This window comes from Rhinolophus ferrumequinum, chromosome 14 (assembly GCF_004115265.2).
Source record: "Rhinolophus ferrumequinum isolate MPI-CBG mRhiFer1 chromosome 14, mRhiFer1_v1.p, whole genome shotgun sequence".
Taxonomy (NCBI): domain Eukaryota; kingdom Metazoa; phylum Chordata; class Mammalia; order Chiroptera; family Rhinolophidae; genus Rhinolophus; species Rhinolophus ferrumequinum.
Genome location: NC_046297.1, coordinates 68,806,631 through 68,878,719, shown reverse-complemented (window position 1 = coordinate 68,878,719; position 72,089 = coordinate 68,806,631).

Below are 72,089 nucleotides of genomic sequence, written 5' to 3'. Positions count from 1 at the left end.
GTAATAACCTCATTTCATTCACTAGAATTCATGAAAGAAGAATGGAATTCCAGCTCAAACACAGCAGTTCGTGTAAAAAGCCCCAAACCAAGCAAAACTCTAATGATTATTAATGTGGCACAGCTTTAGAGCTTTTCTAAAACAAAGCAAACCATAAATAAATACATGAAATGATCCAATCCATAAAAATGATGAAACCCACTAAGAATAATATAAGGCTGTGTTTTCTAAACCAATTCCCCTGGGATGCAAGCTCAATGAAATTATCCTTTTCAAAAAACCGATTGTATGGTACGTAGCATGGTAAGTGGCCTGAGCTTAGATATTTGTGCTAGCATTATCAAGATTCTGAGGTGTCTGATAATACTTTAGTTAACTTGGTTTCACCCAGTTAATGAAGATTCCAAGCTCGTTTAGTCACAGAACCATGAATGTCCTTGATAAAATACACTGTGGTATGTACTTCCTGTGGAAACTTGCGGAAAATACCAATAGGGACTCTTTCTGTTTCCTCCTCCGCCCCTTTTTCCAGCCCCTCTAAGACCTTCCATACCTGCCCCCACGTCACCGCTAACCCGAGACTTTGTAATCCAGGTGACAGAAGTCCCCATCCCGTCTGTCTGTTCTCCAGGCCACTTCCATTTCTTTTTCCTGCTCTCCTCACTTTAGCTTCTCTGACTTCCTGGCTCTGTATTTGGATGGTTTTCCTTGACTCAGTTCTTGACCTAGCCCTTTGGATTATCGAGTTCAGACTTGCCCTCTGAGCTCTGAGTGAGGTGACCCTCAAAAACTTGTCACCCAGTCTCTGACCTGTGAGCTTCACACACTGGCATGACTCCATCCAACAATTCCGTAAGTCTTTGTGAAGAACCCGCATGGAACATACAGATAGGAATTGGACAGACATGTAAGTTCACATGGTTTGTTTCTGAATTAGAACTAGACAAACAGGCTTTCCCGAGGTGTAGTGAGCACTATGGGAAGGGACCTGCATGCGGACAGCGCAGGGCTTCTGCCCTCGACCTGGGGGTTAGGAGAAGATTCCAAAGAGGAAATGGCACCCACTGTAAACTCTGAGGGTGAATAGAGGATCTAAGTGAAAGAACGTTGAAGTAGCAGTGGAAGTGTTCCAGGCAGGTGGAACCCCATGGGTAAACATTTTTGCTAAGAGGTAGAGAGTACTCTGAGAGGATCAGAAATACTCTCAGTACCCTTAACCGAAGCCTGTAGTTTGAGAAGCTGAGGCAAAGGGGAAGGAGGGGCAAGGAGGGCCCTGGATCAGCAGCCTGGCAGCGGACGCTCAGCCAGGCCAGCCTCCCGGGTCGTCCCTACCTGACAGTGGAGAGATACCGCCAGATTCCTGAGCTCTGCCCAGCGGCAGGCATTCTGCCCTTGTGCCCACACCTTCAGCCAATTCAAGGAAACTCCAAGTAACGCTAGCCTCAGCCCCGCACTCAGAACAGGAGTCGGGCAAGAGTGGGCTGAGCCCAAGTTTACTGGGGCTGGGGCGTCTCCAGTAAACCCCGCTCTGAGCTCGCTCGCCTCCACCATCTCGGCTCATCCTGTTAGTTAAGTGTCAGAATTGCCATTTGTGTCTGAAGATGTGGATGACGAGACAGACTCAGTAACTCACCTAAGGACAGAGAGATCGTAAATCATGGTTAGAATCCAAGCACGAAAGCCTAACCCTGTCCTCTCTATCGTGCAGCCCCACATCCGTGAGCGTTTCTTTCCTGGTTGGGTTATACCAAAGGTAGAAATATAATAGCGACTAACGCTGATCCAGTATCTTTTCTTTGGACCAGAATCTTCGTAAGGCATTCATCATCTCTTTTAAACCTAACAATAGCCTACGAAGTAAATATCATTATGCTTAATTTGCTGAAGATGCATCTATAGTTGAGAGACAGTAATTTTTTCTGAGGTAAATGGTTATTACGTGGATGAAGTAAGATTAGAATTCACGTTCTCCCCATAACCACACATTTATTCTGGATTGAATAAATGAATGAACAGAGGGATAAACGAATGCATGAATGCTGGCACTAGTCCTTGCATTGTTTGAAATGAAATGCATTGAATTTTCTAAGTGAAACAAAATGCCTTTTCTGCTACTTTTCAAAATGAAGAAACTTCCCGGCAAGGAATGGTACAGTTGTCTAGAAGCGTCCATTAGAACGAGGCACAGGTGTCGAAGGCTCCTACATCCATCATGGGTTTATTTATTTTATTTCAAGGTAGATAATGAGAATCTCATTTATTCTAGGCACTTTTGTTGATGACATACTAGTTGCCATAAAATCTGAAAAGTAAGATCAATTTTATGAGCAATTAAATGGGGTCTATCCAGAGGTAATTAATTTTATGATGGAGGTTGGACAAGGTGATCGGAGAGCCTGTTTTAGATGCATTGATAATACGGAGGAATAGTGGCTCATCAGCTGTGAAATGTTCCAAATTACCTTGCTTTTAGGTCATTATTTATATTTTAAGTCTCCTGCGCTGTTTGCTTCGTGAAGAGAGAGCATATTGTTATCCATCGCCTTTTAGGAAGCGATCTACCTTCGCTCTTTTGAGTGGAATGGAAGCCTGGGCGGCTAGGAAACTGGACTATAAGACATGCCCCTTTATCTGCAGTGAAGGAACGAGAGCATTTATCAGTGAAAGGACTTGGTACCGTCTGAACTCAGGAAATTGATAGCAAAGAGCTAAGAAACAGGTGTTTGGAGGCTATGCCCCTGGTAGAATTAATTAGTCCATGTAGTCATTTGACAAATGTTTACTGAGCATATTCTGTATGTCATGCACTATGTTAAATATTGGTGATATAGTGAAAAAAACGGGCATAATTATTGGAGAGCCCGTGAGTCTGTGACAGAAGCTGTGTTTCTCCTTGAGACAATTACAAAGAAAAGTGTTTTTAATTGCTCTTGAATAGGCTTGACCATCTCAAAATTCAGTAGTTACAAAATGCAGGAGTAACGTGGCTTGCCTCCAAGGTTATTGACGATGCATGCCTTTGTCCTAGAATGGTGTCCCTGCCACAACTAGAGACAAATGTAATTGTAATCATCAGGGACAGTATAGCACAGTTAAAAAATGCCGAAGCACGTTCTACTCACCATGGTTTATCCCAGTGATATCCTTCACGTCTTCTTCATGAAGCTTCCTTTTCACCTGGGGCTTCAGAGCACTCACTGCCCCTGTCCCCTTACTGTGTCCCAGACATGGACAGAGCATGGACCTCAGAGCCAAACGGATCTGTCAAACCCTTGTTGTCCTGATAGCAGCTTTGATTGTAGGCAGAGATTTGACCTTGACGGCACTCCCCACAGGCCCCTGTAATGACTGTGTAGTTTCAGGTTTTGAGTGAGAAAAAACCCAACCCTGATCACTAAAGAGAAAACAAAGGAAGGTTTCACTGGTTGCATGAAGGAGAAATCAAATGCAAAACGGCTGTACTCCTGGTCACACATACCTATTCAGATGATTTAATTTCACACTTCCTTCATCACTGCTTTGTTTCCCTTTGGTTTCTTTGTTTTCCTGCAGCAGAGCTTCTCAGATAGCAGCCTCTGGTATCTCCACATTGTCAATATCCCTAAGGCCTAGAATGCCACAAGGAAAAAGGTCTCTGTCTTATTTGCCCAGAAAACATTTCTGGGATTCCTTCTGATTAGACCAGTTTGGGTCCCCATGTGCCACATCACACCAACCACTCTGGTCAGTTCTGAGCCATAAACCCACCCCTACAAGTAAGGAGTGAGATTCATTTCATAAGACCCCCATGGACATGGAGAAGTTTTGTTGCTCAAAGGGAATTATGAGTGCTGCTTATAGAAGCTGGAGGCCTATTGACTTGGTAGACACACACAGCAGAGTCAATTCTACCTATTTTGTTCCCACAAATTGACCACTGAGCCTCACAGGGTTATGGGGAGAAATACAGTAGATGAGTGTAAAGTATCTTACTCAGTGGAAAGCCCAGAGTAGGTGTCCAAAAAGTCTGTTCTCTTCCTTTTTTCAAAAAACGAAATGCATTGTTTCATGCTTACTTGTCCCCCAAAGAATCAAAAGATGTTTGGTTAAACTTTATGGCGCCAACTTATGTTTACAGCTTTGTCCAGATAAGTGAGTCTGGTTGTTTACGCTGAGTGATAGGTATATATTTTTAAAGAAAAGAAAATGTTTATAAAAGCACAGATTGGAATGGCTAGAAATCTGGAAGGATCACTTGGACAGAATCGCTTATGTTGATAAAACTGACATCACGGGTCCTCGTAGGGGCCATATCATGTCCCAAGAAGAAAGACTCAGCTTGAGCTTGAATTGCCATGATAGGAATAATACAACTGGAAAAAAAGGAGAGTCAAACCTCATTTCTGACCCTAGTAAAAGTCATACACAGCCCAGCAGCTTTCCTGAAGGTTTGGAAAACAACTTGTGATGAGCAATCACAGCCATATGTTCTTTCAGCTCGACAGAGGTATGTGTACTAGAAACACGTCTTGCTGCACGTATATAAATATGGCCAGTTGAGTAGAGCAGTGAGTGTTAGGATTAAAAAAAAAAAAAAAAAAAAAAAAGCCATCTCGCACTCCAGAACAGACCTAGCTGGACTTGGAGACATAGTTGCGTGGCCGGGGTTTGGTACCTAAGCTCCTGGCTTTGGGATCTCCTACCAGAACTGATACCATTTGGTTTCTGGTAGTCGCATGTGTTACACTTAGTCCATATTGCTTGTTCAGAGTCTTAAATGCAACTCACAGTCATTTTCCTGGCAAATGATTGAATGACCTGTCCTGCCACTAAGAAGCAGAAAGAACTCCAGCCCAACCACTGAAAACCTTATGATCAGCAGAAGATACAATGCTGAAGACCCAGATCCCAGGAGTAAATGCCTGCAGCATGACCTAATCTGCCCCTGGCCAAAGAGGAAAGAAAAAGTGCGACAGTCTCAGCTCTTAGCTACCCTGACACGAACTACGTTTTCAGTGAACCACTTCATTCTTCCTGCCTGTTGATACCCAGCCATGGTGTTACCCCAAACTCCTGGCAGCGACACATGACAGAGCCAGCTCCCGCTTTTTGGAAATTTTCCCCAAATCACCTAACACAATCCCAAATCCTATAGCACCCTTCTCAACACCATTACTGGAAGTTCCCATGGTTCCCTGAGGTGTTTGGTAGGGCTTTTCTCAGCAGCTCATAAACCCAGTGTTGCTAGAATAGGGCTCGTTCCTTGTGGTCTTCGGCTGGAGGACACTGACGCCTTTTCTGAGCACCCAGTGGATGTTAGTTCCTGTGGGGTTATGAGAATGTCAGTGAGGTCTGGAGTCCACGCTCACAGGTGTGCATGTTTACCAGACCCCATCCTAGCAGCATCTGTGTAGCTCTAGGACGGATTTGGGATTGGTACTGTGCTTTCCTGGATAAAAGTATGTTGATAGAACCTAATTTTGGTGAAGAATGACAACACATTTCTGCAAATGAGAAAGAACTGCAGAAAGAACCCTGACCTCAGAAAGAAATCTTTCAGCAGGTGGGAGACAGAGATCCTACCATTCTGTGGCTTTGTGGCTCCCTTGTAGGACTGGAAATGCCAGGACTTTAGATGTCTAGGCTCTGGGGAGAGGGTATTAGGAGGACGCTTACTACAAGAGAGGGAGTCCATGAATGGCGAGAAAAGTCTAGTCCCTATGTTCTAGAGAACATGATGGACCCTGAAAATCAGATCATTAAGTTGCTTGTGACTTTTGATGTTCATTTGGTTAACACCACCTTTAGTAAACTCTCATTTAAATGTGGCAGCCTTGTTTCTGCTATATAATCCGTTACACTGACTCTCCATCCTGGGCGCAGATGCTCAAAGAAACAACACTGCCCCTCCCTACCCCCCCCACCCGCTCCCCAGCCAGTGTGGAAGGAGATGCAGCTGGAGGCTGGACCCCCCAGGTAATGTTGGCTCTCAGGACCGCCCTTGAGTATGCTGACTTTAATTATTAGAGAGGTGGCAGTTCCTTCAGAGTGTGTCTTTGCTGGTTTAAAAGGAGTTTCACCCTGCACCCAGTAACACCCCTCCTTGGGTAATTTGCTAATACTTGGAGGGAAAAAAAGAAAGGAGGAAGGAAAGCCTTTGATCTGAGGAATTCACAGAGAGGCAGCCTGAAAAGGAGCCGGTGGTTGGAGGAAAACTGAGTGTTTAACCTAAAATAGCTCGATAATCGCAGAACCTATACATCCAATCCAGTTTCCACCTGCCTCCCTCATGCTTGGACACTGAAAACCGCACCCCAAATACGCTCTGTCTTGCTAAGAATGAATATGTTTCTCTGAGAACGTTGTTGTCAGTTCCTTCCTTTGCCAATCTCCTTGCGTGTCACGCACAGGTAGCAAGTCAGGGCAGAGCTATGATCTGTAAGTCCAGAAATATATAATGCAATTTGAGCAAAGAAAATACTGAACACTGGTTGATACTTACTGGGCAGGATTACGGTGTACACAGGGGGCTTGAAATATTTAGGTGTCTCAGAGCTACCGGTGAGGATTCATCAAGGTCAGCTTGGCATTTCTTCTCCCAGAATTAAGTAAAACAAGCCATCGAGTTTCACTGTGAGACACGTTCTTTGACAGGATATTAAAGTCAGTAGCTCTGTTGTGTCTGCTGCCCCTGAAGGAATTTACATCTTTTATTTACAGCGCTCTCCTGGTGGATGTGACTAGTCAGAGAGAGCTCAGGAACACTAGGGTGGGCTTGACAGGCATGGCAAATCAGGCTGAATTTGTACTGTTCGGTAGCCAATTTATCTGCACTGTCTTTTGTGTTTGGGCACGTGGGAAACGTGAGTGATGTGTCGCCATGTGATGAGCCGTGAAAAGATAGAGCCCACTGTTGAGGGCCGTGGACCATCCTTCCTCAGTTCTTCCATCCGTCTCACTTTGCACATCCGTTCTGTAGGGCAGCTTTGGTGCACACTGTCCTCTCATTTCTGCCCATACTTGCTCTACTCTGAAATTAGTCACAAATTGGACCACTGTCCTATCCACTGCTTATATCCCGGTTTCGGTGTAATTTTATTTGAAGAAAGATGTGATAAGCTAAGCATGCACGTTGTAATAGCTAGAGCAATCACTAAAAATGTAAGATGTATAAATAATAAATCAATAATGCAAGACGGAATACCGACAAACAATAAAAAACAGAAGAAAAGAATGAAGAATCAGAGGAACACGAAGTAAAAGGGATAAACAGAAAATAAATAGCAATTCTGGTAGAATGAAGCTCAAACATATAAATATTTATATTAAAAATAAAAATACTAAGCAATCCAATTAAGAGGCACAAGTTGTAAAGCTGGATACAAAGCAAGATCTGGTTATAGGTTATTAATAATATACTTCAGACAAGTTGATAATAGAAGGATAGAAAACACATTGTGAAAACCAGAATTAAAAAGATATGTAACTATATTAATATTCACCAAAGTATACTTCAAAAAGAAGAATATTACTAAGCAGGTGAATTTAACAATGGTTAAAGATTACATTAATCAAGAGAGTATAACTACCATGATGTGTATTAAACTAATCATAGAATTTTGAAAAGTTTTACAGAGGAAAATTTGAGAGAACTAGAGGAACATACAGACAAATTTGCTATTAAAGACAGATATTTCAACATCCCTCTTTTAATAAATGATAGGACGCACATAAAAATAGTCACAACATGAGAACAACATTAGAATTTTGCTAAGTCAGGATTTAAAGGGCGTATTACTAATTTAAATGCCTGCAGTAGAAAAGAAGAATGGTGTAAAGCAGGGGTGTCCAAACTGCAGCCCGCGGGCCAACTGCAGCGCAGGATCCATTGTTAATTGGCCCGCAGCGAATTCCAAAAATATATTTAGTTTACTTAAATAAACCAGGTGAGGCAATACGTACTTCACCTCGAGTGAGTGGCCCGGCTGTTTGTGTGTTTTACCGCATACGGCCCTTGGTGAAAAACGTTGAAAAAGTTTGGACACCCCTGGTGTAAAGGCAATGGTTTAAGATTAAAACTCAGGCAACATACACACCAAAGCAAATTAAACACAATACAGGACAATGGAAGCAATCAAAATAAGAGGAAATTAATGAAATGAAAATTAGATAGAAATAGAATCAGTAGACATGAGTTGATTATTTGAAAGGATTAATACAATTGATTTAAAAAAGAAAGCTATCAATAAAAGGACAGGAAACCAGAAAATACCTGTGTGACTTGAGAAATGAGCAAGAAAGAAACCTGAGTTTGATTAACAGATGTGCAGCTTACTATGTGGAAGCTGGCTTCATAACAGCCTCACTCAGAAGCTGGCCTGTAAAACAGAGATAGCGAAAGTCCTCCCCATGGGTAGAGCATTGGGCAGTGCGCTATGTCATCCGCTTTGTTGCAAGGAGAAGTGGCCCAAGGTTAGAATATATATGGATGCACTGGCAGTGACGAATGGTCTGGACAGCTGGGCAAGGGCTGAGGTGGAAATGATTGCAAGGCTGAGGGTATGCAGTTCTGGGTAAGGGGTATGGATGGATATAGGGGAGTGGTCATGGAGTATGACGGTCTTTGTCTTGCATGCTAATGGTAAACACAGAGCAGCCACCACAGGACAGGTCCTAAGGAAGTAGACAAACTCATCTGCTAGGTGACAGCAGCCAGCTGTGTCGGTAGCCATGCCAATGATATCACGAAGGACACATTAATTGAATATCTACAGTGGGAAAAATGGAAGCTACACATTGATCCAACAGCATGGACTTCATTTTTCAAGGCTGACCTAGTTATTCCTGCGGCCAAACTCCAGCCTGGTCGCAACAGACCCTGACTGTGAGCCTTCAATATGGCACCGTTCCTCAAAAACCTAAAGGAGCACCTGACGTCCAGTTCAGTCCAGTCTTCTGAGCCATCCTGGAAGGACCAGTGGTTCATCCCAAAGGAGCAGACATATACTCGGGGTGGGGATTTAGCCTACCTGCCTGCAGGGCTTCAGTCATGACCACTGTCCAAGGTCTTATTGAGTGTTCAGTTCACCAGCACGGGATCCCACAAGAAGTCAGAGCAGGGGACTCACATTCCAACAGAAGAGGTGTGGGAGTGAGCCCGGGGTCAAGGAATCCCGCGTGCTATTCCATGCTGTGTTACACAGACGCTGCTGGCCTCATAGAGCACTGGAACAGCTTGCTGCAGGCACAGCCACAGCATCAGCTCAGGGACAGTACTCTGTGAGGACAGGTTGCCAAACTCCAAGGTGCAACACGTGCTCTGCATCAGAGACCTCTGTGCGGTGCCGTGTCTTCAATAGGAAGGACTCGTGGGTTCAGGCCCCAGGTGATGGGAGCAGGTGTGGCCTCATTTACTTACCGTCCCTCGCAATGACCACCGAGGGGATTTGTGCTTCCCCTGCCTGCATCTGTAGGTGCGAAGAGGCCTTGGCTCTCAAAGGGAGCACAGCTTCAGCAGGGTTGCAGCGTGAGCCACACTGAGTTAAAAGCTGGGGTGCAACCTGGTTAATTGACTCCTTTGCCACAGATGTGCAGACAAGAAAAGGAATCACCGTCTGGTCGGCAGTAATGGACTTGGTCATCAGGATGAGGTAGGGCTACCGTGACATGGGGGCAGCGGGGGCGCAGAGTCCGTGTGGAACCAGGCTCATCATTTGAGTGCTACTTTGTTACCCTTTGACCAGCTGTAAGTACATGGACAGGCAGAGCCACTCCAGTCTGCAAAGGACATGGTGACCAGAGGCTTAGCGATGAGGGTCTGGACTATGCTACCAGGTGTGTCCTGACAGAAGAAACTAGAATCAATAGAGGAGAGAGACAATAAATGTCTACTGGGGCCAAAGACTAAATGTAGTGGTGTGGTTATACTTCATCCCACTAACTCCCCTCTTCTAAGCTTCTCCTCTGACAGAATGACCCCGAAACCTACGGGAGCACCTCCTAAATGCATATGGGGGAAAGGATTTGAGAAGTACAGGAAGTGGGCTATTGTTGTCATGGAGATCAGCCCTTCAGGAGAGTAGGTTATGTCCAACTTGTTGGGGGTGAGAGGTGGGCATGGAAATAATTTCCTTCAGGATCTGCCTCAGTTGCAGAGAAATGCCCAACACCAAGCATGCCCTTCTCATAGCAGCCTGAATCTGGTGATGGAGAGAGCACAAAGGCTTTGTGTCATTTTGCCCAAAGTGAGACAGCTCTGATGGACAGTATTTGCTCCAAATCTCCGCATTGGTTTGGAGAGGGCTCTGTTGGGCTCTGAACTGCTGTTTGACATCTCCCTCTGCCAGTTCTGCTGCTTCTCCTGAACGATGATTCTTAGCGAGTATTTCAGACCCAGATCTCTTGTCCCTTCTCCCATAGAAACTGGCTGTAACAAATTGCCTAACATTTAGTGGCTTAAGACAATACATATTCCATCTTTAGTTTGGTAGGCCAGAAATCTGACACAAGTCTTCCTGGGCTAAGATCAAGGTGTCAAGATGGGTTTCATTCCTCTCTGTAGGTTCTTGGGGGAGAATCTGTCCCCTCACTTTTAGAGACCACCTCCATTCTTTGGATCACGGCCCCCTTCCTCCATCTTGAAAGCCAGCAACATTGCATCCCTCTGATGGTTGTTATATCTGCGTCTTGTTCTAAGCTCAGCGAGGAAGGGTTCTCCGATTTTAAAGACCCAGATGTTGGGCCCACACAGAAAATCTAGGATAATCTCCCATCTCAATCTCCTTAACTCAGTCACACCTGCAAAGTACCTTTCGCCATGTAAGGTAACATACAGGTTCCACAGATTAAGTGTGGACGGTTTGGGGGGTGGGGTCACTATTCTACTGACCACAGAACCCAACAATCTCCCAAGTGTTTTAGCCTTCACATTTTTATCTTTAAAATCATGTGACAGATTAATGGGCTTCTAAACGATCTTTAAGACCTCGCAAATCGAGCACTCAGGAACTTGTGAACCTCCCAAAATTGTACAGAAGGTGTTATTTGCTTGTGCACATGTACTTTTCTCTGAAGGTGGATGGACAGCAGTAAACTTTCTCCCCATATTATCTGACTTTAAGAACCACTGCTCTGAACCCATTTGCATCTTTGGTAAATGATTCAAATACTATTTGCCAATAATTAAGGATAGCAAGTCATCTTCGCATGAGGAACTCAGCTTCAAAGACCCTCTGTAAATGTGGATAAAGGATGCATTAGAAGACAAGCACTTCCACAGGTGCCATTATGTCTTTCTAGCCAGCACCTATTGGCTGCTCCCAAGGATCTAGGATTTAGCATTTTACAGATTGTTTAACCTTGATCTTTTGAACAGCCCTGTGAGGTGGTCACCTCAATTATCCCACATTTACAGACGAAGAAAGTGAGACATAAAGCTTAAGTCATTTTCCTAAGGTTATATAACTGGGATATAGTTTGATTCCAGAGCCCACATTCAATATGATGCTACTGTTTCCAGAACTTACTTGATCTCAGGAATCTATTAGAATTGTGTTTAAAAACAAAAAAAACAAAAAACAACAAACAGATGTATTTATGTTCTAGCTTTACACAGTTCCTGCTTCATTAAAACCTTCACAACAGGTATCTGGAGATTTGTGTTTTTAAGAGTTGTCCTAAGAAGAGCTGAAATTAAGTCAGCTCTCACTTGTGTGTTATACCACTTATAAAGATATTGAAATAATTCCATCGTGTTTGGCCAATGGCCTTTTTCCAAGCCCCTGAGCCTCCCTCCTCACCTAACCATCCTACTTCTGTGGATCCTCTAACTTTCTCAGGGTCTGGTAAGTGACAGGTAAATTCCTAACTCCATGATACAGTACATCTGCCAGAATCCCTCTGTGACCACCAGCATCTGACCAGGTGAGTCTGATGAGGAGGCAAGTTTAGGAAACCACGTGGAAGTTCAAGGAAGGTATTCAAATGTGTGTGACTTTTGAAGGCAGAATAAGATAGACCCAGGTTCAAATTTCAGCTTCACTATCAACTTAAGCACCTTGGGTGTGATGCTTTATGATTCTGAGATTGCTTCCTCATCTCTGAAAAATAAGGCAACAAGACTTTAAGGTTATCCTGAGTATTGGATGAGCTAATTATGTGAAAATACTGCATTTAAGTTTAAAACACTCTACAATTATAAAGAGCTTTTATTTTCACTCTTAAAAGAGGAAACTCAAAGAAATATTTGTCTAATGCGATAAAAGTATAAACCCAGCTGTACTTTAAAGGCTACTCTGAATGACCAAATACTCTCTTCTGGCAAATAATACGCTATCACCCGAATTTCTGGATCCTTGAGCTAAATGCACTCTTGCTTTGGAAATTAACCGACTTTTCTTCCCTGCTGCCCAATGGAAGACGTCTTGTATCTGTCATTTAGACTTTGAGGACTTTGAGCCTACGGCCCCCACCTTTGATACCCTGCGTATTTCCAGGAAGAAAATAGATGATCAGAAATGTTTGTTAAGGACATTTCTATTGAATCAATGTATTTCCAGTGAACGACCCAATGCCTTGCACATATGCACTTTCACACATTCACATTGACTCTCACACTCTGATGTTTGTCAGGTCTGACACTGACACCAGGAAGTGGCAGGGACAGTATATGATTGACATTTTCACACAAGGAAGCATTATAGGGAACGTCTTTATGTTAGGAGTCAGGCATCATGCTGCAAATGATTCAAGGATGTAAAGTATGGATGGATGGATGGATGTGTCCCTACATACATGTACATATGTATATATGTGTGAAGATGCTTGTGCACGCATGTTCGTGTGTGTTTGTGTGTCTCTATCTACTTATCAGTCAATCAGTATTAAATAGTAACTCTTCTAAAATCACAAGCAAATGGCATGACTAGATTCCCACCCAACTGCAAACTGTTTTGATTTTTCAATTTCGTGCTCTTGCATCATGCCACAATTGCACTGGAAAATGCTAAGGTAGTAGTAATATCAGTAATACATACCCAGAAAAATGTGACTCTTTGGGTGTTACAACCCAATGCAGGTCCTAGAGGCTGAGGGAGAAATTCTAAAATGGTGGATATGGATAAAATGGCAGGTGGCTTCATTGGGGAGGGAAAAGAGCTCTTTTCCCAAGGGGCTAACAATGATAGCCATTCTTCCCACATCATTGACTCAAAAGACTATAATGAAACTAAAATGATCTATCATGTCAGGGAATACTACTGTTCAGGGAGTACTTGATCCATGAGCTGTTGGCACAATATGCTATGAGGAACCATTAAGGTACCGCTTGCCAATGTGCACAACATTTGGGGAACCATAGCTCCCAAAAGGACAGTGTCTACCTGCAAACGCTGAGGGTTCTCTGTTCCTGAGACACAAAGTTAAAGCTCAAGTAGAAGGGGTTTTTCATACAATATGCTACACTGTGTGTGTGTGTGTGTGTGTGTGTGTGAGAGAGAGAGAGAGAGAGAGAGAGAGAGAGAGAGAGAGAGAGAGAGAGAGAGAGAGAGAGAGATGGAAAAAAGGGGAGGAAACTAACAGAATTCTATTAAAATCATTAGAAAATCTACAAATGCCCCCCTGACCTATATCAGTGCCAGGTCAATCAGTCCATAGGTGATCATTGAACCTCTAGGATGAACGAGATATGAAGTGATATATGGAAAGAATATCATCCTTGGTGTATGGACTGAATGTTTCTGTGCTCCCCAAAATTCACATGTTAAGATCCTAACACCCAATGTGATGGTGTTAGGATGTGGAGCCTTTGGAAGGTAGTTAGGTCCCGAGGGTGGAGCCCACATGAATGGGATTCGTGCCCTTATAAAAGGGACCCCAGAGCTCGAGCTCTCTCTCTCCCTGCTCTTCCCACCACTTGAAATGTCAGGAGTCTGCAACCTGGAAGCTAAAATTCACCAGAACCTGACCATCCTGACACTTGATCTCAGATTACCAGTTCCCAGAAAAATTATTTCCTGTTGTTTATAAGCCAGCCAGTCTATGATACTTTGTTATGGCAGCCTGAACTGACTAAGACACTTGGTCTTCACTCCAGTACGTATATTCCTGTGAAATTAAATACAACTTTCCTGGGATGCTGCAGTGGAAATAATATGGCATCTGGTAGACCTGGCTCTGCATCCCGTTCCACAAACTCCTCACCCTGTGATCTTGGGTTGAGAATTTAAGCTTAATTTTTCTCATCCCACCCCCCCAAAAAAAAATCATTTACCAAATTGAATTAAGTTGATCTGTAGAGCTTAGGTACTCAAAAACACAAAGTCTCTCTTCTATTTTCTACTTAGAATTCATAGAGATACATTTCAAAGAGTTGCTTTGCTCAGTTTCTATTTCTTTACTTCCCAATCTCACCCAACCACCTTCTTTCAGGTTTTTATCATCAACCTTTCATGGAAATAGCCTTTGCAACATCAGTGGAGATTTCCATATTACCATATCTAATGGCCGAGGCTCCCTTTTCCTTGAACTTGACTCACCACCTCGTTTTCACACAGTTGATCACTCTACTCCTCAGGGCATTTCAGCACTTGATTTCCCAGACAACACACTTCCCTGGCTGGCTGTCTCACTGGACACACTCTCTCAGTCCTTTTGTCTGTAGCCTGTTCTCCTTCCTCATCTCTAAATGGAGGAGACCCTCAGAACTCAGCCCTTGGACCTTGTCTTCTCTCTCTTGACATTCAGTCCATGTATAATCCCTCACCACGTGTCATTAAGTAACATATATGCACATATGATGGTCAATTTTTCTTTGTAGTTTACTGCTTTCCACTATTTCCATCTCTGCATATGGTGAACAGGCTTTCCAAAAAACAAACTAAGAATTATCCTTGGTTCCTATATTTATACCCCACGTACAATCTACCAATAAGGCCTTCCACTTATGCCTCTAAAACATCCAGTCAAAAACCAAACAAACAGACAAGAAAACTACTTACTACCATCGCTGCTATCCTGGCCCTACCTGTTATCTATCATCTCTCACCTGCATTAATATTATAGTCTCTGAATTGGTTTCTTGCTGGCACGTTCCCCCTGTACAGCCGAGTTCCTGAGCATTCTTTAAAATTATACATTGTTTCATGTCATTTTCTTGTTTACAACATACACCATTACAATAAAAGTCAAAATCCATGAAACATGTCCCAAGGTCTTACATGAGCCACACAGTGTTGTCCCTGCCTGCCTCTCCCTGTTCACCGGCTCCTACTCCACCTCTTAGTCGCTGACATCTGGTTTTGATGAGAAATGTTAAGCCTTTTCCTACCCCAGAGCCTTCCTACTTGTTCTTCTACTTAGAACATCCCTTTGCATAGCTTGCTTTCTCAGTTCACAGTTTCCCCAGGAAATTTCAGGTCCTCAGAGAAGCATGTTCTGGCCACCCTAACTGCCAGCCTCTGTTCACCATCGTCACTCTTCAAGCCATCGCAGTCATCTCCATCTGAAATTATACTGTGCCTTTATTTGATGTAATAGTTTGTAATAGTGTATAACTTCTATCCACAACTCCCATAATAATGGCAGCTCCAAGAGGACAGTCTTTTGTTTGTTTTCGTTTTATATTATGTCCTTGTAGATATATATGGCCTTTATGTTCCTTATATTCCTTATATCATATATATACATATATATGTATATATATACATATATATAATAGATTTGTATTTATACTGCTATTAAATGCATGAATGCATAGCTGCCCGTGGTGTGTTGCTTTGCCTGACCGCTCTGGTAATTGGAACGGCTCCAGAATGTCAATCAAGACTTCTCTGGGTTGCCGCTAACAAGAAGCGATCTCTGTCCAACAACGAGACCTTTGCAATTGGGTCTCAGTGGGCCCTTCTGAAATAACACAGATACAGGATGGTAAAAACAGCCTGCAGAAACAGCATTTATAACTCTCTTTACAACCAAAGTCTATCACAGGAAACGCCGAGCAAACACATATGAATAAAAATGAAACCTCACATTTATCTGCTGAGACTGTAACAACCTAATAAGGTTTCCCTGGCAAAAGCAGGGCAGGCAAGAGGATAAAAGCACCTTCAATTTTTTTTCTGTTCGGTCCACATATAAAGGCAATTCCTCCTTGTTTCCAACTAGGCCCTGTTCTGATCACACAGTAGTGGTTGTAACTACCTTTGATTGGAGGAAGAAGGAAAGGAACCATGTCTTTGCATTGCTGAGTTCTCCGTGGCACACAGTGCAAACCGGCCCACCTGCTTTCCAGGCTCTAGCTGCCTCCACTCCCACTATTGAGACTGTTGTACCATCACCTGAAGGCTTAGCCATCAAAATCTTGAAATATTCTGTGTGTGTGTGTACATATCTTACCTCAGGCAAGAAGTTAAAAACAAACAAACAAACAAAGGAACAAAAACCTCTCGTTACTTCAGTTGTCAACTCGTTTTCTGCTACATGAGCCTTACCTAGATACCTTAGTTCTAATAACTAGACTCTGCTGTCCCTCTCTGTGCTTGAGTTCCCAAATCCCCAGGCCCTCAAGTTACCTGTAATACCTTACCTTCTGAATCCCCACCCCAGACATGGTTTGTGTATTCCTAACTGTTGTCTGGACTCACCTTGTGCCGTTCTCTCTTCATATCAAAGACAACCTAGAAGTTGTGTCTCTGAGCACGGCTCTACTTCACAATCCAATTTGCTTCCATTCATCAAGAGTATCAGGCTCTGAGTAGTGATGTCCCAACATCTAGTGCAAAAATAGTCATTCCAAACCATGGATTATTCGAGAAGAGAACAAAAGTTGTGGGCCAGGAATAGCTAAGGAGACTACAGTGATAGCCCAGATGGATTAGATGGCATTTGGAAAGATAGTTTGGGGTAAAATAAAAAAAAGTTGAGTAAAATTCCACAGGCTCTGGGACCTATCCCTGAGTCCGTTGGAATTTGGGAAGGGGTAGTAGGTGCTAGAGCCATAATGGAGGCAGGAGACAGGGAGACAACCAATGGGTGAAGAATGAATGAAAATGAGTGGATGAATGCTTTTTCACCAAATCTCACGTGATTCCTATGACCTATGGTATATACCATGTTTACCCGAAAATAACACCTAGCTGGACCGTCAGCTCTAACGAGTCTTTTGGAGCAAAAATTAATATAAGATGCAGTATTATATTGTATTCTATTATATTAAGACCCGGTCTTATATTAAAATAAGAATGGGTCTTATATTAATTTTTGCTCCGAAAGACACATTAGAGCTGATGGTCCGGCTAAGTCTTATTTTCGGGGAAACACAGTAGTCTGCTAATGACAGTGCTGGGCTCTAGTCATATAGCAGCCCCAGCCATCATGAGAACAGAGTTGAGTTGAGGTGGTAACTAATAAGAAAACTGGCAATTGTAATACTGCTATTTCCAGAAAGACTTTTCCTACGCGCATTGCTGCTTAGGATTTCTATCCAATATAATAGACTGAGCTGACATGAGAACTCTCTTTCTCCAAGCTAATACAGATAGAATGCTGGATAAAACCTAACCAATATGTATGATTTTTACATACATAAAGTGATCTTAATCCAATAAAGGGACTGAGAGCGAACACATTGGTCAGGAGATAACAAAACTAAAGACTATACGGGGGGAATCAGGACCAAATAAGACATTCCATGCCTGGGGGACAGATCTTTAACCTCAGGAATGGTCAGGAAGTCCAAGACAAGATCCCTGTAAACACCAGAGCTGTCCTCTACCAAAAACATCAGTGTCCAGGCTTTATGGGAAATAGGGAAAAAAACAACCCACTGGCCCAAAGATGTAGCCAGAAGGCAAGTTGGCACGCCTGATATGACCAGATCTCAAGCCTTCCCAGTAAAATGTATATGGTCTGTATGTTAAATAAATTAATACCTTAACACTGCTCTATGATCAATGAAATTCATACCTTCCCAAATCTCTGAAGCAGATATGGACACAAATCTGTCTAAACGGATTCTCCACAACTGGAAACCCAGCTAATTCTCCCAGACCTAACATCCACTTCGCAAGTCAAAGCTGATAAACCACAGAGGACAGCCAGCAACCACCAGGAGGTGCAGGTAGCAGAAGCAGCACCCAAGAAGAACCAGAGATCATGCATCTACGTCCTCAGTAAATATTTACTGAGTACCTATTACAAACAAAGCACTCTTTGGGGCATAGGGATACATCAGCAAATAAAACAGGCACAAACCCTTGCCTTTGTGAAATTTATATTGCAGTAAGAAAGACACTTGAAAATAGGCATCCAAGTAAGAACTTACACCTAATTATGTATAAAATTCCATGCTTCTTCCAAAAAGCTCAGGGAGTCTCCTTGGACTCGCAAATTCAGAGATGCTCCAGTTCTTAAGTATCTTTTATTCAATTCTTAACATGAAATAGATGTCATTTGGCTACAGTTCAGTTTTGAGGCAGCCCAGGCACATGGTTTAGATTTGGCTGTGCTCTCTGCTTCCATCATTGAACTTCCATCTCTTCTACTTGGGACGGAAATATTCACAGGGATGACAGTGCAAGCTGTATAGTCAGCCAACGTGGGTTCGAATCCCAACTCTCCGCTCACGAGCTGAACGGTCTTGGAAGTTTGCCTAAACCCATTGTACTGTTTCCACAGTTTTAAAAAGTAGATATCACTAGACTGTAACTCATGGAGAATTTACGATTTATCTATATAAATAAAGCACTTAGCAGCAGTTCTTGGCATATGGGAAGTGCTGAATAATTATTAACTATTGCTATACCATTTTGATGACACATAAAATTTATCCATGATAAGATTGATGCTGCTTGATTTTTTGTTCAAAGGGTAAGATTCTGTTCAAATTCTGGGAGGCACCACCATTCGAGATCTTACATTTTTACAAGTCTGGTGAAATGCTGTCCCTCCCTTTTCACAGACAGATGGCTTTAGAAAGAGAGGGATGCATTTGTGAAAGTGATGAGGGATAGCAAGGATTATTCCAGAACTGGCGTAGGTAAAAGGTGTTCAATAAATTTGGACCAAGTTAACTGCAGTAGAGAAGAAAATTGTTCAGACATGCGATTTGGAATGATTTAGGGATAAAGCCCTTTTGAAATGTACATCCATTCTGTCCTCTAATACCTCCCAGAGGTTGATTAACTCACTAAGCTGGATTTTATGAGAAAGCCCCTGCGATATCTGTACGTGAAGTCATGCTGAAAATGACAGAGTGTGGCATTAAGGGCAGTGAATCTTACCTTGTAGCTGTTTGATGTCAGTAGAATTTGATATGCTAAGATGTGTTACTAGTGCCCAGTGACATCACCAGAGGCAAGCATGTGTGCCTTTTCTATGGGGGCAAAGATGACAGTGACGAAGACGACTATGACGATGATGATGGTGGTGGTGGTGGTGGTGGTGGTGATGGTGATGGTGGTGGTGGTGGTGGTGATGGTGATGGTGGTGGTGATGGGGATGGTGGTGGTGGTGGTGGTGATGGTGATGGTGGTGGTGGTGATGGTGATGGTGGTGGTGATGGGGATGATGGTGGTGGTGGTGGTGGTGGAGGTGATGGTGGCAGTGGTGATGGTGATGGTGGTGGTGGTGGTGGTGCTGGTGGTGCTGGTGGTGGTGGTGGTGGTGGTGGTGGTGATGATGGTGGTGGTGGTGGTGGTGATGATGGTGGTGGTGGTGGTGGTGATGATGGTGGTGGTGGTGGTGGTGATGATGGTGGTGGTGATGGGGATGATGGTGGTGGTGGTGGTGGTGGAGGTGATGGTGGCAGTGGTGATGGTGATGGTGGTGGTGGTGGTGGTGCTGGTGGTGCTGGTGGTGGTGGTGGTGGTGGTGGTGGTGATGATGGTGGTGGTGGTGGTGGTGATGATGGTGGTGGTGGTGGTGGTGATGATGGTGGTGGTGGTGGTGGTGATGATGGTGGTGGTGATGGGGATGATGGTGGTGGTGGTGGTGGTGGAGGTGATGGTGGCAGTGGTGATGGTGATGGTGGTGGTGGTGGTGGTGCTGGTGGTGCTGGTGGTGGTGATGGTGGTGGTGATGGTGGTGGTGGTGGTGGTGCTGGTGCTGGCGGTGGCGGCGGCGGCGGCGGCGGCGGTGGCAGTGGTGGTGGCGGTGGCGGTGACGGTGACGGTGGCAATACTGCTGACAATGGATGGCTATTTGCCACCGAGGAATTGAGTCTGTGTGAATCACTATATATGCATAGTCTAGTTTTACTTTACAAACTATTTCAAAATATACCTAACCGTATCTTCATTTTATAATTCAAGAATGTAAGGTTCAGAGAGATTAAGTCACATTATTAACAATGGGAAAATCAAGATTCACTGAGTTTGATTCTAAGATTTCTGCCTGGAACCTGCTGTAAAATAATCAAGTCACAAAAGTCTGTAAATAGATTTTCTTCATGTTACTCTTCTTCAGTCAAAAAATGATATTAAGTACGAGGAAAACATAGTCAACCATATTTATAAATACTATGAAAAATAGTTTGTAATAGTAAAGTGCTTCCACTTGAAAAATTGTTCTTGTATTCTGATATTTCATTGGTGTACTATTCATCTATCCTGCATGCTTGGTTTCACAAACACTTTCCACAATACTCACATGTCCCTAGTAAAACAATGTAGCACTTGCATTATGGGTTCCCCATAAATTAGTTTGACAGCTAGTAAAAATTGTGTTAGGAAACAGACAAATCTCTGCTTCCAAACTGTGATGGGCATGTATTTGGACATTTAACAATAATACTTGAGCATCTGGAGTACACGCCCTGCTGATAGTTTACAATTGTTTAGCCAGCTGTCTCCTTCTATTGCCACTGGATGTTATCTAGACACATATCTTAATCATTCCTGAGCTTCGTGGAAAGACTCCAAGAGGAACAAGCACCGAGCCCCCACCATTCTTGCCTGGATGCTGTCAGACAAGATGTAGAGTCCTTGACTGTCAGATAAATATCTATAAGAGACAATTTAGTCCAACCATCTCCTTTTATAAATGAATAAACTATAGCGCGGAGAGAGGATGTGATCCATTTAAGGTCGCAGTATTAGTCGGGGTAAAGCAAGGTTGATTTGCAGCAACAAGCAATCTCACATTTCAGTGCTTAAAAAAGGCTTATTTCTCTCTTACGTTGCATGACCCAAATACTAGGCAATCGGGTATGCAGGTCCGCAGAGCCCCTCCCCCCACACGGCTCACAGTGCCGTCCAGGAGGACTCGCACGATTCCAATTGTATGTCGTGGCAATGTTTCTTCCACAAAGTGATGCCCATCACTGCTGGTTCACTCTGTTGGCTAAAACAAATCCCATGTTTTACTTCAGAGGGAGAAGGGGAGTGTAATCCTACAATGTACGCAGAAGAATGAAGTCATATATATTTTGAGTTGCAAGAAACACTATAACCCACATAACGGTAATCATAATCACAAATGTGACACTAGATAGGACTCAATGGAAGGCTTGATTCCAACAAAGTTGAAACCAGGGAAGATACTCTGGCAGACCTAGAAGGGCACTGGTAGGCGATACCTGAAGTCAGAAAAAAAGGTTACAGGCTATCCCAATAATTTCGCCATTTGGGGCTAAGTACTCTGTGGATAGTCCAGTACACCTGGATAGTTCAGGAAGCAGGTGACCCATTCTGAACCAAGGTATGGACAAAACCGTGCTGGAAGGAAGGAGTCGGCATCTGAAGGCTTCCGACAGCACGTTTTCAGGAGAAGGCCAGTGATGCTCTCTAAGGAGTGTGTGAACAGCAAGAAGTGATGAGAATTGCTCGTGTTCAACTGTGGCGAGTGCACGTGCCCGGGCACCATAGAAGACACATGCAATAAACTATTTTATGCAATTCTCACAAGAATTAGGTACCATAGCCATATTAGCTCATGTTATACATGAGGAACAAGAGCTGCATCAGTCAGGGTCCCAGCTGAGAACAGATGGCACACACCAGCAGGGTTCAGAGGGCCATCAAGGGATGGCACTGACCTGGGGACCAGCCACCGTGGGCATCATTGCTACCCCTAGAACTAGGGTCAGGGAGAGGGGACAGTGTTTCTGGACAGAGCGTAAGTGTCACCTCCTCTGGGCAGCCTTTTGTAATGCCTTCCCTTAAGCAACAAGAAGTGTCCCATCTCTTTGCCGACACAATCTTCGGGCCATACCTCTGCTACGACAATCGTCGCACCATATGACCACAGCCTTCCCCAGTGTCCTTTGCACGGGGCAGGGGCCGTGACTGTCTTTTTCACCATTAAAACAACAGTACATTGAAGAGTGTCTGCCATAGATGAGGCACTTGATCAAAATATTTTGAATAAAAATTCACTGGCAATAACTCCCCCCTTCTACATATACACAGAATGGGCTTTAAGTCCTTGTGAAAATTTCAAGTTAGTAGTATTTCAGCAGAATTGGACAAATTCTCCTGGGAAGGTCCAATAAAAATAAAGGAACAATGTAATCACCTAGTCTTTTCAGCTTCATTAAGTCGAGAATTGGAGGTAAAACTGAGAAGCCAGACAGCACTTGGGATTTGATACATGTCTTTTAAAGGACTTAAAAAGAACAATTATGAAGACAGGGTTCCACAGTTAAAATGAATCTTAATTGAATCAGTCTGGAAAGAGGAGCCTGAATTAGATTTAAAGGGAAAGTTTAAGGGATTCTTCATAATTAGGTAAGTTAATTCAAAACATTCACAGTCTAATAGTTTCATCCGCTTCTAGAGCTGGATTGAGAGGAAAGAGAACAAATTAGTAAGAAGTACCTCTATAAAACTCATGCATTGTACTTTGATCTCCTTTCCCAATGGGCTAGGACCTGGAGTGGTGGAGAAGTGGGGTGATGACAGGCAGGAATATGTTGATTGAACCCAAAATTGGGAAATGCAAAATCAAAGGAGAATTAACAGAGGCTGCATTTCCAAAGACAAAAATCAATCAAAACATTTAAAGTCATGCTAACAAACCTAAATAAAGCCTGATGAAATGAAGAAGCTGGTTCATTGATCTGCCCTGGGTACAATGCACACAGAATATATTTTTTGTGTGTGTACACCTAGAGGTCACTGGCAGGCACTTGCTAGGATCAATGGGTGCCAGGGCATTAGGAAAATGAAGATGCTTTTAGTGAAGTAGTGAAGAGAAAAGGACAAGGTGATATTCCTCAGAAACATTGCTGTGCTTGCACGAGTACACAGAAAATGATTGCGTGCCTACCATGTGCACACATTTGTATTACAGATGCTGGAAAACTTAATGAATACAACCACTTTATCCTATTGTACACAGTTTTATTATCTGCCCCAAAGTTTGTTGAAATGAAGCAGGGTGTAACTAATTTAATAAGGGACTCTGAGTCTACAGAGATGTCAGAAACAGCCCCTGCACTGTGGAAATGTACAGTTGCATACACCTGACACCAGGCAGAGATAGCATGAGACTTTTAAAGGAAGTCATGTTGGTAAAGAGGTGAATTCTAATTCAAGGTTATAGGATGTTTCTGAGTGATCCCTTTTCAACAAGCCTGTAAGATTAAACTGCATTCCAATACTGTGTTTCCCCCAAAATAAGACCTAGCCGGACCATCAGCTCTAATGCGTCTTTTTGAGCAAAAATTAATATAAGACCCGGTGTTATATTATACCCGGCGTTATATTATATAAGACCAGGTCTCATATTAATTTTTGCTCCAAAAGATGCATTAGAGCTGATGGTCCGGCTAGGTCTTATTTTTGGGGAAACACTGTAGGATGCAAAACAAAGGAAAGGCACCTCTCGGTAGAAAACCCAGCACAAAAACTAGATAGATAGAGGCATGCACTATATGAGGAACATTTTTGTCAGAGCAAAGATTGTATGTGGTTCTGTTACTACAACTACTGCACACAATTGTCTCTGCTATGGCAAATTCTCCACAAAACACTTTCACACAATTTATCTTACATCTTCCTTTTCACAGTCCTCTGAGATGGGTAGACAAAGGGATTTTATTCTCATTTTACATTTGAGAAGTTGAGACTTAAGCCAATGAGCCCAAAATGGCAGAGCCACAGCTAGTGTTCCACCCTCAAATGTGCTGCCTTTTGCCATTCTACAAACCAACAGAAAAAAGGCAATAATGAGAGAGGTCATTAGTGTCATTAGAAACACATCATGTAACATCTGTATGTTTCTCTAAAGTGTTTAGAATGTAGTGTGTAGACACTTAATCATGATTTCAGTATTATTTTAATATTTGGAATAGGGTCTTAACATCAATTCTGTTGCCAATCTGCTTTGGCAAAGATCATATAAGTTCGATGAGACATTCTTTTTATCCAAATGTTTATTGGTCACACAGCAATCTCTAGAGCAGTTCAAACCATTCCTCGCCCCATTCTTCTTTCACCTGCCCCACCAAGGAAGCCGAGATACGCTGCAGTGGGGAGCCTCCAAAATAGTCCTGACAGCCCGTGTTCGTGACCTTGTGTAATACCCATCCCCCTTGACTATGAGCTGGACTTGTCAGCCCACTTCTAACCAAGGGAACGCAGGTGAACTACCGGGATGCCACTTACGATGAGATTTTAGATGGTGGCTTCCAGAATAGGCCCTTTCTTTTCCGCTTCAAGCTCTCTTTCTGGGGGGGAAGCCAGCTGCCACGCCCTGTGACTGTCCTGTGGACAGGCCCATATGGAGAGGGACCAAGGCCTGCATATGGCCACGTAAGTGAGCCTGGAAGCAGACACTTTCCTCAGGTCAAGACGCCACATGAGAGCACAGTTCTGCCCGACAGTGTGGTTGCAACTTCCTGAGAGACTCAGAGCCAGAGGCACAGAATTAAGTTATGCCCCAAGTCCCGACCCATGTTAAATGTGAGGCAGTACATGCGTGTTGTTTGAAGCCGATGCATTTTGGGGTGATGTGTTACATGGCAATAGAGAACTAACGTAAGTCTTGAAGGCTGAAGGGAATCTTTAGGAATATATAAGTTGGACCATCCTAATGCGCTGGGGTTTTTAATGGTCGATATGGGTTTTGTTTGCTTGTTGGTCCTACTAAGAACACAGAGCCATAGAAGTAAGTCGGATTCCTGAGGGTTAAAGCAGGACTCAGACATGCTCATTTCCAAAGGGCTGCGTGGATGATTCTGAATCACAGCCCAGACTGAACTTCACAGGGTTAGTGGGGGTACTGTAGTCTTGGGGACAGTGAGAGCTCGGTTCAGCGCCAGCTTCATTGTATACGGGTCACATATGTAAAACATGCTCCTTAAGTACTCTGAGCCTCGTTCCCGAAGTTGACAAATAGGATGAATTCTAGTACTTTCTCAGTTATTGGCAGGATTAATGAAGGTAATGAAGATAAAAGGCAGGGATTGGTGACATAGTGGGTACTCAACCAAACTCCATTTCCCCCTGGCTACTTGCGTTTGGCCTCAGACAAGGCTGTATATGTGTGATGGTTCATTTTCTGTGTCTGCTTAGTGGACGAAGTGATGCCCAAACACCCAGTAAAACATTATTGTTGGGTGTGTCTGTGAGGGTGTTTCCGGCAGACATTAGCATGTGCGTTGGTAATGGAGTGAAGCAGATGCCCAAAGTGGGTGGGTGTCACTGAGAGCCAGAATAGAACAGAACGTCAGAAGAAGGACAAATCCACTCTCTCTCTCTGCTGGACCTGAGACATCCATCTTCTCCTGCCCTCAGTCATTGGCATTCCTGGTTCTCAGGATTACGGTCTCAGGTTGGGACTTAAACCATCAGGTCGCTGATTCTCAGATTTTAAGACTTGGGCTGAATTATGCCACCAGCTTTCCTGCTTCTCTAACTTTCAGATGGCAGAGTGGGACTTCTAGGCCTCCATAACCACGTGAGCCAGTTTCTGCAATAAATAATTCTCCTCATATATGTGTGAATCTATCTCTTGCTATAGATATAGCTATATATCTCTATCTATGTCTGTCTATCTATCTGTCATCTATCGAGATCCTATTGGTTCTGTTTCTCTAGAGAACACTTACAAATACAATATATGAATACACACAAGGGCAGCACCACTAGAGCGGAACGCCTGGAGAAATGTAAGGTCATAGTTGTCTCCCTCAAGGACTGAGCAAAAGCTATCACCTGGTATTTTTCTCTTTTAGATCAAAAAGGACAGAACAATTGAAAACATAAGACTGAGCCAAGAATGGCCACCCAAACCTGTTAATCCTCAGAAAGAATGTTATTACTGATGATAAGAAAGCAACATTTTTCAGTTGAGTGATGCTGAGAGAGGTGCAAGATTTTATTACACATACACACACACACACACACACGTTTATATGTATACACATATATATGTATATACACACATTTTACCTTGAAACCAAACTGGAGACTAAATGTGTTGCATTACCTAAGAATGTGTGTTTTTTGCTTTAAATGCCCAGAAGCTACCTGCCTAGTAAGCTGTCTGCATGCATTTATCACCCAGGAACCAGGGTACCGACAAGTTCAAACAGACATTGTGGAATTTTAGTCAAACAGAGACATGTGTCCCCTGATAGCCCCTGTACCTCGTTGTGCCGTGTGCCCAGAGGCAACGCTCTTTGTCCTCGCATCTCGCAGTTGGCAGACTTGTCCTTCCCCTCTGCTCTCAGGGACCCTTCCTGCCAGCACACTCTTCTGTATTGTTTGTGCGCCTTTCCTGCTATTTCCTCCTTGCTGCAGCTAAGTCTACTCAGGTGCCATATGGCCTCTGGTTTTCCTCCACTGGGGGGCACGCACGTAACAGTAAGTGACTACTGAAAACCAAAGATGCCAGCCTGGCTGGAAAGGGCAGGGATTTGGCAAAATCCTACGTCTTGTTTTTAACTAGCTGAAAGACTTGCCTTTGTTGTTGCCTGTTCTTTACTTTGTACCACGTGAATGATCATGAACATGTCTTTTAACCTCTTGGAGTTTCCAAATTCATGGGATTGTCAGCAAGGTTAAAGGAGAACATCTTTGTCCAGCAGTGGTACGTGGTAGTAATGCTTTAAATGTTAACTCCCGTTAGTGTTGCAGTTTTTATTATATTTTATTTGTATATGTAAATCAATCAACTAACATATCCCCATGGGATTGTTGAGGTCATTGAATGAGATAACCTATGTATTGTAGCTACGATTGGACCAGACATATTATAGATGCTCAGTAAGTGTTATTTCCATTTCCTTTCCTTCCTTTCCCTTATCTTCTGGAATCTTCTGAAAGGTAAAAAGATATGTCCATGATGCATAGATGACAAGAAGCACCTGGTCCAAAGCACCGTCACCAGCCCCTTAAATCGTTCCAGAGAGGCATTGGCTACTGGAGTGGCCCTAAGACAATCCTCAAATTCTCCACAGGGGCCCTGGCCGTGCCTGATATTCCCAATACTTTCTGAGAGTGCCAGTTTCCTCCACGTCCAAGAATATTATCCAAATTTTCCTTCTGAGAATAAACAAAAGCAAAGCAAAACAAAAATAAAAAGAGGAAATAGAGTTTGTTCCAGAGCCCCTTACAACTCAACCTTACTTGGAACAAAGTGTGCTGACATTATGTATTCATTCAACAGATCTTACTGTGACAAAGACTAGTGCCTATCCACCAAAGATCCATGTGTCTGCTCCGTGACAGAGAGGTGGTGCTGGGACACAGCTGCTTAGCCAGGGACAGTAATACAATTCCTGTGGAGTTCTGGCCAATAGCGGCAGCAATGTATATCACTCCCGGGCTTGACCCCCCTCAGCACCCTCCTGGATGACCTTCTTTTCTCCCATTTCCTCATCTGCCAGCCAGCTGGTTGTTGACAATCAGTGCAACCTTGAAAACTAAACTTTTAAGATGTCAGAATCTCCACCAACCTGGGTTTCTGAATAGATCTGTGAATCAAGCCACCGTTGCTACCATCACCAATCAGAGTTTATGTAAGCAAGGCATAAATTTCTATTTGCTAGGCTATTGAACTTCTGTGGTTTATCTGTTATGGTAGCTGATTTTTACTTTAGTAAACATAGTTGTTGACTATATATAATGTACCAAGGATTTACGAGGCATTGATTATAAAATGATGGGCAAAATAAGCATGGTCCAGGTCCTCATGTGGACCAAGTAGGGAAGGAGAGACAAATAACTTAAGGAGGAATTTCAACATCACTGCATGTAGTACAGTGTCTAAAATTGTGTGGTCATCATAGGTGACGTGGAGGCAAGAGCAAGTGGCGCTTCAAATCAGGAAAGCAGCAGTGTCAGGATTCTAGAAGAATCCATTCAGGACAAGCCTCGGAGCAGCAATTTTTATGATGTTTGTGCGGAGCATTTATCACCTGGTCCCAAATAGGCCTGGACCCCGCCCGTGCCCTCAGACTGCTCCTGCCACTGTCTGGCTTCGGGATTCATTACCTAACCCACACCTGGGTAACGAGCATATTCCTTTGGCAGGATTCAGGAACGGGCCCATGGCCAACGTTGGTCCTATGAGTGACATCCCTTGGAATTTACTGAAAATGTTGAGAAAGAGGCACTTTCTTTCCTTTCTAAGCTATTCAACTGTAGGATCCAGACTGACATCAGTCTTTGGCCGTCTTTCTACCACATTAGGCCAGTCTGACAAAGAACAAAGCCAGTGCACATGGGGGCTGGGAGATAAAGAGAGACGGCCACTCCATAAGGGACATCTCAGATATATAAGCCAATGTGTTTCCCTTAGAACAGTTGGAGCTATTTCTGCCACATGCAACCTAGAGAATCCTGGTGGATATAATCTTACCTAACTATTGTGCTTATTCACAAATCCTTATAATACAATTCCTTTTCTTACAATATGTCAGAGTTACAACACAGTGAAGTGGAAAGACTATAGATTTTTATTTTCTCATTTAATAGCTGTATGACCATGGGCAACTTACCTGATGTTGCTAAACCCAGTGTCCCAATATCAAATGTGTAGATAAAAGTGCAGCAATACGCAGGCTTGCGAGGATGAGGGAATGAGAACGCTAGGTTCAAATTCTGACATGTGATAGAATGAGTGAACACTGTAATGTGGATGCCCTCTTGCATCTTACTTAGAAATAATGGATAAAGTAAATACTTTCAGAAGTTAAATATATAAGTGAACACAAAATCCAAACAGGAAAGGGGAACCCCCAGGTGTCAGAATCCCATGCTGTAAGCGCATGCGCTGACCTGGAAGCCTCTGCATCTAGAGACAGGCATGAGATGGAAATCCTCGGTGCTGGATGCAGGGATGGTGACCCCATAGAAGGACACAAGATTTGTCACTTGGTCAGAGCACCCGGGGACTTTGAAATGAGTTCCCTATGTAAATCTAAGGCCCAGAAAACCCAAATACCAAAGTGAAGGAGGGTCGAGAGAAACATTGTACACCATCCAGGGAAAGAGGCGATGAAGTTTGTCTGTAACCTGACCTCTGGTTGGGGGAAAAATATAAGGAAGGTCACTCAGGAGAAACCGTGAAACATCCTAACCTGTATGGCGTGCTGGTTTTACTCTATCTGAATTGCTCAGTAATCGCTAACCAGTATATTAACAAATTAACTTATCTCAAACTTGGAAGACACCTGGGACATCCAGGAGAAGAAAGCCCCAAATTTTTTCTGAGGCAACATTTCCAAAACCTAAGCTTCTCCCATTAATGCCCACAATAAAAATATCCCTTATGAGAATATGATCTCTGATATCAATATTTGGACACCAGCTCTCTTTTAATGTAGGCAAGACAGAGACTAATTAAATGAATGCAGAAAGCATTAATATGGATAAGGTGACCTTTATAAATGAATAATTCACCAGAAAGATATTGTCATCCACTTTTAAGTACTTACGTGTACTTAAAAGTAAAAGCAAAAATGACGTTCAATTAACTAATGAATACTCAACAAAAGACTGGGGCACATCTTTATAAGAATCATAAATCAAGCAAGCAAAAAATCTAAGGCTACAGAAAAGAGACTGACAAATGTTTTCTACAAAAACATTTTTGTAAATATCTTAGTATTTGTGAGCCACACGTAGTCTCTGTCTCTATAATATATGCTTATGTGCTTCTCTCTCTCTCTTTCTCTCTCTCTCTCTACACACACACATACACACACACACTTCATATACATAATCCCTTAGAGAAATCATTCCTAACTCAGAGGCCATACAAAACAAAACAAGCCTAAGCCCTGGGCGAGATTGGCCAGTGGGCCATAGTTTCCCCCCTCCACCCTCAATCTGGACGACAAGAACACATGTAACAAGCTTAATCTAATGGAACTGTATTAAATTCTGCACCAAACAAGTGCAGTATGTACATTCTTTTTGAGCAAATATGAAAAGTTTACAACTATTGATCACATAATCATAGGACAAGCCTCAATCAATATAAATTGGAGCCAATATCATAAAATCTACACTCTCACACCACAGTGCAATAACATTAGAAATTAATGTAAAAGAAAGCTCAAGTGAACAAATGTTCAGAAATTTAAAACTGAAACTCCTAATAAGTCATGGGTTAAACAGAAGTCACAATAGAAATTCACAGTATTTCAAATTGAGAGAACATGTAAACACTGCTTTAAAAATGAGAATGTACAGCTTCAAATACATAAATTGGAGTAGAAGTAACATCAAAATAAAGTAATTAACTAATTACATCAATAATGTTTTATTAAGAATGCTAAGAGTTTTTCTTTAAAGTCAACAACCAGCCAACAATGCTCACCCTCACAGTTCTTACTGAGCAGGGCACTGGAGATACTTGTCAGCATAGTAAGGCTAGAACAAGACAGAAGAAATAGTAGGAAGTCTGAAAAAGAAGGTATCGAATGAGCACTATGATAAATTGACAAACAACATGATGATACTTAGAAAAATAATAATCTCCGAGCTGTTAGAATTGAAAAGGTCAAGGTTGCTAGACATAGGATCACAACAAAATATCAGTAATGTTCTAAACACCAGGAACAATCAATTAAAACAAATTATCAATTAAAATAAATTGTGACTCTAATCACAAAAAAGATGTAAATTATTAAAAAATATTTTTTGCTTTGAAAGAACACATTAGATATTTTAAAGGTGTTCAGACTATCACAAATCAGTCTTAAATCAAAACCAATGTGGTTTTATGTAACATAACAAGCTGATACTTAAATTTTTGTAGAAAAATGCAAATCCAAGAATAACCACATCAAACTGTAAGATGAAGAAGGAGGGAAGGAAACAATATAGAAATTAAAAAAAACATGACTTGGAGTAGAGACAGAAAAAAATAAATCAAAAAACCATAATAAGAAACATAATAAAGAACCCAGAAAAACGAGTGTGTGTGATATATATATATATATATATATATATATATATATATATATATAGTGACATTAAAATGGTGCAGGGACAATTGGTTGTCTATATACGAAAAATATAGACTATATCTTTATCTGACATTAAACTCACACACACATCTCACATAGATACATGTAATATGGATATAGATATACATACATATGCATATATCAAATGGACAAAAACCAAAGTAGAGTAAACATATTTTAAACAATTTAAAAAATGCCTTTTAGTTATCAGTATTTGGTACAATTTGTGAAATAAAAACAAAAAGATAAAATTTTAACACATAGTTTTGATAAAGTTGAATACATTAAAATTAAACAATTTTATGTAAGAAAAATTTGATTTAAATAAGCAAAATTAAAAGAATGCATAGTTTGAGAGTGTATATCATGCTATTATGGATAGTTTATGTATATATAAAATATGGATATATATATATAATATTCATAATAGCACGTATATATATATATGTGTGTGTGTATATATATATGTATATGTATATATGTGTGTGTGTGTGTGTGTGTGTGTGTGTATATATATATATGTCAGATTAGTATAGAATACATGAAGAATTCCTGCAAATCAATATTACCAAAAGTAATCAACATACTAGGACATAGGAAAAGAAAGAACAAGTATTTCACAAATGAACAAAAACTAGAAGACTCAATAAAAATGAAAAGATTCTTAATTTCACTAATAGTTAAGAGAATGCAATTTAAAACAGCTTGGATATATCACTTCTCAACTAATCGTAAATATTTTTTTAAAAATTAATAATCTCAACTATTGACTTTGATGTAGGAAAACAGAAGCTATGATATTCTGCAAATGAGAATGTAAATTGGTAGAACAAGTTCAGATAATGTTTTAACAAAATTTAATCATGTGCAATCCAGCAATTTTCTTTTTAGGGAAGTAAGCTGGAAATAAAACTGTTACACAGGTATTCCAAAAGACATAAGAGATCATTCAGATCTCTCCTACGGTCCTCTGGGAGAGTTTTGGAAAAGCAGCTGACCGAGGAGGAAAAGGCTACGATGGCCAGGTTCATCACACAAATGTAAACTGACTGTGGAAAGCAGTGTCACACACAACAGGCTCATTCAAAGATGGTCTTGCAGAAAAAACAGAGACGGGAAAAGCCTCCCAATGGTCAGAGCTCCAAGTTGTGGACAGGGTCACCCGATTTGTGTGGAAGAGAAATACCCCAAAATTAGAATAAAGGAGTCATGGACTGTAGTGAGTGGTCTGGCTGGCTGTTCAGGGGCTTCAGAGAAAAGAGGGGACTATTGATAAGGAAATCCGGGAAGCGTGGATGGGAGTGGTGATGACGTGTGACATTCTTCATATCCCATGTCATGTTCATCGCAGAGCATTTGTCATGGTAGAGGTACCAGCCAATGAAACAAGAGGGCCCAGCCAGCTGATGCCACGCGGCCTCTGGCATCAGCTACTCAAATGATGCCACAGCGGGCACATGTACAGAGTGTCTGCAGTGGCGAAACGGACACCATGCAGGAGCCCAATAGCAAGGACTCACTCACCAGGTTTACCTGCTCCGGCTACCAGATGTCAGACCTACCAGCAGCAGAAACCATGCTGAACTCTCTGTGGGACAGTTTGCTGAAGAGACCCTGAAGCCACTTAGTGATAATTGGCCACACTGAGCCTCTTGTATCCTGAAAGGACTAGTACTTCGTTCTACAGAAATATACGCAAACTCCAGGTATAGCTTTGCATTCCCTGGTCGCAGGGCTTCAGTCAGCACCACTCCCCGGTAGATATGGAGCATTTGATCCACAGTTAAAAGGTTCCATGCAATACCATGTGGAACCCACTTTACATAAAGGGAGTAGAGAGGAGTGGGTCCCTGCCTGCGCGATCCCCTGCTTGGACGGTACTACAGCACCTGGAAGCTTCTGGCTTGACAGAATGCTGGGCCGGCCCACGGAAGCACAACTGCAAACAACAGTGGGAAACAGTATCTTAGGACCACTGGGTACCATCCTCTAGGACCCAGTCTCTGCTCTGGATCAAAACCCTTTACAGGGCGCTGTATCCCCAGTAGGAATGTAGGGGAGACACAGCACTCAGTGACCCACAGTGACAGTGTGTGCTCCCCGACCCTGCAACTGTGGGCTCCCAAGTTAGACGTTCTGGTCTCCAAATATGCATACCTGGAGAAGCTCCTCTAGCAGACAAGAGGTACGCCATGCCTGACATGCAGATGAACTGTCCTAGTCCCTTTTCCAATAGGGAGTCCCATGTGCAGGAAGCGCAGCTCAGAGACAGCCACTGGTAAGTTCCTAGTATTTAAATATCTGTTCTTTTGTCTCTTCTATCGATGTATCTTTCATATGGAATCTATACAAGTTATACATGATGTGAACAATTTACGAAATGATGTAAACATTTCTCAATATGATTAAATATTCTACATGACATTTGTGGCTACATCAAATTCTAGACACTAAACACCGTAATACATTTCTCTGATTTTCATGTTCATTTTAACCGTACCTGCCTTCTCTGTGAAGCAAGTCAAGAAGTTTCCTACAGAACAGAGCAAGCAGGAATTCTCAGGATGCACTGTGAGAGGACTCATACCCACCAAACACCTTACCGTAATCCAAGTTGCAGCATATTGTTAAAACTGTAGGGATGGCACACTGAAGACAGAGTAAACATATTATACTGGTTATAAATCTTACTCAGGACTTACGGATTTAAATACCTCCTGCTATTCTTGAATCTGCGTCCTTTAGCCCCAAGAGAGAGTCTAGCCCAGGTAAGATGAGCCAGAGCAGATGGGACCTTTCCAAAGCCAGTCTCTGGTGGCCCATTTCCCATCTTAATTATTGGGTATAGAAGCAACTGCACAGTAGGAAAAATAAAATGAAACTTATGTAATCCTACTTCTAATTTATGCTTGCAATAAATTATGATTATGCCGAATCGCCTATGCCAGCCACCAAGTTGCAGTAAGTGGAGAACGACGATGCATTTTTAAAAACAGATTTGACTGAGATTGTCGATACATTCAGCAGATGAACGGAAAAGGTACAGAATGGCAGTTTGCACCTTATCAAGGAACAACTATCAGGACTTTTAAATGTATATATAATCCGTGACCTTTTATATTTGTGTTTCTCAGTTTTAGTTGCTTCTCTGACCCAAAACACATAAGTGACATACCTGAGTCAGTGACCCTGATCGTGACACTAACAAAATCAGTAGATTCTCTGGGAGGCCTCAGAGAACACAGCCATGCTCCCTCCTCCAGGCTAGTGATGGCAAGCGCCCTGTCTGCAGAGCTGACTCACTTTCAATACAGTCATCTGAAATGAAGACCACGTGTGTGTCCTTCAGGGAGAACCTCCGAAGGTGAATGACAATTATATGCACCACCAGGAAATAGAGAAGGTGGGACCCATGGACAAACTTCACGGCAACATGCTCAATAGCCTGCGGTCCCAAGGACAGTGCAAATCTCAAATACGTGCCTGAGTTGCTGTATAGGTTTGGACCAATTACTTAAGCTTTTTAACCATTAGCTTCCTGTCTGACATCTGGGAAAAATAATGCTTATCTTTCAGAGTAGCCGTGAGGATGACATGATAATTCATATAAAGTACTTACTGGTGTATAAGACAGTTTTGGTGTTAGGCTTGCTGGAGCTTTAAATCACTAAGTTCTGTTGGGTATATAGAACTAGACAAAACACTTTAAAAATATTTCTTAATATAATCTCAACTTTATGAGGATATGATTTTACTCATCATGCACGTAAGTAAATAAAGGCTGAAGAAATCCTGTGACTTGGCCCACGTCACGTAGCGGTAAAGAGATGAAACTTGGCCTTACTCTTCTGATTCCAATTCAGAAATCGCCCCTGTGCTCATACTGGGACAGCCTGCAGTGCACCAAGCAGAATCACTTCCTCTACTCTTCTCTACATTAAAACTCAGCATTGCAAATACCAACAGCACTGGCTCCTTGCATTTAGTTGTTTTTTACTTGAAAAAAATTTTTTTTAACTTTTACTTATTTATTTATTTTAAATTTATTGGGGTGACAGTTGTTAGTGAAATTACATAGATTTCAGGTGTACAATTCTGTATTACATCATCTATAAATCCCATTGTGTGTTCACCACCCAGAGTCAGTTCTCCTTCCATCACCATATATTTGATCCCCCTTACCCTCATCTCCCATCCCCCACCCCCCTTACCCTCTGGTAACCACTAAACTATTGTCTGTGTCTATGAGTTTTTGTTTCTCATTTGTTTGTCTTGTTCTTTTGTTGTTTTTGGTTTATATACCACATATCAGTGAAATCATATGGTTCTCTGCTTTTTCTGTCTGACTTATTTCGCTTAGCATTATACTCTCAAGATCCATCCATGTTGTCATAAATGTTCGTATATCATCTTTTCTTATCGCCGAATAGTATTCCATTGTGTATATGTACCACAACTTCTTTATTCATTCATCTATCTAATGACATTTTGGTTTCCATGTCTTGGCCACTGTAAACAAAGCTGCAATGAACATTGGAGCACACGTGTCTTTATGGATAATTGTTTTCAGATTTTTTGGGTAGATACCCGGAAGAGGGATTGCTGGGTCATATGGTAATTTTATTCATAATTTTTTGAGGAACCTCCACACTGTCTTCCATAACGGCTGCACCAGTCTGCATTCCCACCAACAGTGTATGAGTGTTCCTTTTTCTCCACAACTTCTCCAACACTTGTTACTATCTGTCTTGTTGATGATAGCCATTCTAACTGGGGTGAGGTGATATCTCATTGTGGTTTTTGTTTGCATTTCTCTGATGATTAGTGATGTTGAGCATTTTTTCATATGTCTATTTGCCATTTGTATGTCCTCTTTGGAGAAATGTCTCTTCAGGTCCTCTGCCCACTTTTCAATTGGGTTCTTTGTTTTTTTGTTGTTGAGTTGCATGAGTTCCTTGTATATTTTGGATATTAACCCCTTATTGGAGGCACTGTTTGCAAAAGTCTTCTCCCATTCAGTTGGTTGCCTCTTTATTTTGTCGATGGTTTCTTTTGCTGTGCAGAAGCTTTTAAGTTTCATATAGTTTCATTCATTTATTTTAACTTTTCCTTCCATTGCCTTTGGAGTCAAATTCATAAAATGCTCTTTGAACCTAAGGTCCATAAGTTTAGTACCTATGTTTTCTTCTATGCAGTTCATTGTGTCAGGTCTTATGCTTAACTCCTTGATCCATTTTGAATTAATTTTGCTACATGGTGACAGATAGCAGTCCAGTTTCATTCTTTTGCATGTGGCTATCCAATTCTCTCAGCACCATTTATTGAAGACGCTGTCTTTCCTCCATTGTATGTTTTTAGCTTCTTTGTCAAAAATTATCTGTCCGTATTTATGTGGTTTTATTTCTGGGTTCTCAATTCTATTCCATTGGTCTATGTGTCTGTTTTTCTGCCAATACCATGCTGTTTTTATTATTGTAGCCCTGTAGTACAAGCTAAAGTCAGGGAGTGTGATACCTCCAGTATTGTTCTTTCTTCTTAAGATTGCTTTGGCTATTCGGGGTCTTTTGTGGTTCCAAACAAATCTGATGATTTTTTTGTTCTATTTCTCTAAAAAATGCCATTGGGATTTTGATGGGGATTGCATGAAATCTGTATATTGTTTTGGGTTATATGGCCATTTTAACTATGTTGATTCTTGCAGTCCATGAGCACGGAATGTCTTTCCATTTCTTTGTGTCTTCTTCAATTTCTTTCAAAAATGTCTTATAGTTTTCAGCATATAGATCCTTTTCACATCCTTGGTTAAGTTTATACCTCGGTATTTTATTCTTTTTACTGCAATTGCAAAAGGAATTGTGTTTTGTATTACTTGAAAATTTTTAAAAAAAGAAGACTTAAAAATAAACACTGAGCCCATTCTATGGGTAAACTATATTCTGCTAAATAAAATATCAGCAAACTTGTGATTTACATGGATATATTCAACAAATATTTGTTAAGTAACTTCCACATACCACTTAAGCATATACTGAATATGAATATTGTCCATATACATACACATATTTTGTATAAAAAGTGCTTGTCTGAAGAGGCTTTAATAAATTTTAGGTCAAATCTTTGTTGTATAAAAGTAATATGTAAGAATCTCCTCAGCGTAGGTCTCTCACTATTCACCAATTTTTCTTCACTGTGACACTGGTTATGCCCTTTGAGTGATAAAGGCAGAATCTATGTAATTCCAATACTAATATTATATTTATTGTGCACATTAGTTGAACCTGGCATTAAATAAAATGCTAGTTTTACAGGGTGCATTTTCTCAAGCATTAGCCTTTAAAATATGGAAGCATTGCGCCTTAACTACCCAGAATTTACAAACAGTCTTAGATCTTTAATTATTTTTGTCTCTAATAGCTATTTTGTAAATCCATGAAAATGACAAAATTCAACAAGTGCAGCCCTCCTTGAATGCAAAAACATCACAATAACCTCCGTGAAATGCTATGTAGCTGTAGTGGGAGGAGTTTAATTACCCTCCCTGGGTTTTCAAGGAAAAAAAAATCATTTTCCTGGCTGACTACTACCTGGAATAGACACCCCATGACTAATGCACCTTTTCATTTTGTTGATTTCCTGTCTGCTGCCTTCAAATATGTTTCCTCCTCCCACCTCATCTCCCACCTCCAGCCTCCCCATCCTGCCCAACGCAGATGTAGCAGAGAGAGTACAGTCATACAGAATCACCAAATGACTTTTCTCAGGATTCGCTTTTCAGTCAATTCACGTCTACTCCACAGGAGTTAAATTGAAAACATATAAGAATGAAATTGCATTGTTCTTGCTTTTCTTTTTTGTAGCTAATGTATATTTTGCCATAAAAGGCCAAAGATATACACGTGAGTAAATAGGAATGATCTCTAAATTTTATACTAAGTATGTATTTATAGAGAAAGCTACTGATAGAATTATTTATTACAAAGAAGTGTATTGTTCATGTGTAATATAAAAATATACACTGAACAATATAAGAACAGGGACAAAATACATGTATGCTGATATACAGGTACATATCTTGTTTCAATCGTTCACTAAATCAGAGTGTTTATATGGTAGGCAGGAACAAAGCTGTGGGATATGAGGTGAACACAGCCCTTGACCCCAGGGAGCCCATTTATAGGAAGAAGATAGACACACGAGTGGACACTTGCGAGGCATAAACTATTTTCAGAGTTATCTCAGCATGTCTGCAAATAGATCGGGGCCATGAAAGAGACTCACATCCTTTGCCCAAGTCTTGGCAGCATTAGCCCCATTCACGTGACCAGTCGGAGGTCAAAGAGCTGACAAAAGTGAACTGGCATCTTAAGATTCTTAACCAGAGAGGTGGGAGGACTATGGGGTGGAACTGGGCCCCTTGTTAACTCTCTAGTCTTGATTTCCTGTTGAACTCGATGGTAACTGCCAGGGGAGGGATGGGAACAAAGGGAGAAGCCATGGTGGGCGCTGGGTTCCTTTTTCCATGTTGTCGGCCAGAGGGCAGCCCGGTGCGAGTGTGCTTGCACTCCTTGGTTGTCCCGTTTCTTTTCCTTTTCCTGAATAAACCGTTGTCTTTTGGTGGATTACCTGGAGAATTATTTGGGCAATCGACAGAGCTAATGAGTGGAAAAGTCCCCTCACATGCTGCCCCTGTCAAATGGAAGGGTCAGAATAACAAATCTCTCTCAAGAGAGAATTTGCAAGATGCTAGAGGGGAGATTGTTAAAATAAAATTTTAAAAATAGTCAGATAATAACTAACCTTTAAAAAAAAAGAGACAAGGAATATGACAAATTATTTTAGGATGGGAACATTTTGTTATCATTTGTTAGAAATGTTTTATCAGCCTGCTGTTTATAAACAATCCCAACACAAAGGACTCAAAGAACAACTTTTCTTGTTTCTCTCAGACCTTTTCTTTTTGGGTTTCTTCTTCCATTGAACAATTCAAACACACACACACACACACACACACACACGCACACACACACTCTTCATCTTACACAGCATAATATAACATAACATGATACAGTTTCCCTAAAGTCATGTTGGGAAACATCTCGAAGTGTTAAGGAAGGAGAATGTAGGGGGAAGCTTGACAAAACCACGCAGGGAAAAGGCGATTAGGGCTCACATTTGGGATAGTGTGATTTGGGGGGTACGTGTGATGTGGGCATGTAGGGGCCTCTTGGGGCTGAGTTTAGCTTAAGCGGGTTCTGTAAAGGAGAAAATCTTTACTGGATTGACGCTAATCCCTTAATCCCTACCATTTGTACATCAATTTACAGTGCTCCAAGCACTTTTCCAACCATTATCACGTTTAATCTTCACAAATGCCAGGAAAGAAGATAGAACAGAGATTAGTCAGCCCTTTGAATGTAAAAAGGAGAGGGTGTGATTTGGCCAAGGTCACAAAGACAGGGAAGGACAAAGCTAGGGGACAGTTTTCTTCTTTTAGTCATGCCCCCCCCCCTTTTTTTTTTTTACTTTTTTAAGCCTGGAGGTAGATATTAGTTTGGGCCATGGGAAGTAATAAGTAAACAAACAGCCTGCTGTTCCCAAACTCAGAGGAATCTAGAAGTATGTTCCAAGGACCTCTGCTAGCCCGAAAGGGTGTGTTTCCGCTCCACAAGGAGGTAAGGGGCTTGTGCCTGAATGCCGTCAACTGTGGCGGAGCACACTTGTCATTCCAGGTGACACATTTTTTCCTAGTAAGACTTGGCCAGGTGTGCTACCACAAAGGCAAGGGCAGGCCCTTTGAGGAGCATGGCCCTCAACTAATGGAGCTAATGAAATTCAACTAATAAAGCTAATGAAACTCTCTGGTGTGGGATTTCACAGTGACCCATCTCCATGGTAACCACCTGAGTTCCAATGGAGGACTTTGAAATCAGGGGCTTTCCTACTCGGATCTCGCCCATAACTTCCTTTCTCCCTACTCTCAATGGGAATAAGCACCCACCTCCTCGGCCATACTCTTCTGAGCCGCGCTACTTGCCAGCTGTGGACTGTAGGCTTGTGGGGTCCACAGATGTAGAAACAAGCATTAATGGAAGACAGTGATAAAGGCTGTGACAGACATATGTACAGGGGGCTCTGGAAAGAGCATTCAGGGCCCTAAACCAGGGTAGGTGAGAGAAGATGTACAAGAAACAGGCCAGAGAAGAAGTGATAACTGTACTGAGCCCAATGAATGCTGAAACTTTGCCAGGTGGACAGTGGAAGAAGGTGAATGTCCTGTAGAAAAAACAGTGGTGGAAAATCACGAAGGAGGGAGAGCTCACAGAACTGCAAGCATTTCCTTCTTCAGTGGGGAGAGGGGCACAGCACAAGTGGGAGGAGCCTGTACATAAAGGATCACACAGGGTCTTTTATGCCAAAGTAAGAGGCTTGGTTTTTATCCTGTGGGTAATGGGAAGCCATTGAAGGCTTTTGTGCAAGAGCATGAAGAATCAAGTCAGAATTTTCAAAGCATATCATTCTAGAAGATTGTTGGAGGGGGCGGTGAATGGAGGAAGGATATTAGCTGATTTTTGTAGCAACCCAGGAGGGCAGGGTTGAACGAGTGAGGGACAGTAGAGATTCGGGACAGAAAATTGGAAGCTGGAAGAGGTTGAGCTTGATAACGAAAGATGGCACGGGGGTGGAGAGAGCTGGGAGAGAGGGCGGTCGGGGCCAGTGGAGTTCTCAGTGTGTGCCTGTGTGCAGCGCTCATGTACTGGTCCCAGCCCAGCATGCATTCTCTCCATAACAAAGCAGGTTATGTGCGAATGTCAGGACCCACCTGCCCTATACCTTGACCTGTGTCCTGCACTGGCCAGCTTCTGCAGAGTGACTACTCGGGTGAGGGACTCAGCCTACCCCCAGGACATTCTCCCTTCTCACCTCCTGCTCACCCACAGATCCAGGGTTGAGAGCAGCTCCCTGATCTTAGACTCCATCTCCGGGTCCTCATCTCCATCTCATCCTGCCCTCAGACCTGTGGTTTCTTCTGTTCTCTCTGCCTTCTGACTCTGCCTCTCCTCCGTGGCCTGGGTGGGGTAACCCATCCCTGCTCCCTGCTTTGAATTGCTGTGGATGAGACGCCCAGCCTTGCCAGCACTTGGGATCCAGCTGTGCCTGGTAGCCAGCCCCCCAAGTTCTGAGTGACTCTGACCAGAGCTCTGCACAGTTTTCATATTCCAGATGCCTTGTGCTTGCCATGTGTCCCCAAAGACTGTAGGAGGGACATTGTCCTTGAGACGACACAGCTCAGAGGGAAGATGTCAGCCCCTGACCTGCTCAGCTGCCTCTGGCACACACTGGGGGGGTTCATGTTCCCAGTGAGAGAAGAGAGAATGATTGCTCACACGTGTGTCTGTACCCAGTGGGTGCGGCACCAGGAGAATAATGTCTGGATGGCGTTTTGTCTCCTTGAATCCTTATGACAAATACGGTTTGTTCAGTTCACAGCAGGTGCTTCTTATGCCCATACTATGTGTGCGAAACTGTTTAAGGAATTAGGGAGTCTGAGAGGAGAAAAGGAGGAAAAGGTTTCTCTCTGGCCATGAAGACAAGATTTTAGTGGAGGGCAGATGGATTTGAACAAACAAAATTCAGTTAGCGGTAAGTTCTATGAAGAAAATAAAATAGCATAAAGAGGTAGACGACAGCAGCATAGGGTGGCTAGGGACCACTCTCTGGGCAGGTGGCGTTTGAACTGAGATAGGAATGTAAGCTGGAGTCACCCTCCTTCCTGCGAGGGCCTCTGGGAAAAGCATTTCCGCCAGAGGCAACAGCTGGTGTCAGCACTGCACGGCGAGAACCAGCCGAGCGAAATTCAAGGACCCCAAGGCAAGTTTGTCCTGGACATCCATCGATGTGGAAGCTAGAGTTGGTTTCCAAAATTCTGTTCTGGAAGAGCAGTAGTGCTTCTCGATGGCCTAGTGGGTGCCTCTCGTTTTATTTCTTGGAGGATCAGTTTGGCATATCAGAAAGAACACGGGCTTTGGGGGAAGACATGAGTGGGTTTGAATATCAGTTCCATCTCTCTATTTCCAATAATTTAGTTAATCTATTTAAAATCTTTCAGCCTCAGTCTCCTCACCTGTGTAATAAGGATGAAAAGCTCAACTTTAGGTGTTTGGCGTGAGACCCAAATGAGATAAAACATTTATTAACACTTAAATTTCCTGAGACCTAATGTGCACTTAATAAATATTAGTTCTTCTCCTCCCTCATTACTGAGGTTTAAGACTATTATAAACAAAATTATTATCAGAGCTATTATTAACTTCATAACCTTCCTACTTCCATTAAAGGAAATACTTTTTATTAGTATATGAAGGAGTTTGAATAAAAATTTGACTATCACAATATTTTTAAGTTCTTCTAAACGTATTTAAATGTGAAAATTTAAAAGTACATCTCAATATGTGAGTAGTCTGCCAAAATATATCCATCTCAATGAGGCTTGAGGATTAACCATGGCAACAAAGAGAGAAGAGAAAAACGTCAAGGTTAGTCCAAGGTAAACTGGTGAAGCTAGCATTCCACATCATTTATCTGAAGAAACAATAAAAGGACCTGCCATTTCTGGAATGATTACTATGTGCCTTTGAACTTCAGATGTTATACCTCTAATCCTTAAAAACAACCCTGAAAGTTAGGTGATTTTATTGTGACTCCAGGCTTTGCAAATGACAGAATCCCAACTCTAACTCACAAAAGAAGTACTAACCTGCGAGGTACAACATTGGGACCAGAACCAGCCGTGACTGGATTCAGAAGCTCACATGAAGTTTTGAATTTAGCTTTTGCTCTGCCTTTCACTGTTCCTGCGTGGTATCCTTCTGTGTTGGCTTTGTCATTAGGCATATTGTTTCCAGGAGAAGAAACATCATTAGTGGAGTCCCAGGATCCTTCTGACTCATGATCCAAAATCAAAGGTTTCCTTTCCCAGGGTGCATAGACCAATCTCAGGGAGGACACTCATTGGCCCTGCTTAGAGCAGGTGACTTCACTGTAACACTTTCTCATGTTCAAGGTGAGGAGGTCAAATGGCCATCGTGCGTTGGCATTGAAGTTGGTGTTTAAGGATGGGAAGGAAACAGGATCTTGATGGACAGGACCAAATGGAGGTGGTAGGGGCACTGTCAAAGAAAGGATGTCAAATAGATGTACGCAGTATACTAAATTGCATTTTTAATTTGAAGATGAGAAAACTGAGGCTTGCATCTGCAAATCAACAAACAAACACAATCTTACCCAAATCACACTGCTAATCAATGGCAGAGCAAAAATTCAAAATGAGGACTTGGATTTAGATTGGAGCTTATTTTCCAGTCAAATCCACAGGGCCACACAGAATGCCTGAGAAAAATCCAGGAGCCACACTGCGATGGTTTCCGAATTGTAGTCGGCAGAGTCGTGGGCTCCCAGGGTTCCCCAGGCGTCCAGGCAGCGGCCAAAGGGGACAGTCACCCTCCCAACCCCACCGGGCGCTAGCTACACCATCTGAAGTGATGGGGTCACCACTTTAATAGAGAAAATGGGCAGCGTCTCGGGTCTGACAGCAGAGCCTGGTCACTGGTGCCATTTCCCGGACATGGCGTTGGGTGTGGTGGTTTTGGCAAGTTACGTCCTAGTGACGCTCCCTTTGAAAGGTGTCACATTTCAAAACACTCCACACAAGTGAAAACAAGTACTTGAGAGGTTAGTTACTGACACAGGCATAGGTCAAGTGGTCAGGGTCCTGGAAGAGGGAACCCGAGATTTTCACTAAATTGCCCAGAATCGGCAGAAAAACATACCGAGGAACTTATTGATGGCCTCGGCAAATGGGCTTTGGGCTCAGCCGTCAGCAGCTTCTCCACTGTAACCAATCAATCCTGAACAGACGACTGGTGATTTTTTTTCACCCGATCGCTTTTCTTTGTGTAACTGTGTGGCTTCTGCCTTTGTAAGACAGGTCTTAGCAGGAGCTGCTCTCTCTCCTATCTACCTACATTGAGGAAAACCACCAAAGCTTTAAAATAATTGTTCCTGATTATTCTTTGCAGTGTAGTATCAATTACGTTTCTTTTTGTTGTTTTTCTCCCCCCTTGCATTAGTATTTTTTACCGTTTTGACACATCACACTGAAGCGGGTTCTGCATCTCTCGCTTGTCTCTTCAGTAGTATATGAGTACATCTATTCACTCAGCAAACATTTGTTTGGCAGTGATTTTAAGCCACATTCTGTGCTACACACCAGCCTTGTACACTGAATAAACACTCCCAATACTAAGTGCTGTCAGTACAGTTGGGCTGGGAGAGGGGGGAAGAATCCCAAACACGTAATGATGACACAAGGACAAAAATGCACTGAGAGAAAGTCATGTGCAAGGAATTGAGGGAGCGCAGAAGTGCTTGCGTCCCAGCCCACAGGGAGAAGGACGGTCAGAGAAGCCTTCCCTGCAAACTGACCCCTTGTCCTCGCTTTTCATCAGTTCTTCCTTCTATTGAGTTCTTCCTTGTGTTGTTTGTACATCAAGAAGTGGCTAGAATCTGGCTACAAATGTTTGTGTAAAACATCCCAGCTGCCCACTGAGGGGAAGCACCTTCAGGTGCCTGGATAATGATTTAGGAACCAAGTACCAGTACTGTTAGGAAATCTTAGGACAGTGTGACATCTGTGGTCTCTGATGCTCAGAGCTAGTTTCTGATGGCAGTTGACCTCACTCTTGCTTCTCTGACATTTAAGGGTGTTACTCCAGGCATTTTTAGACTTGTACTCTTTTTTCTCTTGGGCATGTCGTCTGCCTCCCCGTGAAGGCACTTGCCAGTATAGACAACTGAAATTTCAATGAGAAAGAAAAAGAGATGTGAAACAATGTGCCTGTAGGACCTCCCGGGTTCAAGGAACCATCATCTCTGTGGCCTCCAGACTAGGTCGTTGCAGGGAAGGGGCCATATGTGAGGGTATCCCCTTAGGTATTCTGCTCACAGCTTGAGAGAACAAGAAGTGATTTGATCAGAACAAGAGGTCTGAAGCCCAGGGCCCGGGTACAGGTACATTAGGTGCTGAGGTCTACAAGTAGAGGTTTGATTTCAGCAAACGAGGGGTTCACTCACCGTCGGGCCCTGTCAATCACGGTGTGCACTTGACCAGGATTGTTAATCTGTCTGCTCCCCAGTTTCCTCACCTGTAAAATGGGTATGTATCAACCCCACAGTGTGAGAACTAAATCTGAGGGCGTGTGGTGAGGAGAGCTTTTGCCAATAGTTTTTCTCATACAAACATTCATCTCAATTCTGGGAATTTATCTGTAACAGCAAGTAGTGCGGTTAGTGTTCGGAAAATTAGAGGAGACTAGTAATCAAAGAGTGAAGGCAGCCTCAACAAGAGGAGAAGCAAGGTAGTTAGTCCAATTGGAATGCATTTGAGGTAAAGCAGGCGATGGAGAAGTTTTGCCTAATGCTGATTTGGGTGATGCATTCTGCAAACAGTAATATGGTTTCAAGAAACAGTTTTTGAGTTTCTATCAGTAATAAATACTGAGCAAAGCATTTTGCGGAACACAAAGGTGAAGTGATACCTTAAGGGCAGGGATTGTGATTATTCTTTATTAACTGTCAGATAATAGATGGTTTGAATGAATGCACTAGAAAAGGCTTCAGTCTGACCCTTGTAATTTATATCAAACAGGGGTGCAGGCAATGGTAGTGCAGTGCAGAAAGTGGGAACTGTTCTGAGTTTGCTACAAACGAAGCGATGGGATAATACCAAAAGTATAATGTATCAGGAGGAAGGGAGGGTATTCGCAAACCATGTCTACCATTCACAAAATTCTTCACCTGCATAACCTTGGGTGAGTTACTCAGTGTTGGGTGAGCACCCACAATGCACCAGACATCTGGGATTTCAAGGCAATTGTGCCACGCTTGGCACAGCGGAGCTCCAGCGTCTGTTTATAAATTGAGGACAATGGTTATGTTGATATCCCTAGGTTCTTTGTGAAGGTTTATTGAAACAGCATATGCAGAAGCACTTTTGTAAACTAAAAAGTGGTTTTCAAGTGTGCATCTTTGTTGAGACTTCTGCTCTGGGAGTTCATTAAATAGAGAATGAAGGCTTCCAGGTGGAGATAGGAACAGAAATGGCTTCCACGTCGGGAGCAAAAATTACCTGAATCCTATTACATTTTATCTATTGAGGCATCATGTAGCATTTATGTTTCCGAAGAGAAATAAGAAAAAATGTACTAATTGAATAAAAGCTGGATGTTTATTATTATAAAATGTCATTCAAAGGGCTTCAGAAAACATGTTTGGCTAATTAGCTATTATGATCAAGTATCTATGGAAACAGCTGTACATTAGTACTCAAAATAGACAATCATTTAACCATTTAACAGAGAATAAGAATGTAAAAATGAGCCTCGTTCAGTGATTTCTTGCAACATATATAGTAGGAGAAAATTGCAGAAATTTTAAAGGAAAAAAATAACATTAAAGTGAAAAAGATCCAGGTGGAAATGAGGGAGTAGAATAGATCAAGGGAACTGTTCTATGCGTCGAAAACCATGCCTGAATCGTGTGCGTGAGCGGCAACACTCGTACCCCTTGGTAAGAGAATAATTCGTAGTAACGTTTGATATGTATTATCAACGATACAAAAAGTATTGAGCTTTACTTACGTTGTTTAGTGATACAAAGATGAAAAGAACCCGATCTCTGCCCAGTATGGAGTTCTGGAGAAAGATTTGCTAAGAAAGAGGCATGTGCAAAGTATTATGGGAACATAAATAAGGACCTTATAAATTTGGTGTTGGATCTGGGAATCAGTGAAAACCACAGGGAGGTGCGACATTTCACTGTGGTCTTCAAGACAGAGAGGTCACACAAGTGGAGAAGATGGGTAAGAAATGGTGCCAGCAATGTGCCCTGCCCCTGAATTATGCATATGCGCCGGGCACTGAGAAATGACTAACGCAGTGGACTCAGAGGTTCTTCTGAGACTTTGGACACTTGACAGGTATATTCTCATTTAAGCCTCACAACAACTCTCTATTGTGTATTATCATCATCATCTTAGTTTTACAATTAAAGAAGCAGGTGCTCAGAGGTATTAAATAACTTGCCCACAATTGCCCTGCTCAGTCAGGATTTGAGCTGATAACGGCCTGACTTAGGAGCCTGATGTGTTTGCATTCCCTTTCCGAGTCTCTCTGTATCACTAGTTCTCTAATGCCCCTGCTTTTTCTGTCCTCCATTTAGAATCTCATATTCAGACCTTAACAAGGTAAATCCTGGTTGGGGCTTGATCATTACCTAATACAGAAGCATCTCTGCTAAACAGTTCTCACAGGACACCACTCTATAGGAGCTGGTTCTCCTCTTCTGTCTGGACGATAAGTGCATTCAGTATCATGGTCTAGTCAGGGGTGGCCAGGACAAGAGTCACATGACACAAGGTATAAGTTAAGATCAAGTGCTCCCCCCGGAGCGTTGGGCTAGAAAGGTATCTGTGGGCATGGGAGGACTCCAGGGTCTTGTAAACTGATCCCCAGGATAAATTGTCTCCTATGAACAAGAGTTGAGTCCCTTGATCACTTCCTACCTATAGAACTTCAGTTTTCCCATCCGTCCAGACCGAGTCACTGGTCTGTGCGCACTGGGTGCTCCTTCCCACACATCTGGTCTGTGTTGCGTTACCATATTGGGAATACAATTTTGATATGAGCAGCAGCTTGACTGGCTGATATCCTGAATTCCTGTCAGATTCCATCTAAGGCACTCCCACAGGGGGTTGATCTTTTGAAGCACGGTTTTAATCTAGAATCAACAACTTAAATAAATTGTACCAATTTCAAAGATATGAACGACCAAAACTCACTGAAGAAATCGATAACCTAAATAGTTTTATATGTATTAAATAAGTTGAGTTCATAGTTTAAAAACTTCCAACAAAGGAAACTCCGGGCCCAGATGGTTTCACTGGTAAATTCAACAAAATTTTACAGAAGAAATAATGCCAAGTCTACATGACTTTTTCTGGAAAAGAGACTAGGAGGGAGTATTTCCCAACTCATCGTATGAGGCTAGCCTTACACTGAGCCCAAACCAAGGCACAGAGATTCTGAGGAAACTATAGACCAGTACCCCTCATGCACAGAAACGTAAAATCCTCACTGAAATTTAGTTAAGTTGAATCCAACACTAGACAGAATGAATAATATGTCATGACCGAATGAGCTTGTATCCCAGGAATGCAAGTAAGTTTTGATATTTGAAAATAAATGAAATTCGCCATTTTAACAGAATTTAAAAAAAAAAAATACAATTATATCAATAGGTACCAAAAAAAGGCATTTGACAAAATTCAATATCCATTCATGAAAAAAAGGGAGCTGTCTTAATCAGATAAAGAGTAACTATAAAAACCTGCTGCTGACATCTTACTTAATGGTGAAAGACTGAATCATTTTCTCTCCTACTTGGAATAAGGCAGGGATGCATTCTTCAATATCACACCCCATAGTCTGCCCAGTAGAGTTACGCAAGACAAAGAAACAAAAAGCATGCACATGGGGGAATCAAATTGTTTTTGTTCACAGATGGCGTGATTGTCTATGTAAAAAATCCCAAGGAATCTACAAAAAGTTTCCTAGAACTAATGATTCACTTTTTCAAGGTCACATTTTACAAAATTAATATAAAATATTACTTGTATTTCTACATACTAGCAATAAACAATTGGAGATCAAAATTTTAAGAAGTCCTGTACTATAGCATATAAGGGGAAATGTTTAGCTGTATATCTAGCAGTATACATATACGTGCAGGACTTATAAGGAAATCTGCCTTGGGAGCAGACACCCCCCTTTTCTTCACACCTTAACGTGAATTCACTGAGAAGTCCACTCATGCACGGATCCTAATGAGCTGAAGAAACGTCTCTAGTCAGCTCTCTGCATGGAGAGAAAAGACAGGAAGAAAAAGAATGAGGAAGAGAAAATGGAGAAGTCAAAAAATTTAAAAGTTTAAACTTTTCAAGTAATTCTGGGATGAAATCATGACCAAGTGTATATTTGAAAACCTCTGTGATCAGTGATAAACTGCACTGACTTTTGATGTCCTCAGAAAGCTCGGTAATGCATCACACATCATCAGGAATGGTGCCATTTAAGAACCACCACCGGGTCTAGTATGATTATATAGTACCAAACACTGTCCCCTGTGTCACCAGACCCCACCAGACTGTGAATAAAGTCAGGGTCACAGTAACGATCGCTGAATGGGACTCGTCTGGATCTGCCCTTAACTTGGAGGTGTCTCACCTCTCCCCTGTCGTCTGGGTTTTCCCCAAAGACATTTCACCTGTACATTCAGGTGTGGCCGGTCAGCGATCACATGGTACTTGCCATTTTCCTCTTGTCCCTGCCTTAGCTGCTTGCTTTGATCTGTCACCAGGCTCTGATGTCTCTAAATCCATCATCAAGGAGCCACAGCTTCAGGCAGCTTTACCAAGTCCCTGTGAAACCACTTCCTGTTGCTTCCATGGCGCCATTTCCTAGGTTTAGTCCTCCATTGGCATCTGGAAGGTGAGAGATTCCAAATGCATCGTCTGTGGCCATTCCCGGCAGGATCTCTGGGAGTAGTCAGGATCTCTGTGGGTATTTTCTACCCCCTCTGAGAAGCCTTCTGCAAGACCACCAGCTTTCTCTGTGCTCCTCTAGTGTTTGTTCCATGTGACGATGTCAGAGCATTGCTGTGAGGAAGGCCTCCTGTACCTCCTTTTAAAAATCAGAACACTGAGGTGCAAAGAGATTGTCTTTCCTAGAGTCAGACAGTGGTGCATTGGTTTCAAACTTTGACCCTAAAACCTTTTCAATTAATCATGACTTAGCACTTATAACCATAGTATAATTACTTCTCCCTCTGTCAGTCCTCCATAGTAGACGATAAACATCTAGGCCTACGCCGTCTTCTGATTGGTATTACCCAGCCCTCAACCAAAGCACCAGCACAGAACCAGGTAACCGGGTTCAGCTTTCTCATGTGACTAAATCCCACTCCACCCTCGGGCTACTTAAACTTAGCGTTCTCGGGGAACACTTGCCTGACCCTTACCCTGCTTTAGGGTCTCTGGTTAATTGTCCCATAACTCCTTATACTATGTCCCCTGTCAGGGTGCTCATTGCACTTAATCGTACATGGCAGTGTCTTAGGAAGGGAATGTCTGCCTCATCTGCCTCATTTGCAGCTGCACCCCCGGTGCCCAAAGCCCATTTCAGCGCTTGGTATTAAGCGTGTGTACAATCCACGTGTATGTAGGACCAAAGTAATTACATTTTCATGCCTATAATAATTACTCTGGGGGTTTACTAAAAATGTAGATATGTCAGATTCAGTGGGTCAGTGCTGTGGCCCAGGATTTTGCACTGGATCAAGCATTTTTCAAATTGCAGTACAGGATACTTTGCAGATGTTTATTGAGTGAATTAATGTTTGGGTGGATAGATTGATAACAATGAATAAACACATCAGTCAGCCATTTAATTAGAATGGATGAATAGATACATTGCCAAGCTGGGGCTAGATCTGCGATGAAGACTCATCCTCCTCTTCTGTGAATAGGCAACAAGCCCTCCCTTTGACATCTCTTTAAACATAAGTGTTCTGGAGTGAAATAGTCCTCTGGTAATCATCATCATATTTTAAACGCCCGCCAGCTCTCCAAATGAAGACTTTGTGCTACATCTTTATAGCAGCAAACAACTGGGAACTAGGAAAAGTCTTAATCAACTTGAACATAAACACTAGGTTGCCATTTAAAGAGCTATCATCTCCTCAAAACCAACACTGAATAAATGCAGATAACACATCTATTAGCTGAAAATGAATAAAACAATATTTATGAAATGAGTAATTTGAATTTGATTAATGTTCATAAATGTGTTTACATGTGAATTGAATATTAACCTATAGCTCAAAAAGGTTTAATTAGCCTTGGAATATTGTTTTGGAACACAATTAAAAATAACCAATTCACAAAGGGAAAGGCAAAGGATATCTGCATACACAAATGAGGTCAATTAATTAAGCAATTTGCATATATTTGAATGGTTATTTTCAGGGCTTTTTTTTTTTTTTTTTGACATTTGGCTCTCCATATTTCCATATTGTGTTTCCAATGTTCTATTTATACAACACACATCAATCACTCAGCCACTCTGAATACACCATGATTGGCTCAGGTGCAACCTGGAGGCCACCGTCTTCCTGAGAACCAGTCATCTCTGCATAAAGGCACAATAACTTGTCCAAATGAACCCTAGAATGACAAGGAGCAAAATCAGGTTCAAACTAAACCCATGGATTTGATATAGAACCATAAAATATCAGTACACAGCAACTGTAGTGGAATATAGCAGAAGCTCAGTAATTATTTGTTTTATGAGTGAATAAATGAACTATCGTGGATTTTTAAGAATCACTGAATGCAGTGTTTTTCAAAGATCATTGAAATAGTGTCATCTTAACCTTGTTTAACCCACAGCCGTGACAATGCTTTAGCCCTTATATTTTACACTTACCTATTTGTCAGGAAGATTTTGTGAAGTTGTACTGTATTCCATGGCTTTACAAAAATAAAATGTATGGACAACATGCTTTTACAAGTGAGTGCTTTTGGCTGTCCAGGTTTTGCAGATTCTCTTGAAGGACCCTCCGCCGTTCCCACTACCAATGCAGGATTATGGAGGCTCCTAATGGAAAGTCAAACAGCAAATGAATCAAATCGTGGTAAGATGAACTAGATATACAATGATACCTCTACCCCGTGCCAACAAACACACAAGGCGGCCATTGTTAATCAGATGCCCAAGAGTTAGATGAGAACGCAGAGGGAAGAATTCAGCACCATCAAGAAGCAACCCATTTCTAACAGGTTTTTCTAATGCACCCAACTGTGCAAAGTGTCATCGCATGCATTATTCGCTATCATGTTTGTGAAAGGAGCATGGAAGATGCTATTGTTCTCATTTGAAACTGGAGAAAATGTGTTCTTTTTATGGCTGCATTCAATTCTTATTCTCAACATTTCTCAGCCTTTAAGACCAAGAAATGGTCCAGAGAGTGATGCAGAAAGATAACGTATTTCCCCAGAGTAGGGTTAGGATTTTGTGTTGCTGTGTGAGCGTCCCCTGCCTGTCATGATTGTAAGGACACGAGAAAGTGTTCTGCCCATCTCCCACAAAAGGTTTCCTTAGTGTTTTAGAAGACATTTTAAAGTATTTCACAGTGGACAGAGCCTCTCTTTCCACAGAGATAAATAAGAATAAAGAAGATGATGTGCTAGGAGCAATCACTGTTTAAGCTAACAATAACAATTAAGGTACGTAGGACTCATAGGAAAGCCTGTCTTTCCAGTAGTTTCAGTTAAATGGAAGTTTAGACGGAGCTTAATAGAAGTAAATTCTTCAAATGAAGTGGTTAGATGGAGTTTCTTTGGAAGAACAAATAATTCATGAAAACCATTCTGGTATCCTGAATTCAATCTTTACCCATTCTCTAACTTCATTAAGATCTAGAGCTACTGTGTTTCCCTGAAAATAAGACCTAGCCAGACAATCAGTACTAATGCATCTTTTGGACCAAAAATTAATATAAGACCCCGTCTTATTTTACTATAACATAAGACCGGGTATAATATAATATAGTATGATGTAACATAACATAATATAATATAATATGGGGTCTTATATAATATAATATAATATAAGACCAGAAATAATATAATATACTACAATTTAATATAATATAATACAATACAATACAATACAATATAATACACAGTATTAATATAATATAAGACCCAGTATAATATAATATAATATAATATAATATAATATAATATAATATAATATAATGTAATACTGGGTCTTATATTAATTTTTGCTCCAAAAGACGCATTAGAGCTGATTGTCTGCTAGGTCTCATTTTCGGGGAAACACGGTAGGTAATCTCTCCTATTACCCTATCAGACAAACACTCAGCATATATTGATGCTCCATGAAGTGACGTGAAAGATATGAGTGCAGAGTGAAGTACACTGAAGTTCAAATTACATCTTTGTTAAAATAGTTAATATGTGAAGAGCTTGCAATGTACCAGGCATTGTACTAGGCCCATGGACATACATTGTCACAGAAAGTCCTTGAGGAATAAATTATAACTGTGATTATGCACTTTGCAGCTAAGGCTCATAAATTTTTTAATGTGTCCAGTTTCCCTCAAGCAATGAGCAGCAGAGCCAAGACTTTAGTTCAAATCTGCCTGACCCCAGATCCCAGATTCTCACTTTGACTCCACTCTCTGCTAAATGTGGGGTCCACTCACACAGCCCCCTTTCGCCCCCCGAGTACCTTGAGCTCTGTAACTGAAGTCCCAGAGAGCACACTGCCTTTTCCAGACATCGAGAAAGTACCACCTGACACCTGTTTCCATTTCTCCTGTGCCTTCAGGTCAGGTAATTCAAACTCCTGACAGAACAACCATTTCCCAGAAGCTGGAATGGAAAGCTCCCCTAACCCCCACTCCAAACACACACACACACACACACACACACACACACACACACACACACACACACAGAGTTTCCCTTAGATATATTCTCCATCTTTTCTTAGCGTCCCTTCCCTCCAATTATCCATTAATTGTCTGTACCTCCTGACCCATGCCCCCTTCCTTCCTCATCTATGAAGGCAGCAGGCAGGGTTCTGGAATCAAATATTAGATCGGTGCAAAAGTAATTGCGGTTTAAAAAGTTAAAAATAATTGCAAAAACCGTGATTACTTTTGTACCAACCTAATAGAAGGAGGTCTGGTCAGGGATGAAAGCCTGGTTCTTTGTGGAACTTTGAGCAAGATGATCTCTCTTGGTCGTATTTTCCTCACCCGTTAAGGAGGGAAAATAATTGTAAACCGAAGTATTGTTGTGAATGTGAAGTGTCTAGTTTGCAAATCAAGCTATTAGTATGTTCCTCTTTGCCTCTTGCATTTTGATTCATGTCAGCAAATACTAAGGGCACATTGTATGAGATGACGGGCAGGGTGAGGCTTGGCCTCTAAGTTAGACTAAGTCATTCCCAGTTAAAGCCACGGACCCCAAGGAAAGGGAACTTCCTGGTCTGCTCCATGCTCTTTCCTTCTCGCCCTCTGCTGCCCCCTACAGGCTTTCAGAACCTAAGGCTTTGCTCTCCTCCTTCACCCTGCACACTTTCAGTGCTTTCCTAGGTTCTAATCACCATGTGTGTCTGTGATTATGCTGGTCTCCAGCTACCAAGGAAAACAGTTGTACCTTTCTCCATCCTATTCCAGGGCATGGCACCCTGGGTTAGCTTATGGGATGGAGATTCACTCCATTTGCTCCAAAAGAAACCATCCAAGTAGTCTGGGGCTAAGCTCTGGGGATTCTGGTGAACGAAACAGTATTTTTTGTATTCAAAGGAAGTGTATCAAATTTGCATGGTTTCATTGACCTTTTATAGATTTCTATCCTATGAGCTTTCCTTAGAAATAGATGCCAAAATAAGTGAGCTCACCCCGCTGCTAGCTGGGGTTCCCTCACTGCTCAGTTCCACAAGAAAACCTCACGGGTCTTTAATCGCAGATACTGTAGCCAATTTGCTAGCTTCTTTGAGTAGTTTTGTTCTTTCTGTCTACCTGTCTATCTGTCTAGTTTTCTTTCTTTCTTTCAAGGAGGGAACAGGAGGTAGACAGAAAAGCAATATCTGAGAATCTGTTCACCACCCTTTATTTCTGAGACAGGTGCCCTGGTCCCAAAGAAGTCTTTTTCTAAAGGTGTCAGAATCAGCCGATCTCTTTCAGGTGGTTCTGTGGATTCATTAACGCTGACAAATGTCAACCAAAAAGGTCATATGCTCTGAAAAATAAATCCCAAGTGAGGTTGCACTATCTCCTCTCCAACCAAAACTGCCTGATAGGTTGACCAAATCAATTTAACTGCAGTTTGGTCTTTTGAAGCTGAAATATATTTACTAAAGTCAAATTCCAAGCAACGATCAACCATAGAAAAAGGAAATGAACAAATCCACATTTAGTTTAAGATTCAATATAAGTCTAAGTTTATGTGTACTCTGATCAACCTTTACCCTTTATCACAGGTGTTTTCATAAGAAATGAATACCAATGGACTAAAGTATTGCTTCTAAATATATTGTAGAAAAGCCAGAGATACAAGCTTTTCAATTCAATCAGCAAATTGAATAGCAGATACTAAAAAGTTTATTAAAAAGATTAGGTTTATTAAATTTTATTAAATATTTAAATTAAGCTTGTTAATAATTAAACTAAATTAAAAGGGTTAGCTAAAATAAAACATGATCAGAATTGACAAAAAAAATCATAAATCCGCTATGGATGAATTTTTAAAGCTTTAACTGAGTAAAACTTGTTAGCATGTGGTTTTTAGTTGTATATAGTTGATCCATTCACATGCTAATGAAATATCTACCATGTTCTAAATTCCATGTTAAGTTCTGCACAGAACACAGAGAAAGCAACTCACAATCCTTCCACTGAGTGGGAAAAGGATGTCCTGCTGTAGCAGCAGACATGCAACCCTGTAGTTCAGGGGAGTCTTTGTTCGCTTATCCCTGTCGTGGAGTGAACTCTTATAGGGAAGGATCTGTTACATTGGGAGAGACGGCCACACATTCATAAGGAGAATTGCTGTAAAGCAACCAGCCAGAGAAACGGGGAAGGGGGAGGAAATGAAACCCAGAGAAGTGGATATTGCTTAGCTTTCCTTTTCACCAGGCTACAGCCAGGTAGGCGACTACAGGACAGCTCACCTCGTAAGTCCAAATACGTGTGTGTGCGTGCGTGTGTAATTTGGAAAGTACATGTTTCTGATTCTTTTGAAGTTTAAAATAATCTTTATATTTATGAAATAACAGTGATCGTACATGATCTGATTGTTTTAATTTCTTTTTATATTGAATGCCTTACTTGGCAAAATACTATAATGGCAATTCTATATCGACATGTGTACACACACACACACATATACACACAGATATATGCACATACATAATTCATATATATATCTACATATATAAACACACATATATACATATGTGTATATTATGTAAATGAATTATATATAAGGAACAGTTTTCAGTTTCCTTTGCCGCCCTCTTTCCTCCAAGTCTTGCAGGTTCTCTCAACAGACAGGCTCCACATCTGACTCGATTTTTCTCCAATCTTCTCAGTTTGCAAAATGACCATCCTCTGCTAATAGAACAGTCTCTTTACTGATGACAGAGGGACTAGAATAACACGTGCAGCTTCTCAGATCCAGCTCCACAGCTGTTCTTCAGGGATAAAGACCACATCATCCTTCTCCCTTCACTGCCTTCGGGACTTCACCTCGATTTTCAGGATGCACCCATGGCTGCCTCTATGTGTTAACTGATAAAGAAAATGCTTCTCTCTCACTCCCCTTCTCACGGTTCTAGGGACCGGAACTGGATGGATCATATAATCAAATATTGACTAAGCCCAGGACAGTAAGACTAGCTATTAGAATAAAGAAAGGTAGATGTTATACATCATTGCATACTTAAGCTGAGTGAAATATGACATGGTTTGCTTCTAAAAGAGACAGCAGGTAGCTATGAATAAACCACTAGTGTTCAGAAGTTGGCTAGATAGTTGCTCAAAATATCCAACTTCCCATTACTTAATCATAAATCTCTCCTACCTATTCCAACTTCCTTCTTAAGATTCTCTTCGGGAAATCCCTTGACTCTTTACTTCCCCCTTCCCTCCTCCCACCAAAATGGGAACAGAAGGAGACAGAGCAGTGAGGAAACTTTGTATTTCTTAGCGCCTATTTTGAGCCAAACTCTGTGCTTGGTACTTTTATAAGGATTTCATCTCAACTACATGACCTGCTTCTGTTTTATGTGTGTTGCCTTTATATCCCTTAAAGAAAGTAAACGTCTAGAAAGCGTCCTGTCTTGCTTTAACATAGTAAGTCAGGACGTAATACGTGGTTATCCTGGGAGTACAAAATGAGGCAAATTGAGGAGAGGAGAAGCTGAATCAGGAACTGACTCCAGAAGATGGGCTTCCATATTGGACAAGAAAACTCTGGATAGCATCCAGAGCACAAAGGAACTGTGGGTAATCGTGTCTTCCGGGGGAACTTTGTCTTTCCATCTTTCTTCATCATGTTATAGAACATAGTGCATCTCATTGTAATACAGTTTTGTTTAAAGTTTGCTGAACCTAAGTCAATGGACTCCTTCTTTTCAATCAATATTGTTCTATTAATGTTTTGTCTTCACCCAAATTTATAATACTAATCAGTAAAGCAGTCCTATCACTGTAGAAATTCTTTCAGGAAAATTAAGAAACTCTGCTTTTTATAGAAAATTATTATTTAACGTATTAAATATCCACTTTTTTTCTGATTTAAAAAACGATAATTCCATACAATTGTCAAATTTATATAGTCTTTCCCAAGAAATCCATGTGCTTGAATTCAGCATCTGAGCTCAACTCCATACTAGGTACGTGACAAATTATTTCAACTCTCTACACCTCATTTTCTTATCTATAAGATGGAGGTGGTAACACCTCCTTTTTGGAGTTTTTCTAACTGTAAATATCATATAGGGTCTCTTTACATAACGTTTAACACATAGAGTTGTCCGATAAATCTTAGCTGAATCTGAGAGAAATATTCGGTGACAAATCTTAAGGTTTGGGATTTCTAGTCATCTAAAATGTTGCCCGTAAGTCCATAATTCTGAATTTGTCATGCTTCCATCAGCACCCCAATATGTAAGGACTCAGTTCAGAGTTTTTAGTTCATATTTAGCGATGAGTAAGCAAAGCAGTGATTGGCTCCTATGCTTACACACTTGCAGGCACACACACATGACACATGACACAAATATTTACTGAGCTCCTTCCGTGTGCAAAGCCCTATACGCAATAAAAAGATAAATCAGATATGCATCCTGTTTTCAAGCTGGGGAGATCAGAGGCATAAATCACTGGAATGGAAGGTTGAAGTAGATAATAGCAACGATTTATTGGGCCTCTACTGTGCACCTGGCATTTTTCATTTGGCATTTATCGTTCAGAAATCAAACTTTTTCCTAAGCAGAACTCTTCGTTCTTCTCCTCCCCGCATTTCTACATTGGCCAATAAAAGCAGGGTCTTCCTGACCCTGCAGACTCTCAGAAGTACTGGGGAAGACGCTGAAGTATTCGTAAGGATGCTGAAATGCTGGGGAACGTGTTGAAGTACTGGGCAGGCGGAGGGGGAGGGAGGAAGCAAAAGTACTGCTTCTACTTCGTCTCCATTCTTTTCTCCTCGGTCCCCACAAGACAATGAGTGTCTAATCCATAGAACCAAGTCGCCCCTAAAACCTCAAAAAATAAGACAAAGTCCACCATGTAGGTCACTCTCATTTCTTTGCCTTGTGGGTCAGTGAGAAAGTGGATGTACTCTCTCACCTGCCCTGTAAACCATCGTGTGTCAGGACTCAGGGGCTGCCTTCCAACCTTTCCTTCTTCCTCTTTCTGGGGTTCCGCTTCTGTGTGTGACTTTTATCTTAGCCAGTAAAACCAAACCAGTCATTCTGTGGATCCGTGATGTTTGGCTGTGTGTTCTGATTTCAGTGCCACGTGGAAGGCAACTTGCAGACAGCAAAGTGTGTCATTAGCTGCCATCGCCTTCAATTTATTGCCTGTTTACTAAGCACCAGGAATGAGCTCAGCGCTTTCCACACAGGGTACTCACAACAGCCCTGTGAGGTGACTGATAAGAAGTCCCGCTTGACCACGACACTTCTCTGGGTTTGACGGTTCAACCTGCAGAGCAGGAAGGTGCACTGACAGTGATTAATGAAGTAAGATTCATAAACAGACGGGGAGAGACATGAGCAAGGAGAAGGGACGAAGAAGGTGAAACCCAACTCCCATCTTTGTAAAACATCTGTCTGAGATAAGGTGTTATCTCCACAAAACGTTCTGCGTCTCTACAGACCTGTGACCGCATCTTCCAGGTGAAGGTCAATTCTGTGCAAGTCTCGAGCATTTTCTGAGCACTTCTGCGTTTTAGACGAGTTGACACGCAGCAGGTGCACACAGCAACAGAATCCTGGCGTGATCGTCACAAACGGCAAATGCTATGGAGGCGGAGGCAGAGAATTGAACCCCAACCTGGCAATCTATAGCTGTATCACCTTGAAAAATTAATTTATGTTCCCGAATCTCGGTTTTATCTGTTAGATGAAACAGCCACAACGTGCTCCGCAGGTTGTGTTTGACTGTCTACAGTACACACCAGACAATTAGCACTGGGCTGGACCAGAGCTGGTGGCCAACGAGTGGCAGTTATGAAGAGAAGCTTCTGGAGCAGAGTGGGTGCCCGACCCTCTCCCCCCACCCCTGAGGGTGCTTGAGAGAAAGCACAATTAAGGGGTTTGAAGTTTGGATTTAAATAAACACAGCAAATACAGGACTGTTAGCAAGTAATAACCACTCAGCTTTGAACAGCCCTGTACACTTCACTAAACAACCCCACACCTGTTAGCTTGATTCTCACCTCAATCTTTTGAGGTCGGCAGGTAGCATATAGCACGTTTTATTGTTATTTTCAGGGGCTCAGAGAGCAGAGGGGTATTTCCCAAGATAACAGGAATTTAAAGTGGCAGAGTCAAGGTCCACACCAATTCCGCTCTCGGTAACCAAGAGGTCAGCACACGCAGGCCAGCTAAAAGTGCAGTGGGATCCATCGCGCTGCCGCGTGTTTATGTCAAGATGTCCTGGTTCATGTTAAACATGAGAAGCTCAGGCCAAAAACCTGGAGGAGGATGTGGAGAGGTCATTTGAGGGCTCAGGAAGAGCTGGGCTTTCAGGACATCCCACATTTTCCTTTGTTGGCTCTGTAGGTCTGGGAGGCACCAGGGGACGATGTGGACAACATTAGCTCTTGACACAAGTAACCAGAGACTGTCCCAGAGCCCTGGGGATGCCGGCCTGGCTCACGTTGCGTCACTTGCCCTCCTCTCTCCAATCTGGGTGCTAGCTCACTCCTCTGTCAAGAAAATTCCTTGTGCTTCATGGAGTTTTCAGAAAAAATAAAGTAGCAGAGAGATAATTGGGTGAAAGTGGGTAAAGAGGGCACAGGGGAAAGGGGCAGGACAAGGTCACTGTCCAGGACAGGGACGATAGGGGATTGGCATGAGAGTCACGCTAAAGCAAGGCCGGTGCTCATTCTCTGCAACTGTCTGTGAACTTCCCCTGACAGGGGGGCTTCTCTAAATGCTGAATTGTTTGAGTTTCTGGCTCTTGTGAGATGATTGGAGGTAAAAGAAAACCCCCCTTCTCCTTTACACCTCCCGCCACCCCCAACCACAGCTGGCTTTCTCCACTCTTACTCATATCCCAGGCTAGAGGGAATTCAGATGACACAAGAGTCCAGGATTTAATTCTTAGGATGGGAGCAATATATCCTTTTTATACTGAGACCAGGACGTGGCACTTACTCTCAGGCAATATTGACGTAAGAGCCCCTCATTTTGATTCCAGACTCAGATCACTGCTCTCTCTCTCTCTCTCTCTCTCTCTCTCTCTTTCTCTCTCTCTCTCTCTCTCTCTGATTCTCTGTCTCTGAGTCTCTCAGTCTCTCTGTCTCTCTCTCCTCACCTCTCACATCCTCTCACTTCTAACTCTTTTCTCTAGCCATGTAGAATTGTTTGCATTTCTCTAAATGAGCCATGCATTCCTGACTTCATGGTTATAAATTCTGCCTCCTTCTTTTCCATAGCTATTTGTTATTTTAAACTCAGACAGCACCTCCTCCAGGAAGCCCCCTCTGACTCTTCTCAGTCTGGATGAGCTGCCTCTGCACTGCCCCTGGATAGCACTCTGCTTTCTCATATTGCAAACTCTATGCAACATTTCTACAAAAATCTTACATTTCTGCTCCTTAAAGTAAAAGCTGGAAAAAACATGGGGGTTATCCAAGCGAAAAGTTAGTTCTGGAAATGTTTTCTAGAGCACCCCAAGTAGAAGGACTGGCATGAATGACGACTTTCGGCACCAAAGAGATTGGTGCGAACGACAGTGCACCAATGTGTCAGAAGCATCCAGACTGTGAAAAGTGTGTGGCACAGGAAGTAGGGCAAAGTTATGAAAGGACATTGCAGCTCAGGCTTGGACTTCAGAATGTACCCTAAGTGCAAGGCTTTCCTAGTCCTGACTTGGCTTTATCTAGTTGGCATCTTATTCTGGAATTTTCCAGTGAAGGAAGGCAGCTCATTCCTGGTTTGAAGGGTGTGTTCTCCCAGGCACTCCCTTAGTAAGTAGTGTCAGTGCATCTCCAAAATAGACCATATCCCATTTCTCCATGACCATGAACCCAGTACAAGGTGCTGTCTTCTCTTCTCTGGGTTTCTGCGACAGCCTCCTAGCGACACTTCCTGCTTTCCCTCATACCACATCACTGCCTCCAGCAGCTTCATACCCTACATTCAGCAACCAGAATAATCTCGCTAAGGCATAAGCAGATTATGGCGTCCCCTGCTTAAAAGCCTCTAATAATCTTCCTTTGCACTTAGGGAAAAATCCTTACCATGTTCTGCACAGTCCTACATAAACTAGACTCTCCTTTTTTAATCATTTCAGTTTCCATTCTAAAATCCACTTCTCAAGACTTTCTGACAACTCTGGGTAAAACAGCTCTGGACCCCTCCTCTCCCCACAAAACAGAAATCACCACTCTTTATGCATAATTACTGGTATAATTTTACAAGCATTTATCGGTACCTGGCAGTATCTCCAGTATCCATTTGTCCACGTGCATGTCACTTGTTTTCCCTCCAGCAGACAAATTCTGTTGGCAAGAATTTTGTCAGCCTAATCTGCCATGTGTCCTCAGTGTATGGAAGAATTTATGGCATAACCTAGAGAGAAAGTTTGGTTTGGTTCCCAATTGAGTGGGTATGTCTTCTAATTCTCCCACTCAACATTTACATTCCCAAGTCGATTTGTTCATCTTTACACTAGTTTTAAACCTCCATACAACACAAAATTGCTAGACAGTGGAGTTAGAATTTTTCCAAATCCCAGACTGTTTTGGATGTGGACTCGTCTGGTTATTACTACTACTTCTAGTCACCATCACTATCACCATCACCGTCACCACCACCATCACCACCATCACCATCACCATCATCACCACCATCACCATCACCACAATCACCACGATCACCATCACCACCATCACCACCATCACCACCATCACCATCACCATCACCACCATCACCACCATCACCATCATCACCATCATCATCACCACCATCACCACCATCATCACCATCATCACCACCATCATCACCACCATCACCATCACCATCACCATCACCATCACCACCATCATCACGATCATCAGAAGCAGCATTATCATCATGAGTCTTTATCATCACAACCAGCAACACCGTTCCATAAAAATAGCTCTGTCTATCAAACACATGCCATGCGCCAGACACTGCTACTTTCTTATTTAATCTTCACAATGAGCACAGGTTGACACCAATTCTTTAAAATTTTTCAGATGGCGCAATAGCAGCTCAGTGCCCATACAGTTCAAATAACTCGTTCAAAATCACACAGCTAATACATGGGGAGTGGGTTTCAAGCGTAGGTCTGCTTAGACCCAAATGCAGTGCTTTCCACAGGGCAATCCTGTTGCCCCATCTTATCCCAGATCCTGCCGTCTCATGAGTATGGCCTGGGTCTCCAGCACTCCAGCTCATCACCAGCCTTTGTATTTGTTTCCTCACTTCATCCTACTCTTCTGTAAGGACTTTGGTTTGGAACTGACTTCTGACTCCTGTGCTCTAACCCCAGGTAGAGTCCTCATGACCCTTCTGCAGCCCTGAAATCAAGCCCCGTCCAGTTCTCATTCCAAGTGAGGACACATGAGAACATGTTTGTGTAACTGGAGGGGGAAGGTCAAGTTTTTAAGACAAACTCTGAAGGGCTCTCACTAGCCACATGTGATCATTTTTTTCTTTTTTTGTCTATAGTAAATGCTTACTGTCTTAATTTTAATGTAAAAGATTTGAAGCTCCAATAACCCAGTGTCTTGATGGGTATATCCCTCAGCCAGCCAAGAGCTCTTTTGGCCAATCCCCTTGCAAAGACTCTTTAATAGAAATGAAGAGATTTCATTGAAATGAATGTGATGGGATGGTGCTTTCTGCTCTCCTTTTGTTAACCACATTAGATCCCAGTATATTAAGCCATGCTTCTGGAACTACATAATAATAAACCAAAGCACTGAAGATTTGAATTAAATCTTTGACATCTCAGGAAAAACAAAAGTCAGGAAAACATGCCTCATATTTTTCTCTCCCTTGTCAGACAAATTGGTATTCTGTTGATCTTGTTTTTGAAATATCTTGCAATCCAAGCCATTAGAGAGAGAAAACACTGATTTGTCATCACTTCCCTGTGATGTTTAAATGTGCACTCTCAAGGATGATTTTTCAGACATCATCCAGTCATGTGAGGATTGCTATTTGTGTTAATTAGTATGTGACAGCTTGGGTTTCTCCAGAGGGCCTCCTAATTCCCGTGGCTTATTTAAAGCCAGGAGAAATGAGTCTGCTGTGCTCTAAGGGGGATATGGGTCTGACAGTCCCTGTGCCGGACCTCTTGGCCTAAGTGGCTTATGAGATGTTTAGCTCAGATATGGGCACGTGTGTTTTCATGTGGTCAGGCGCCTTTCCCGAGACCCATACAGTCTGTCTCTCTTCTGCAGTTTTGAAATTCAAAGTTCTGAAAGCTAAAAGTTTTTTATAAGTTTCATTTGCAATGACACATTACCTGACTCAACATGAGGCTCTTTGTATCCTACTAGTGTGAATGGGTCTGGTTTACTGCAGAAATACTCATTTATTTAGTGTCCCTGACCCCACTGAGGACATGGCTTTTCTAAAATAGGAAAGAGGGAGGGAGGGAGGGAGAAGGTAGGATTCTAGAGTTTCCAAATACGTGGCTGACAAACTGTGAAACTGTTTCTACGTTGATAACACTTTTTAGATATTCATGTCGTTTTCATTGGTATGAATGCTTGAGTTCAGGTGACTGAGTGATGATAACTAATTGCCAAGTTGGAAAAAAACCCAACCTTGGCTTTGCTCTCTCTGCAACCTCCCATTCTCTTCCTGTGAACATAAAAGACCTCCTCTGTTCATAAGTGAAAAGTCTCACTACATTCCAAGGCCCAAGTTCAGTCCTCCATGATGCCTTCCCTGTTTCCTTTACAGAGGAATCCCCGCTATTCTCCAGGAGAACAGTTCTGGTACCTTTATCTCATCCAAACTTGAACTTACAGTTAGCTATATGTTTTCTTTACTTAATTGGAAAGTTCGCTCATTCATTCATTCATTTATGCATGTAAACATTTACGCAATTATTCAACTTACAATGCCAGACCTTATACTAAGTACTTCTTTTTTTTTTTCAATTAACCATTGCAAAAACTTTAAACTTTAAATGTACTTGTTAATGCCTCCATTTTTTGCAGAAGGATGATTGGAAACTGAGGCTAAGAAAGTTTAAACAACTTGTTTAAGAACATCCAGCTAGTAAGTTAATAGAGTTAGGATTTTAACCTAGGTCTGTCTGACCGAAAAGTCCATGTTTTGTGACTATTCCACAGTGTTAGGGGACCATATCATCCTATTTGCTTTGTTTTGGTCACGCTCTCATGCATTATTGAAGTGATTTTTAAGTAAGTAGTCAGACACAGTGTTCGTTTTCCCCCATTAGATGTCTCAGAAGAACACAGACATCCCCTGCTTAACTCGGCCTGATAGGGTTAAGGAATTATGTCCTGACCTTAGATTTTGACCTAGCGTCTCCTCTACAGACTGTGTTGTTGATATTTTTCCCCCCTTTTATGTATGTTCCAAGAAAAAAACATACGACCTAAAACTCATGCCACTTAGACATGACAGAACGTATTACTTCTAATTTGAAGGATGACTACAATGCGTTACTCTAACGTTCAGCTGAAGGTAAGGGTCCAGACCCTGCTGAGTCAGTTACCGGCATCTCCGCAAGGCTTTCCACTGTGGATCTACACCCACAATTATTGTGCATCAGTTGGCCACCCTCCAGGAAACAGTCAAGAAAGGGAATCCAAGAATAGGGTAGAATGACATACTCATCTAAGGTCCCTGAGCTGTTAACCCACCTGATTCTTTGTATGGGTCATTTCCATAGTTCTCTTGAAATTTGCTTTTTTTGGCTCAGCATCATATAACGTGACGTATCCTTGTCGATAGGTGTACTTGTGATTTATTTTGTTTCACTGATGCGTAGTATTCCAATGTAAATGTGTACCATGATTACTTGACCCACTTTATAGTTAGTGTATATTGAGGTATTTCTGATTCACGTCCATTTCTTCATTTATTCAAGAAATATTTATTAAGGGCTTCTTCTGGACCAAGCACCTATTCTGTTCTAGGCACTTGGGAAGCAGCAGTAAACAAATGGAGTGATATCCTCGTGAAGGTTCCATTCTAGAGTAAAGAAGTAAACAAAATAAATGTGAATACACAGTATGTCAGATGTGGACAAAAATAACACAGGGTAAGTAGTGTAAGGATGACTGGGGTTGGGGAATATAGGTATTTTATATACATAGTCAGGGAAATCTTCACTGATAAGGTGACCATTTATTGTAGAGACCTAAGACAGTGCTCTCTGGAGAAAGAGTATTCAGAACAGAATGCAAAGGCCTTAAAAAAGTAGGATTTGGGAACATTCAAGACATGGTAAGTGGGCCATGGTGCCCAAAACAGGCTGCCTGGGGACAGTGACAAAATGAGGTCAGAAATGTTGCAGGAAACCTAAGTCATGTAGGACCTTGTTAGCCATGATAACGATCTTTGCTTTGCTCTAAGGGGTATGGGAAGTCTTTGGGGAAATTTGTTCAGAAGAATGACACAATATAAATTACTGTTCAGTGGAATTACTCTGTCTGCTATGTTGAGTGTGGACATTAAAAGAGTCAGGGATGAATCAAGGAGTCTGGTTGAGAGTTTATTGTGAAAATCAAGTTCAGGGATGATGGTGACTGTACCAGGGTAGTGAGAAGTAATCCAATTATATAAGTACAGTAATATATTGTGTATTAGTGGATTTGATTTTTCAGACTCCCGTGTCCATGCTGACACTGACTTTCAGCTTGACATGTGATTTATTTTGGCCAAGAGGATAACAAATTAAAGTGAACAAGAGATTGAAAAACTGCTTATATATTTCTGCTTTCTTGTCACCATAATATCAGCATGCCTGTACTAGCCTGCTTAAGAGACATGAGAGATGTGGATGGGAACTTAGTCATTCAAGCCAAAGCCACCAAAGGCAGCCACCAACTGACCACAAATGCCTGAGAAATAAGGGACGAAAGAAGCCAAGCCAGGTCAAAGCCAGGTCAAAACTCTGCTGCCCTGTAGGCTTATGAAAAATGGTAAATGATTATTGTTTTAAGTTTTGAAGTAATTTGTTATACAGCATTAGCTAGCTGATGTATATATTGTGCAGGCAGAATGGATAAGTTAAGTAAATGTGTTGCTGGAAATCTGACAATTCTTTTCTGTTTACTTCTATTTATTCATATAAATAGAAAATGCGGTCAATGACGAGACTAAGGATTAGAGGGGAAGTGCCAGGCTTTTGCGGAGACAGCTTTTTTAGTGAGAAGAAGATATAAAATATTCTCTAGGAGAATGGGAGAGTAAATAAGTAGGAAAATCCAGTAAGATAACTGATACTAAAATCCCACTGTGATCAATACTTAAACATGTAAAGAGAAACAAGACAATATGCTCCTTCGTTTTTCTCCAAACATATTGAGTTGCATGAGATAGGTGAAGAGGAAGCAGAGACTTGAATTTAGCCAGGCGTTTGTTCGGTTGGTTAAAGAAAAGGGGGCGGGGGAATGCTGTCAGAAATCAGCAAAAAGTTTCTGTAAAAGTACATACAGGAAGTGTTTGGAGCCTTGTGTGTCACATGTCTCTGTTGTGACTACTGAACTCTGCCGTTGTACTGTGAAAGCTGCCACAGATGATATGTAAACAAAAGGGAATAGCTCTGGGGTCCAATAAAACTTTATTTACAAAACAGATGACCAGCCCCAGGTCTAGGGAGGAGAGGGGATCTGGGAGGAAGTGATTATAATGGTAGGCTCTGTCATCAATAGGGTAAAGAAGAGATCTAGAGGACGTGAAGGATGAACCATCTTGCACGTCAGTTGGTGCAGACGAGTGTGTGTGTGTGTGTGTGTGTGTGTGTATCAAGCACTTCATTAACTTACTAAATAATGACAACTTGTCTCCTCACTATCTACACCATTTTATTCTTCCGACAGCAGATTAAGAAAACTGGTTTCGCTACATCATTGTCAATACTTAATATTTATAAATTCTTCTCTCTCTCTTTCTCTCTCGTGTCTCTCTCTCTCTCTCTCTCTCTCTCTCTCTCTCTCTCTCTCTCTTTCTCTCTCTCTCTTTGCTAATTTTGGAGTCATCAAATGAAATATTATTGTGATTTTAATACAACATTTTCTTGATTCACCATTTTTTCTTGCATACCAGAACTGCCATCTTGTTCACTGACAGTCAGCTCTGTGGGACAGATGGATGTACAGAGAAGCTCCCCACACATGCTCAGGTCCATGTCGGTGTTTGGTCCAAGCCCCAGCCCAACCCTGATGAAGATAGGAAGTAATCTGTAGCCTGACACCCTTTACTGGATGTAATCCAGGAATAAAACATTGAGCTTAAAGGCATTATTTATCGGGAGACTTCAACGTCATATTAAACATCATCAAGTTCTGCTTATAGTTATAGGAAATGGCTTTTTTAGGATGCATGTTTCTTGGTATTAATAAAAAAATGAAGCTTCCTGGTGACTAGGACCTTCCCTGTGCAGCATCTATTTGCAGAAAGGCTTAAGAAGAGATTCTCAGTGCCAGCATGCCTCATACATAAAAGCCAATGAATATTTTATTTTGTCTCTAATGCAAACTTCATGTGTGAGCACTTTTAACAGTTACACTGTTACAAAAATAACTGTTCATTTTTAAAAATGTTTTAAATAACAAAAAATAAAATTCATTCTGAGTCCCACCACAAAACAAGGTAAATGTTTGATTATCATATGTGTGTGTGTACTCAGGCACACACATACAAACACACACACACGCAAACACACTCTCAGTATACATTAACATAAGGTAAATATTGCTGCACTTTGCAAACAGAGAGCATCTGGAACATAGTTCTAGTACCACATTTGCAAAACTTGTTATTTGCAAAACTTGGTGACACCTGGCTCTATTTTCATTAGATAGTACAATTCCAAAAAGTTAGAGTTTCAGAGTACCTAAGGATAATGATAAAAGCATGCATGGATTCTGGGCAGACCCAGGATGGATTGCTGCTCTTGTCACTTACCAGTCATGTCACAGTAATAAGAAAGTCAATGTTTGAGAAATGTTGAGGTCAGAGTCAATGCTTAAAATTGTTCTAAGCACCTTCCCTGTGTTATTGCCTGTAATTCTCACAACTAGGCACTGAAATAGGTAATATCATCTCCATTTCACATATGAACATGTTGAGGCACTACGTAACATGCCTACTCTCGGTTCCTTCACCTTTAAAACAGGGTGCATTAGTCAGGATTCTCCATAGAAGCAGAGCCAGTAGGGGGTGTGTGTGTGTGTGTGTGTGTGTGTGTGTGTGTGTGTGTGTGTGTGGGTAGAGAGAGAGAGAGAGAGAGAAAGAGAGAGAGAGAGAAGAGGAGATTTATTTGGGGGATTGGCTCACATAATTATGGAGGTTGAGAAGTCCCACAGTCTGCCATATGCAAGCTGGAAAACCAGGAAAGCCAGTGGTGTAATTCAGTCCAGGTCCAAAGGTCCGAGAACAAGGACCTCCAATATCCAAGGGCAGGAGAAGAAGGACATCCCAGCTCAAGAGCAGAGAGAGTGGATTTGCCATTCCTTGTCTTTTTGTTCTAGTTGGGCCCTCAACGGGCTGAAAGATGCCCACCTGCATTGGCCAGGGTCATCTTTCCTCACAGACTCAAATGCCAATCTGTTCTGGAGATACCATCACAGACAAACCCAGAAATAATGTTTCCCCCACTAGTTGGGCATACCTTAGCCCTGTCAAGGTAACACATAAAATTAACCATCGCACAAGGCCATGATATTTTCCAGTGAATGAAGATAACACACAATATCAAGTCCAAACCACCAAGCAATGTTCCTGGTCCACAATATGTACTCCGGAAATTTTCATTTCTTTTCCTCCTTCTGGTCTTCACAACCAATATCTCTATTATCTGTACAAACTTCCATCTTAAAAAAAAATAAAAATAAATATAAGCCATGGGAAGAGAAGAGGAGAAATGAAGATAACATAGTCACTGTTCTCACAACCCTTTGGTTTGATAGTCAGAGGGGGATGCTTGCAGAAATGATGCCCTCCGGGGAAGTGGGTTGGTCTGAACCAGACCATCCTCATTCACCAGCCTCACCCCAGTCTAGTTAAAGACCCCAGCAGTACTTGCCATGGGAAGGCAATCTTCCAAAAACGATGGGACAGATGTCTGCCGCTGGATGGTCCCAGAAGCACACCCTGGACATGGAAGACTGCATTCCATTTGGACGGAGATGTTCCCAGGATGCCCCATGAATGAGTGGGGACATGAGGCGAGGAGAGAAGGAGCACCGTGCATTGTGCTTTGATGCGCAAGTCACTGCTGTGGACAACTGGGGTCCATGCCACGGAGGAGCTGGGAGACTGTCCGGAAGCATCGCTGAGTTGAGTTACCCCATCTAACGGTGAGGACGCTGCCCATCATTGGCTGAGTTGTGCCCAGGGGCGTTGCCCCCAGCATTCTGGCTGCCTCTGTCCTGCCTGTGGGTGGGTCCTGCTCAGACCAGCAAAGGCTGCAGCTGAAGAGTCTCAGGCACTTGCACAAGTAAGGCCTGAGAGGAAGCAAACGGTGAGAGATGGAGGGATCGGGACCAGAGAGCAATGTCGTGGCTACAGATCGGTGAGGTGGCTAAGATGGTAGACTCACCACATTATTAAAAGTATTATCAAAATTCAAATGAAACACATACACACAAACTCCAGCATGTAGGCGGAGGAAAGAACTGGAGAGCATGACCACCCCTGGGCTCGCTTCCCTGAAGCTTGAAACAAACACTGATACGCAGTGTGGTATTTTCCTGCAGTGAGGAAACTAGGCCAAAGGACCGCTCTCGTTTCCTATGTGAAGAGCTTCTGAAATGTTGAATAAGCTGAACAAAATGTGCTTTGTGTATCTATAGAAGGCATTGAAATGGATCAATACATCAAAGTCTCTCATTTTTTCATTCATTACATTTGCTTGTAGTGGAACGTAGTTAGTTGCAAGTATATACCATGTAGTTTTTAATCACGGTTTTACTAATCCAGTTCTCAATGCCTAGCTCTTCTGATTCTAATTCCTTTGCTCAGTCACTCCCTATATTGGACAGTTTACATATTTACCTGTCTGGATTCAAAAGGCCCCATGAGGCTTTTCAAACTGTGGTTAAAAACAAAACAAAACACATAAAATTGACCGTCTTACCCAGGTCTAAGAGTACAATTCAGTTGTGTTAAAAAACATTCACAGCGCTGTGTAACCATCACCAGCATGTACCTCAAGAAATTTGTCATCTTGCAAAACTGAAACTCTACCTGTTGAAAAATATACCCCATTTCCCTTCCAGATAGACCCTGGCAACCACCGATCTACTTTTCCTCTCTATAAATCTGATGGCTTTAGATAACGCATATAAATAGAATCCTATGGTACGTATTTTTCTCTTTGTGACTGACTTACCTTACTTTGCATAACATCCGCAAGGTTCATCCATGCCACGGCATGTGTCAGAACCTCCTGGCTTCTTCAGGCTGAATGCTGCTTGGTCGTGTGTGTGGACCATTTTGTGTCTGTCCGTCCATCTGCCCATGGACACCTGCGTGGCCTCCACTTTTTGGCTGCTATGGACATGAGTGTGCAGCTCCTCATTTCTTCATCCGGGGAACCAGTCTCAGCAACATGGATGAAATGCCTTGCTGGTGCCAATGGCTACAGGTGGCAGGATGGCTCTGATGGTGGTTGCCGAAGTCCAGAGGCCGTGCTCTTTCCATCCCTTTCACCAAAACGCTTGTATTAATGCTTCCCATGTCCCGCCCCTGCGAGAGGCACTGGTGATAGAAAAGTAAACAAAACAGGCGTCATCCTTGCCCCCTTCATGTTTACATTGAGGTGACGGCAACAGACATGAAACTGGTGAACATAATTACAGATTGTGGTTAAGTTCTATGAAGATGACAGGGTTCTAAGAGAGAGTACCTGGTGAGCGGGTAGTACCTTGGAGGGCAGGCTTCTCCCAGGGCACAACCAGGAGCAGAAACCCAAGGATGAGAAGGAACCAGGCAGGAAGGCAATCAGAGAAAGAGCCTTTCAGATAGAGGGGGTGGCAGGGCATACTTCCGGGAGGACTTGGCTTCAC